The sequence below is a fragment of the Anolis carolinensis genome, chromosome 6 (assembly GCF_035594765.1).
Source record: "Anolis carolinensis isolate JA03-04 chromosome 6, rAnoCar3.1.pri, whole genome shotgun sequence".
Lineage (NCBI taxonomy): Eukaryota > Metazoa > Chordata > Lepidosauria > Squamata > Dactyloidae > Anolis > Anolis carolinensis.
In genome coordinates this window covers 8,853,083-8,924,458 of record NC_085846.1, presented here as the reverse complement: position 1 = coordinate 8,924,458, position 71,376 = coordinate 8,853,083, and the positions used below count along the sequence as shown (strand labels likewise).

General features: G+C 42.4%; 3 protein-coding genes, 1 long non-coding RNA gene and 3 gene segments (V, D, J or C); 5 read left to right on the top strand and 2 right to left on the bottom strand.

The window, feature by feature from the left end:
• Positions 1-4,546: 4,546 nt before the first annotated feature.
• On the bottom strand, positions 4,547-13,149 carry LOC100567165 (vomeronasal type-2 receptor 26). The gene is made up of 4 exons (XM_062983762.1): positions 11,980-13,149; positions 8,703-8,930; positions 7,471-7,597; positions 4,547-5,449 (listed from the first exon to the last, which is right to left on the bottom strand). The coding sequence occupies exons 1-4, from the start codon at positions 12,268-12,270 to the stop codon at positions 4,548-4,550; spliced, it is 1,548 nt and encodes a 515-aa protein (XP_062839832.1). The 5' UTR covers positions 12,271-13,149; the 3' UTR covers position 4,547.
• LOC134299852 (vomeronasal type-2 receptor 26-like) lies at positions 8,961-10,687 on the bottom strand. The gene has a single exon (XM_062983763.1). The coding sequence runs from the start codon at positions 10,418-10,420 to the stop codon at positions 9,620-9,622; it is 801 nt and encodes a 266-aa protein (XP_062839833.1). The 5' UTR covers positions 10,421-10,687; the 3' UTR covers positions 8,961-9,619.
• A 3,527-nt stretch (positions 13,150-16,676) lies between the features above and the next one.
• Positions 16,677-17,610, top strand: LOC103280740 (immunoglobulin heavy variable 4-38-2). The gene is made up of 2 exons (XM_008120723.3): positions 16,677-16,772; positions 16,867-17,610. The coding sequence occupies exons 1-2, from the start codon at positions 16,724-16,726 to the stop codon at positions 17,238-17,240; spliced, it is 423 nt and encodes a 140-aa protein (XP_008118930.2). The 5' UTR covers positions 16,677-16,723; the 3' UTR covers positions 17,241-17,610.
• A 1,677-nt stretch (positions 17,611-19,287) lies between these two features.
• On the top strand, positions 19,288-19,967 carry LOC134299853 (Ig heavy chain V region-like). The segment is given in 2 exon segments: positions 19,288-19,505; positions 19,614-19,967. Coding segments are annotated over 2 exon segments (378 nt in total).
• Positions 19,968-20,382: 415 nt separating this feature from the next.
• LOC103280751 (immunoglobulin heavy variable 4-30-4-like) lies at positions 20,383-23,631 on the top strand. The segment is given in 2 exon segments: positions 20,383-20,425; positions 23,309-23,631. Coding segments are annotated over 2 exon segments (366 nt in total).
• A 10,067-nt stretch (positions 23,632-33,698) lies between these two features.
• On the top strand, positions 33,699-35,606 carry LOC134292376 (Ig heavy chain V region 914-like; the record flags this gene model as incomplete). The annotated part of the segment is given in 2 exon segments: positions 33,699-34,019; positions 35,180-35,606. Coding segments are annotated over 2 exon segments (471 nt in total), but the record flags the coding sequence as incomplete, so codon positions are not given.
• Positions 35,607-52,488: 16,882 nt separating this feature from the next.
• LOC134299854 (uncharacterized) lies at positions 52,489-53,274 on the top strand. Its single transcript, XR_010007091.1, has 2 exons — positions 52,489-52,593; positions 52,690-53,274. It is a non-coding gene; the product is annotated as an uncharacterized LOC134299854 (long non-coding RNA).
• Positions 53,275-71,376: the final 18,102 nt, after the last annotated feature.

The following is a 71,376-nucleotide window of genomic DNA, read 5'->3' as shown; positions in this document are numbered from 1 at the left end:
TCATGTAGAAACGTGGAGTAGTTCCTTACATTTGAAAACTAATACCCAGTTCATGAATGTCATTTGGGTGGTTTTCGAAGGAAAGTTTGTGGAACATGCAAACGATGTGAGAAGCGATGCCACCAACAACGAAGGTCCCCAGCTGATACCACTCTTGAGGAACTGGAATGGGCAGAGAATCCTTTCCTGGGCATTTTGTATTATCCCTTTTGCATTGATGGGAAGGCAACAGAAGTAGCAATACCAGCAACCTTAGCAATCTCATCTTTTTAGAAACAACCTGTCTGCTGGCATCAATATAAATTAGACTGATGGTTAGCAGCTGAAGTTGCCAATGTTACTTTGTAAGAAAGACATATATCAACTTGATCTTTAAGAACTTTAACAGAGGTGGGAAAACATGCCTGAAGCAACAGACATCAAACCACCTCTATGCAATACTGGAGGATGTGAGTGTGACTTGACGGAGCCTTGTCATCCCTCATCCTCCCTCAGAATGGCACTTGGGGGAGACTTTATAACCTCTTTCAACAGAGATTATTTTTCGAGCCTCTTCTGGAAAGGTGGAGGAGCTTTTTCCGACATAAATAATAGTTATGATTTTCATAATTATCTGGGGTGATAATTATCTCAGCACCGTCCCAGCTGTGGTTGTCAAAATTGTTGGTAATGATGTTTGCTTAGTTCCTTCTTGTGTGTTCCACATATTCTCTATTTCGACATACATTCTTTTGATATGTCCTAATTTCTTGATGAACTGCCAAAATATGAACCCCCAAGAAAAGTCTGATAGATAACTTTAAAACCATAGCAGATAGGTAACATGTAAATTACAAGTCTCTACAGACCTTCGCTGATGTCCTAGGACCTTTTCACACGTTTTGTCGCTTTTGGCCAGGGCCTGGAATGGGACTGCTGAGTGCCATTAGACAACGCTCGACACCCCCCCCCCCCCCCCCACACACACACACACGAATTCCTCCCAAAGTGGAGGGGGAGCATCAAAAGATACTTTCTCCTCTATCACGGGGAAGAAAGTGTGTTTTAGGTAGCTCTGATAGAGATAACCCGCACCAGAAGCAAATGGTTTTACTTAACTTGTGTCTCAAAAGCAAACCTGAAGAGCAAACCAAGAGGTTCCCAAACTCTTCAGAAACAGTCATCATTTAAAAACCTTCCTTAAAAGTTTTTTTTAAAAAAATCCCTACAGCAGGACTTCTTAAACCTTTCTACTTGCAACCCCTTTTAGCCTAAAAATGTTTAAGTGACCCTTGGTAAATAATAGGTATATAAAATAAGTATAAAAAACAAATATTTACTGATAACAAATCAGCATTTCCAAGGCTTGCTAAACTGTTAGATTTTTATTTTATGAAGCATAGCTGAAGCGTGTTCTTCACAACAGATTGGTGTGAATGTCTCAAATAGCCACTAGGGACCTCTTCACATGCTCTGAGGCAGGAATGAAAGCCACTGGGTATGCATTAGTGCCAATGGCGAGGCTTTGAGTCTGTCGTTGCTTCCCACCCACCTTGCCACATTTCGCCGGCCCACACTGCCATCACATTGGGGGAAGCGAGGCACGCAATTCATGTGTGGGGCTTCCCTCATGAAGGCAGCCATGATCTGGCAACACAAGAAGCCTATCATGTTGCCAGCTCGAGACTGCCTCCATTGGGGGGAAATTGTGTGCACAACACGCATGCCTTGCTTCCCACAACGTGATGGCAGTGTGGAGTGGTGAGATGGGACCGGAAGCAATGGCCACACCAAACCTTTGCCATTGGCACTAATGCACGCCTGGCCCCTTTTGTACTTGCCACCAAGCATGTGAAGATGTCCTAGGTGACACTCAGAAACGTTTCACTATTGCCAATTTTTTAAGACCCCAACAATGAGCTAAGGGGACCATATTTGGGGTTGGGACCGACAGTTTAAGAAGCAGTGTCCTAGGGCACTGCAATTAAATTCCATGAAATACTAGATTTCTCCCTGCTGCTAGCCTTGGAGGGGAGGGCTATTTGCTGGCCTCAATGGATGAGGTCCAATTAAAGTATGATAGTCCTGGCCATTTAAGACATCGCAGCAGGGCCGTAGCCAGAAAAAAAATTCGGGAGGGCTTTTGAAAATTTCGGGGGGGGGGGGGGGTTGAACCCCTAACCCTCCCCCCACCCCCACCCCACCCCCCGGCTACAGACCTGTCAATATCTGCTTGAGATAGTGCCTGGAGGGACTCTTAATGTTTTGCATCTCATAGACTTAGCATGGGGATTTGGTTAACCAGTTAAAATTCATGAGTAAACCAGGTTTTCTTTTTAACCTGAAAATTTGGGGGGGGGGTTGAACCCCTAAACTCCCCCCCCCCACCCCTCACCCCCCCCCCCCACCCTCCCACTGGCTACAGGTCTGCATTGCAGCCCATGCAGTGTTTCTCCTTTGCATCTGGAGTGCTACTGGATCGCGAACTTGTAAGCAAGGGAGATGGAGGGTTGAAGGCATGGGACCCCAGAAGATCTCTCCATGAATCTCTAGCCAACTAAGTGTATGCACTTCATTGACAATGCAATCTTAGATCTGTTAATAAGGATTCGTAGTCTGAAAATGGGAGTCCAATTGTTGTGGGCTAACAACTGCTTGACAGTTGCTCTATCTAACATGTGGATGCAACGCTTCAGGCAGCTGGCAGCAAATGCTGTTTTTTGGCCAGACCCTATTGCAAAGGAACTTTGGAAAATTGGAGTGAGGAGGTTATCAGGGGAATCAGGCTCTGTTCCGGACCCAATTCAGGTTAAATGATCTTTTGCCAGCCCCCAGTTGAAATATTTCAGTTTTGCATTTTTCTCTAAAGGAAAGGGTTAGTGCCTCAGTCTGTTCAGGCCAAAGTTTTAGCACTGGTCTCCTGGTTTAAAGCACAGGGTTACATGGACTGCAATTCTGAGTTAGAAAATTACTTGAAGGATGGTCGTGTGAACATGGCAAGACCCCAGATGTGCACCAACTCTTGTCACCTGGAATTCTGAAGAGCTTACATTAGGTCTGGCCACAGGTTTGCGTATCACAGCATGAAGGTGTGTCATTTCACACAGCAGCTCTTCTGGCCTTTTGCTGGGGGGGGGTGCAAATAAGTGAGCTAGTAGTACAGTCCAAAGATAACTGTTCTAACAGACACTTGTCATTTCATGACATTTGATTAGCACAAGGGGCAGTTGTGCTGACAATTAGAGCTTCCAAGACTGATCAGTGAGGAAAAGCACATCATTAGTGCTAAATGAGTGTGGTGAAGTGGAATTATACCCAGTGCGTGCAATGTCGGCCTATCTTTCATGTAGAGATGATTCTGCAGGCCTGTTGTCCTGCTATGCAGATAGTTTTCCACTGACAAAATATCTATTTTGAGCAGTTACCACCAAAGCCCTTAAGGCCTTGGGCTTGGAAGGATACAAATTTGGGACCCATTCATTTCACACTGGGGCAGCATCAACAGCAGCTGCCATGTATTACTCTGCATCAAGCATTCAAGCAATGGGGAGGTAGAGATCAGGTACTTAGCATTCTTATATTCATTCTGCTCTCTTTTATTGACAATGGTTTGTTTATTTCAGATCCTGGGTGGCTGATCTGCGGCCACAGTTACATATATTGGGCTGAGAACCAGGCTTGTAAAAGGCTCCTTGGTCAACACCTAGGCCTGATTGACATAGCCAATATTGAATGGTGAGGTCAGTGGGGTCTGCCTTGGGATGGTTTATTTCAATTATTGTTTCAACAGAGCTGGGTTCCCCCTCTGGATGTGTTTAGTCATTCACTTGGGTGGAAAGGATCTGGGCATACAGAAGGGCAAGGTGTTAATTTTGCAAGCTATTGCAGATATGCAGGACATCAAGAATGTTTGGCCAGAAACACAAGTGGTATGGTCTGCCATAATTCTTTGGCATAAGTGATCAGGAGGAGGAGACCTGCAAACAATCTTTGTGGCCTGTAAGAAGGCGAATTGGGAAATTTTTAAGGCATTGAACCCGTGGTTTGGGGTGTTATATTAATCACAAAGATTGCTTATCATACATGGGAATTTTTTTAGAACAGCTGGCATCCATCTCTCTGAAGAGGCAACCAACAGTTTCTTCATGACCTGCAAGGAAGCTTGCCCATAATCTATGGTGGGAAGTTGGGCTTCCGTGTTGCCAGATCCAGATTGGCTCCATGGGGCAGGCACCTTGCTTCCCCCAATGTGATGGCAAAGTGGGGCAGCGCTACTCAGCAAGGTGGCACGGTAAGCAATGGCTTCCAGAAATCATCGTCATTGGTCTCAATGCATGCCCAGTGGCTTTTGTAGTTGCCACCGAGTGTATGAAGGGGTCTTTTGTTTGGTGAGTTCCAACCCAGAAAATGCAAAGAGTACTACATCCAAAATGACACACTCAAACAAGAGACAATGAGCTGTTGATCAACTGTCATCATACAACAGCAAATTTCATTCTGCAAAGATTCACAGGGATTTAGGACATATAGATTGTGTTTGTTACATATAAACGAGAGGGTCACATGCTTCAGTTCTTTCTCTTTATTAGATGGTCTTTGTTGTTTAACTCTGGTCTCAACAGAATAACATAGCATTTTGGAAAAAAGATACATGCCAGCAGTCCAGCACTTGAGGCTAAGATAGAGAAGATCTCCACGGCTACAATGTATTTCCCTTTAGTGCTCAGATAAGTTGGGACAAACGACAACCACACACTGCAAAAAATCACCATACTAAATGTGATAAACTTGGCTTCATTAAAACTATCAGGCAGCTTCCTAGCAAGGAAAGCTACTGTAAAACTGATGACGGAAAGTAGTCCCATATAACCCAGGACAAGGTAAAACATGATGAAGGAACCTTCATTGCATTCCACAACTATTATCCCAGTTAGTGAATGCATGTCCAAATCTGGGAATGGAGGAGAGATTCCGAGCCAGACTGTACAAATAACTACTTGTATCGAAGTGCAAAAAAGGACAATGGAATTAGCTAGCCTTTTCCCGACCCATTTTCTCATGTTGGATCCTGGTTTTGTAGCCATGAAAGCTACAACCACAGTGATGGTTTTGGCTAATACGCAAGAAACTGCCACGGAAAAGATGATGCCAAATGCAGCTTGCCTCAAAAAGCAGCTCACTTTGCCAGGTCGACCGAGGAATAAGAAAGAAGAGAGGAAGCAGAGAAGAAGGGAAACAAGGAGAATGTAGGAGAGGTCCCGGTTGTTGGCTTTCACTATTGGAGTATCTTGGTGCTTGATAAAAATTGCTAGCACCAAAGCTGTGATCAAGAAAAATGAAAAAGCAACCGAAGCAGCACTAATCGCTAAAGGGTCATCATAAGACAGAAAGGATATATCTTTGGGAACACATTTGTTTTTGCTTTTGCTTGGATATTGATCTTCTGGACATTCAAAGCATTCTTTCATATCTGTGGGGGGAAATAAAAGAATTAAGGGTTTCACAGGATCAATTTATATGCAAATTTGACATGCTTTTAAGAGAGCATTTGTAATTGGGGTGTTGTGGTTTTTAGCTTTGAATATGTTTTAATGGTTTTTAACTGGGATTTTAAAAATATTGTTTATATTTAATCCTGTTTCATTGTTTGCATATTTTAAATTGTATTCTAATGCTTTTATATTAAGCTGCTTTGAGTGTCCTTTTGGAGAAATAAAGCAGGGAATAATAATAATAATAATAATAATAATAATAATAATAATAATAATAATAATAGTAGTAGTAGTAGTAGTATTAGTATTGGAAAATGAACACGCAAAGATACTGTGGGACTTCTGAATCTAGACTGACAAAGTTCTGGAACACAACACACCAGACATCACAGTTGTGGGGGGGGGGGGGAAAGGTTTGGATCATTGATGTTGCCATCCCAGGTGACAGAAAAACAACAGGAAAAACTCAGGACCTCAAGATTGAACTTCAAAGACTCTGGCAGAAACCAGTGCAGGTGGTCCCATTGGTGATCGGCATATTGGGTGCCATGCCAATAGATCTCAGCCAGCATTTAGAAACAATAGACATTGACAAAATTACGATCTGCCAACTGCAAAAGGTCACCCTACTGGGATCTGTGCGCATCATCCGAAAATACATCACACAGTCCTAGACACTTGGGAAGTGTTCGACTTGTGATTTTGTGATACAAAATCCAGCATATCTATTCTGTTTGCTGTGCCATACAATAATAATAATAATAATAATAATAATAATAATAATAATAATAATAATAATAATAATAGGAGGGGGTGATGACTCCTAGTTGTATCCATAATTAGAGGTGAAACTGAGGAGAATATTGTGTTTTTCTGGTCAGGTTTATTAAAAATAAAGGATGGTGGACAAATTCCAGTTGGTGAAGACATGACCACCCATTACAGGAAAACAACATTATTAAAATACCCAGTTGGTTTCTTTCTTTCTTTGAGTACATCTACACTGTAGAAGCACTGCAGTTTGACACCACCTTAAATGTAGTTTTGTTGAGACACCAGTATTTTTTGGCATTGAAGGCTACAGACCTTACAAAATTACAACTCCCATAATTCCATAGTCGTATTAAGTGTATAGTGTAGATTAGGGGTCCCTGAACTAAGGCCTGCAGGCTGGATGCAGCCCTCCAAGGCCATTTACCAAGCCTCCATCCTAAACTTCAGACTTACGACCTTGTCAGATGGCCATGTTCCAGTAGCATTCCCAGTGATTCTGGCCAAGAAAGTCTTTGACAACACATTAGACATGGACCCGTTGTGCTACAACTGTTAATGACTGGCTTAGAGTGCATCTACACCAAAGGTGCTCAAACTTTTTAAACAGAGGGCCAATTCACGTACCAATTCAGTACTGTTCTTTTATGAGGTTTTTCACACTATAAATAAGATAAATGCAGTGTGCATAGGAATTCCTACAAGTTTTTACAAACTATAGTCTGGTCTCCCAACAATCTGAGAGACCATGAATTGGGACCATGAGTTTGAGCACCCTTGGTCATTAGCAGTTATAGCACAGCTGGTCCATGTCTGATGTGTTGTCAAAGCCTTTCATGGCCAGAATCACTGAGAATGCTACTGTAACATGGCCATACTACCCGAAAAACTCACAGCAATCCAATCCATGTCTGAAATTTAATCCCACACCCCAGTGCTTTGATATTCATTACTGTGAATCTACTTGTACTGAACAGACTTTTCCTTATTGATATCCTGTGGTGACATTATTTGAAATGTATCACAATAATTTTGATATGTGTTTTAAAGACCCTGAATATTTTAATGTACCAGTAATTCATAAATTGATAATTTTGCTGCTCATGTTTGAAAATCTACAACTGCCCACTTTTGAGTTGTAAATCCTCATCCTTACATAATCCTATTGACAAGTAAGCTTCGTGGCTGACTCTGCATGTCTGAATGTTAGACAGCTTTTGTCACTTACTTGTTGCATTGGACATCTTCCCTTCTGGGCATGGGAGACAATCGAAGCAACAAAATTTCTTCCCTTCCTGCTTAGTCTTTAGATTGCCCGGCTGACAGGAAAGGCTGCACGCAGAAAGGGGAAGCACCTGCCCATAAAAATGAAGAGATTTTTATGGGGAGAGAAAAATATTTTGGATATAAGTTCACTGATTGTAGACTTTATCGTACAGAGTTGTTGAACAAGTATAGAAGCAGGACCATCTCCTTTGGGGATGGCTCCTATCATACAACCTTGTGCAAAACACATTGCTCGTATGCCACCTCCCTGCAATGAAGCCATCAGAACATATCACAGCATGGCCATTGCAATCATAATACAAAAAAAATTACACAGCAACATCACAGCATCCTGTACATTTTGGGTTCCATATATATTAAGACAGATCCCTTAACATCTTTAAAGTTATCCCCAGTGGCGCAATGGGTTAAACCCTTGTGCTGGCAGGACTGCTGACTGACAGGTCAGCAGTTAGAATCCGGGGAGAGTGGGTGAGCTCCCTCTGTCAGCTCCAGCTCCCCAAACATCCAATCATCCCCTGGCAATGTCCTTGCAGACAGCCAACTCTCACACCAGAAGCGACTTGCAGTTTCTCAAGTTGCTCCTGACACACAAAAAAGCTTTAAAAGTTTTACAATCATGTATATTTTACAAGCCAGAGTTGATTTCAGAAAATACCAATTCCCAGAAAATTTTTAACAGGAATTGATGTCCCAGAGGAGAACATTCACATGGGCAGTGTTCTTTTAAAACAAATGAGTGACAGGATTATAATAACTTTAAAAACCCACATTATTTGTGGCCTATATTTTTCACTGTCTATTCAATACATTACACATTTGGAAAACATCTAGGGCATTAAGGGTTCACAATGGAGAACATCTCAATGAATTTGAGAGGGTTACCCTGAATGATTCTTGTGGTTTTTTCCAACTATATGATTCTATGGTATTTTCTAAACACACAGCAAAGGAAATGCTTGATCATGAGATCACCTAGGCCCCTTCTACACAGCTGTATAAAATCCAGATTACCTACTTTGCACTGGATTATATTGCAGTGCAGACTCAGATAATCTTGTTCAAAGCAGATAATGTGAATTATCTACTTTGATATTCTGGGTTATATAGCAGCGTAGAAGGGCCCCTAGACTGTTCAGTAAGTGCCCTCCAAGAATCCCAAATAATCCATACCTGGTTAAACCTTGCACGCCATTCCATCATATTCTCATTAGTGATAAACTGATTTCCATCATGATTGTTGGGATTCACCATTCCAATTTTTGTTTTAAGGAAAGAATTGTTTGGAAATATTACTAGGTTCATTATGTCAAATCCAGTAATCAGTTCTCCATGATCATTGAATGATATAATTTCTCCAGCTGAGTTGTTTAAAAACGTGGCTTGAAGAAAGGAGTGGAGCTGCGAGCAAAGAAGAGACATATAGATATTTAGCAGGTTTCTGGATCTTTAAAAAAAAGTTTTTCATTCTATTTCACTTGTATGGATTCAAAAAGAAAGCTGGTACAAAAATATGGTTCTCTTATTCCCCAGAGTGTTTTGATAATTTCATTTTTTAAAATTTAATAGAATTTTATTTTAAAATGGTAAAACACCCACAATACACATTTCAAACATATCCACATACACATGCATAGGCAACTCGCCACTCACAATACAATTACCCCTCAGGGGATCATTTCATTTCTTGTTTCACTGATAATTTTTTACTCCTCCAAAATAAAATAGCGCATAGGAGAATGCCCTACCCTTTCCCTGTTTTGAATATGGATCTATTTGTTTAATTAATGTCACTTTATTTATTTATTTAATGACACTATTATTTCTGTGGAGCAAATAATTCTTCTAAAGCCATTGTTCTATGAGTCTCGAAATAGTTTTACTACCAGCTGCTCTTCTTTAATGGAGGGTATTAGCATTACTAATTAATGCTGAACTTATTGAAGATCCTACTATTATTATTACTACTAGTAGTAGTAATACTGCTGCATTACTAATGCTCGGGCATATAATAATACTAAGGCAACTATTATAACTACCACTTCATCACTGTAACACCTTTAAAAACTGGGAGGTTGTTTAGATATCTGTCAAAATGAGTATGATGGAAACATTACCTGCCAAGCCTGAAGACCTTGACATTCAACCCTTCTAATTCTGAGTTTTTTTCTACACAATCCCATGGCATGAAGAGCATATGCCACAGCATACACAGCATTGTAGATGCTGTAGCTGTGACCAGATATGCTCATTTCAAAAACTGAGGTAGGAACCAGCTCTAGTTTCTCCTCCCATGTACATTTATTGCCAGTCTCCATTGGCTCCTGAGGATTTGGAACTGAACAGTCAAAAACCTGTTCCCAGAAATCTTTAAGAAAGTTTCCTCTTTCTATATGGTTAGGTTTTATATTCTGAAGATATTTTTGGAAACCCTGTGGTTCCTTTGTGTGAATTGCAAATGATATAGTATCTCTGAACATTTGAAAGTCCAATAGCCTTGTAACCCCTGTTACAATAAACTCAATCTGGGCTGTCATAATCCACAGCTTTCCAAGATACAATGCTGCAATCTCATCAGTAAGTATTGCATAATAGAATGTGATCATCCACATGATCATCATAGCGTCACCGTGCATAAGAAATACTCTGGCATTACTATCTAAAACTGTGTCCAAAAATTTGTAATCATGCTTATCAGTTAGACGGCCATGAGTTGGCAATCTTTGTGTGAAGGCTGAGCAGATTGCATTCTGGGAAAACAACGTCTCCATGATCTGCAAAAATTTATCTCCACTTTCATCGTCTACAACTATGAGCCCAATCCATGTCCATCCAAAGTGATGAAGTAAATGGATAATCCCCATGTACTGATGGGATTCATTTGGGACCATGCGGTAGAAGGAAGAAACGTGTCTTGCCTCCCTCTCTTTGGATGCAAATGAACCATAGGTAATCTAAAAGACAACGCACAATGACTTTAGTTAAAGGAAATAATAAGCAAAGTGAATTATTATTGTTTTTAATTGAAATTGAGAGACTTCTGGAATAACTGCGGTTCGGACAGCTTTGAGGGCCCTTCCACACAGTCATATAACCCAGAATATCAAGGCAGAAAATCCCACAATATCTGCTTTTAACTGGGTTAACTGAGTCCACACTGCCATATCATCCAGTTCAAACCAGATAATGTGGGATTTTATTCAGCTGTGTAGAAGGGGCCTGAGAGGAAAGAATGATAAAAGATTTCATTTCCTAGTCATTCTGACTCCTTTCTATGGCTTTGTTATTGTGTTCTTTTAAGTCATTTCTGAAGAGAAACGACTTAAAGGGAAGATGTTACAGCGTTTTCTTGGCAAGATATGTTCTGGGTGGCAGTGCTTTGCTTTCCTCTGGGGTTGAGAGAGTGTGACTTTCCCATAATCACCAGGTAGATAGGGGACATGGAAAGAGCCTCCTCGAAGACTGAGTAAATACAGTTGGGCATCCCCTGGGCAACGTTTCTTGTAAACGGCTGATCTTCCCAACCCAAAAGTATTACTTTACAGCATTTATGCAATGCTTTTGACATGAAATAATAATAATAACCCAGTAGATTTCCATGGCAAAACAAGGATTTGAATCTTATCTCCAGAATGTTAATCTTTATCTCCTGAATTCCTTGAAATCATTTTCTATTTGATTATATGGATTTGTGATGAAGCTTTGTTTCCATTAATAACACTATGTGATACAGTTTTGTTCCTGGGTTGTAAATACTATTTCCTAATTAGTTCTATCATAAAACATGGAAAATATTTATTATCCTGCAGCACATTTTGCTGTATTTTTCAATGACTTTCTCACAGAGCCTCTCTCAACCAACTCAACATAGTTTGTGCCAGCCACAAAAACAAGGTTTCTGGAGTATAACAACTATAGTAGAGTCTCACTTATCCAACACTCGCTTATCCAACATTCTGGATTATCCAACACATTTTTGTAGTCAATGTTTTAATATATCGTGATATTTTGGTGCTAAATTCATAAATACAGTAATTACTACATAGCATTACTGCATATTGAACTACTTTTTCTGACAAATTTGTTGTCTAACATGATGTTTTGGTGCTTCATTTGTAAAATCATAACCTAATTTGATGTTTAATAGGCTTTTCCTTAATGCCTCCTTATTATCCAACATATTCGCTTATCCAACATTCTGCCGACCCGTTTATGTTGAATAAGTGAGACTCTACTGTACTTTCAAAGTAAGTACTGAACAATTTAAAAAAATAACACTTTCACACCAGGAACAGGGTTTTTTGTTTTGTTTTTCAAATTTTGTTACATAGTGTAATATCTCTGACTCTTCAGAACAATCATCTCAATAGTAAGGAAAGAGACTCTGAGTTAAGCTTATAAGTAGCAAAGAACCAAGCAAAATCCTTCAACCCTCCCTTAAGTTTCTCACCTGTGGGATCTTATAGGCTCCTAAGAGTTCTGCCATGTGGAAGGAGAGATCAGACCCAAGTGCTCCAATTACAGCTACTAAGTTCTTCTCTGGGCCACAGCGATAGTTGGGGACAAATCTTTGTGATTTGAAGAGCAAGTCCAGAATGGTGCGATATGCCATCCTCTCAAAGTAGTAGCTGTCATGAATATGGAATCCCAGAGTGATGTTGGGTAAAATCTCAGGATTCTCATTGATTTCATTTACAGCAAATGCCAAAGCCAGGATATGCTGGTAGAATTTTGTCACCATCCTGCAAACAGAGTTACATGATCTTTCAGAAGGTATTTCTATGTTGCATACAATTTCTTTGTCAGAATGTTGGACCTCATTGTAACATTGATAGACATTTCAAAGGGAGAGGGAGAGAGATAAAGTGGAGTTGTGCATGACACCAGGTACTGATAAAAAGGGGATCAACTTGGAAATTAAGAAAAAATGCATGCAGTGACACTGTCAAAACAATGCATTTGCCATTGAAATTAGTTTCCACTTTTTCTGCTGATAAAAGTATTTTGAATTCAGCATAAATAGAAGAAATGGAACCTCCTTTTCTGAGACAGAAAATAAAAGTCTCTGTTATAATTGAAGAGGGGTTTGTTTCTAGGACACTGTGAGTAAATTAGAAACCATGGGATTGACAAATCATGTTTTTAGACATGAATATTAGATGAGCCTCACACACACATTTTTTTCAAAATTCTATTTCACGACATACACTTTTAACATTTTCAAGAATACATCATATAGAAAAGGTGGAAGGTTCCTTACACTTGAAAATCAAGACCCATTTGCTCAAAATCATTTGGGTGGTTTCTGAAGTAAAGTTCATGAAACATACAGATGATGTGAGAAGCAATGCCACCAAGAAGGAAGGCCCCCGGCCGATACCACTCATGAGGAACCGGAATGGGCAGAGAATCCTTTGTTGGGCATTTTGCACGATCTCTTTTGCATTGATGAAAAGTCAACAGAAGAAGCAATACCAGCAACCTTAACATTCTCAGCTTCTTAGAAACAACATATCTGCTGGCATCGCTAGAAATTCAAAAAAATAGACTGATGGTTAGCAGCTAACGTAGGCAATGTTACTCTGTAAGAAAGACATATATCAACTTGATCTTTAAGAACTTTAACAGAGATAGGAAATAATGTCTAGAACAACAAACATCAAACCACCTCTATGCAACATGAAAGGTGGATGTGAGAGTGACCCGACAGAACCATGTCATCCCTCACCCTCCCTCCGAATGGCACCTGGGGGAGATTTTATAACCTCTTTTTGATTTCAATATAGATTATTTTTCCAAGCCTCTTCTGGAAAGTTGCTGGAGCTTTGGCTGACATAATAATAATAGTTGATTTTCATAATTATATGGGGTGATAATTATCTCTGCAATGTTCCAGCTGTGGTTGACAAAATTGTTTGTAATAATGTTTGCTTAGTTCCTGCATGGGTGTTTCACATATTCTGTATTCCACCATACATTCTTCCAATATGGGCTAACTTCTTGATAAATTGCCAAAATATGAACCCCAAGAAAAGTCTTATAGAAAACTTTAAAACCATGGCAGATAAATAACATGTTAATTTCAAGTATCCACAGATGTCCTAAATGACCAGGGTATCACAGTACAGAATCAGATTTAGTTAACTTCATCAGAAGTTCCAAAGCAAACCTGAAGAGCAAAGCAAGCAGTTTCTAAATTCTTCCGAAACAGGCATCATTTGAACACCTTCCTAAAAAAGAAAAAGGCATAGTCTCGAGCAGGACTTCTTAAACTTTTCCACTTGTGACCCCTTTCAGCCCGAGAAATATTTGACCCTAGTTATAGAAGTATTTAAAAATCATTAAAAATAAACAATTACTGATAACAAATCAGCATTCCTAAACAGGCAGATTTTCCATTTAATGAAGTACAGCTGAAGAATCTCTTGCATAACAGATTCATGTAAATGTCTCAAACAGCCACTAGGTGATACATATAAACTTTTCACTATTGCCAAATTTTTCAGGATCCCAACATTGAGCTAAGGGGACTACATTTGGGGTCAGGACCCACAGTTTAAGAAGCAGTGTCCTATAGCACCACAGTTGAATTCCAGAGGCCAACTATGAAATAATAAGACCAGACATACCTCCTCATCAGACAGGGCTGTACACTGATTCACCTCTCTTTTTGGCACAGAGCCCTTCACACAATGTCAAAGGCCTCCAGGCCAGGCTCTGTGATGAAAAGGGAGGTGAACCAGAGCCCTTCACCACCATAGCAACACGGGAGCCTTCCCATGTTGCCTTGCCTTCAATGGGGGGAAGCTGGATGGCAATGCTTCCTCCTATGGGATGAAGAAGGAGGTAAGGTGGGTGATACGGAGCATGGAGCAGTGGCCTTTCCCCGCCCCCTGCCAGGAGCCTATGACATCACATGATTGAGTCATGACAGTTAACATGGTGTCAAACTGCATTAATTCAACAGTGTAGATTAGGCATGGGCAAACTTCGGCCCTCCAGGTGTTTTGGTCTTCGACTCCCAGAAATCCCAGCCAGCTTACCAACTGTTAGGAATTGTGGGAGTTGAAATTCAAAACACCTGGAGGGCCAAAGTTTGCTCTTGCTTGATCTACACTGTTGACACCATGTTAACTGCCATGGCTCAATCATGTGATGTCATGAGAACTGTAGTTCTATAGGGTCTTTAGTCTTCTCTGTCAATGAGTACTGGTTCCGCACCACACTACAAATTCCAGATTTCCATAGAATTGAGCGACAGCAGTTAAAGTAGTGTCAGATTGTATTAATTCTACCCTGAGTGTATGAGGAGAATTGTAAAGTAGAAGATAATCTCATGAGTAATTTGGATCCGAACCATGTAAGGCTTTAGAGCAGTGGTTCCCAACCTGTAGTCCGTGGACCACCAGTGGCCCACAAGAACTAAATATTGGTCTGCGGCCGCATTGTTACTACTATGGATGATAACACATCCCAAACCAAAAAGAATTTTTCTTAGTGTCTTTGTTTTTAGGCCTGTTCCTGGGGATATTTCGGGTGCTGGTTCAGAAAATTGCATTAGATAGACCCCATCAACTCTAGATTATTAAATATGGTTTTCTATGGGTGAGCAGAGGGCGACTACTGGGTGGCATATGTTCTGTATCAGAAACTAGAGCTGATGTGGTCTATCCAATGCATTTTTCTGAATCAGCACCCCAAATAACCAAACAGAATCTGGTTGACCAAAAACTGATTTGTAACCCTTTTGGTGCTAATCTTGGAGACTGGCCCCTGGTATATATATTAAAAAAGGTTGGGAACCACTGCTTTAGAGATAACAACCAACAGTTTGCTCCTTTACGAGAAAGGGGGCCATTGCGTCTAACATGTTGATAGCTTACAGCATCCAGCTGAGGAAGCATCGATTCTAGTTGAATACTGGCCTTCCATTTTCTCTCCTTCTACTTCTCACTAGAGGGCAAAAGTGTACAAAGAATGCAAAATGACATTGTCATTAATAACATAGCCCAAGCATGTGCATGGCAGTTTGTGGTTTCAGAAGTGAAACTCATTATTTCCTTAGCAATCAACATGGAAACAAACATCCTACAGGTCCCTTGAGATTTGGACCCCCTGACTTCTCTCCTCATAGTTCACATCTAAGAGCAGACTCATGCTTACTTAGCAATATTTTAACATGCAGAGCAATGTTGGTACAGTGCCCATCTGGAGAGTGGATTGGACCAAAATGGACTCAATATAGTTATCCAAACTGCTCCACAGCCAAAGGATAGGCCAGAGTTTCATAAAAATCCTGGAGTATGTTCTGAATTTTCCTAAAGTGGAGCAAAGCCAGGTTAAGGGCAGAAAAGAAAGGATACCTACTCACCAGGTTTCCCAGATGTCATTAAAATAGCCAGCGGTAGATTTGAAGTGAGTCCAGGAGTTTTGTGTGTGTTCCCCCCCCCCCCCCATATCCTTGCATTTTTTAATTAGTATAGACAAGCCCGGTGAAGTATTTACATGAAATAAAGGGGCTTTCATTTCTAGCATTTCAGGAGAGCAAACAAAGACACACTGCCACCAAGCATACAGCATCTTTGGATTAATATGGTAAATAGCTGCTGACTGATCTATATTCTTTCCATAATGTGGTCTTGATTTTGTCCTGTGGTGATCATAGCTGCCCACCCCAGCTCATTTTCCCCCAGCTACATGGTGTGTGTGTGTGTGTGTGTGTGTGTGTGTGTGTGTGTGTGTGTGTTTTCAAACATTTCATTTTATGTCAGTAATTCTTTCCTCAATTAAGGCTGGGCAACACAAACACAGTGGACTGAATTTGGCCACAAAGCCACACATTCTTCACTGGCAAGAGCTGAGAGATCGTCTACCTTTTGGGCAAAATACAGAAGTATTTTAGGACAGAGCAGAAAGATATAAGAGAGCAAGGATATGCATCATGCAACCTGTCTTGTCCCATGCAAGGTAGCCTGCTGCTACTGGCACATTGGAGGATCTTGTCCTATCACCTATGGCTACCAGATCTACACAATTTTATATTTCTTCTGCCAGTGGAGGAGGGGCTCATGCAAATCTTTCCAAGGTAGATATCATTCCTCTACAAAATGACATCTATCATATTAAAGAGCTTAGTTTATACTGACTTTCAAAGCCTTGGCTTCAACACAGAGCTAAGGCATCTTTTCATTAACATGATGAAATTGTTACCGTTCTTGTTTTCTTTGGTAATCGTTCCAAGATGTAAGTGTTTATTCTGCAGAAGAAATGTTTGGTGAAGACATTGATAAGATCACATATATTAATCAAATCCTTGTAATTCCCTCTCTTATTCTAGGGGCCTTTTCAGATCTTCAACTTGTACCAACTGGACCAGGAATGGTGAGGCCTGGAGAGGATCTCAGCATGGTCTGTAAAGTGACAGGCCTCTCTATCACCTCTTCTTCTTCCTATGCTTGGTACTGGATCCGTCAGCCTTCTGGGAAAAGTTTTGAAGCAATTGCAGGAATTAACGCCAACACTGGGGGTACATGGTATGCCCCTTCTCTGAAAAGTCGGACTGTCATTTCTACAGATACTTCGAAGAATGAGTTCTCTCTCTTACTAAAATCCCTGACACCTGCCGACTCTGCTGTTTATTTTTGTGCTCGAGAACACAGTGAGACAAATCCAATGGGGCCTGTGTACAAAAAGAGGATGCAATTTCATTAAGCATTGAATAAATGAAAGAAGCTGAAACAAAGGGAGGGAAATCAGTAAAGTAGGGCTAGGAAAAGTAAACACTGAACCAAGTAATCTTCTAAATGTTGCTTTTCATGCTGTCTGGAGCATATTAAAATATAGAATTGTTTTAAAAGTATCATTCTACAAAGTGCAGTGCTTGCTTTATTTCCTGTTTTCTGGGAGGAAAATCCCTTGCCAGGGTGCTGCTGTAGAGCAATATTGCAAATATTTTATACTCAACTGATAATTCTAGTCTACCAACCAATCTATATCTTTCATTTGTCATATTTTGCCGTCAATTGTAGTACTAATGTAGTACAAGTGTGGCAACTAGAAAGTTTCATCGTGATAGCCATAAACAAACTGGAAAGTCCAAAGTTGTTTGAGGCTGAGAAAAAGTGACTTAGCCAAGGCACTGAAATTGAAAATAAATCCCTAAAAATCAGTGGATGTGTGAATCTTTCTGAAACTTTGGAGGAATGATGCCCTGGTTATGTTGTGCCATTGTAGAGGAATTCAAGGAGATAACTCTTGTAGGTTTTTTTAATGGTAAAAACATTTTTAAAACATGCAAAGAAGTAGAGTTCTCCATCCTCCATGGAAGTCCATTCAATTGTTAAATTATGTTTACAGTCAAGGAATTCTTCCTAAGGCTTTGGTGGAAAACTATCTTTAGTCAAACGTTTGGATAGTTGGTGATGGTGTAAATTTCAGTTAAATACATTTGAAATGCACTGTTTGGTCAAGTTCCTAAATTGGATCAATACAACGGGAAAACATCCTTTGACTCAAATCTGGTTTAGAACAGAAGCAATCCGAAGGCTGAAACCTTTCTGAGATCTTTCTCTGGCTTCCCAAAAGAGGGCAGCAAAGTGATGAAAAAAAATCTTTCTTAAATGGGTTTATCTATGAAGGAGATGTAGTATCAATGGTGCACATGTGCTGTCCTGTGGGCACAGCTCTGTGGGTGACTATTTCCTCTGACCGTTTTCTTGAAGCAACATCTGTCCTTGAATGATTTGAATCTCCCAAGAGATTCCCCATAATTTTTCAGTACAATCATGCTCCATTCTATGCTACAAAATGAACACAACCCCATAGGCAGCATAGAGCTACAGTACAATATCCATATTGACTTTAAAATAAGTCTACCCAGGGTTTTTTTTTTTTATCAGTTCTTGATCAGAACAGGAAGATTGTCTTTGAACTAACATTTTAAGCAGCATAAGCATGGATAGTGGAACCCCCAGATGGCATAGTGGACTAAGTGACTTGAAGGTTGGGTTGCTGACCTGAAAGTTGCCAGGGTCAAATCCCACCCGGGGAGAGTGCGGATGAGCTCCCTCTATCAGCTCCAGCTCCATGCGGGGACATGAGAGAAGCCTCCCACAAGGATGGCAAAACATCAAAACATCCGGGTGTCCCCTGGGCAACGTCCTTGCAGACGGCCAATTCTCTCACTCCAGAAGCGACTCAAGTTGCTCCTGACACGGAAAAAAAAGCATGGATAAATTTGGATCTGCAGAAGTTTTACATTCAAATATGTCATGTGCATGCTTACAAGGAAAACAAACAGCAGTGGAGCTCAGATCGATTTTCAGTAACTAAAACAGTTAGAAAAACTTTCCTGCTAAAGTAGAAATGTTTACTACAAAAATATTTACATCACGTATTGCAAGGTCCAATAATATGAGAGCTGACTACTTAAAATTTTCCAATGAAATCCAAAAAACCTTTAACTGGTCAAATTACACACATACACACCCATTGTTGTTAGTGTTGTAACTAATCCATGTACACAATTGCTACAAAAGGTCATCTACACTGTATAATTAATGCAGTTTGACACCACTTTCACTGCCATGGCTCAATGCTATGGAATCATGAAAGCTGTAGTTTTACAAAGTCTTTATCCTTCTCTGCCAAAGACCACTAGTGCCTCATCAGACTCCAATCCCAGAATACTGGGATGACTCCATGGCTACTAAACTATTACAATTAGCTGGCATATTGTAGCTCCATCCTTATACAGAATGCTTGGAATCCTGGCGGTTTGTGTGTTGCCATTCATTGTCCTCTTTTGCTTATAAATTTATGCAAAGCAGACACACCTAACTTTCTACTTAAACCCTCGAAGCTCCCAGCCATACAGACTCCCTACTCAAAGGTTGATGTTCCTCTGAGACCCAAGCGGTTCCTCCACAATGCTGCCCTTATTGCCCATACTGATTGCATTGGTTACCTGCTACTCAGGTGTGTTGCATTTTACAGTTTAATTCATTCCACATTAACTTGGGACACAGCGTTATCCTATGTTGTTGCTTTGCCTGTCTCATATAACTATTTTCCTTCTTCCAACAGGTGTGATCTCAGAGGTGGTGCTGACTCAGTCAGATTCAGTGCTTAAAAAACCCGGAGACTCCCATAAACTGACCTGCTCCGTCACTGGGTTCGATCCTGACAGCTATTGGATGGACTGGGTCAGACAGAAACCTGGCAGTGGACTGGAATGGCTTGTTAGCTATTTAACATCTGGGAGCACCAATTATTATTCTCCTACCATCCAAGGGCGATTCACAGCCTCAAAAGATAGCTCCAACTTCTATCTACAAATGGCCAATCTCAAGGTGGAGGACTCAGCGGTGTATTACTGTGCAAGAGACACAGTGAAAGGAATCCAGGAGATTTAAGCCAAAAACCTTTCACTGTGTCAGCTTTAGAGAGAAGTGAACAGAGGGGGGCACCAGAAAGCCACAAACCAGAACTGATGATGACTGCCTGACAGAACAATCTCATGCCCATTATTTATAGTTAACAACTGTTATCCTTTGGCTCAGTTTGGTTCTTCTGAGGGCTCTTCCACACAACCATATAATCCAGAATATAAGGCAGAAAATCCCACAATATCTGCTTTGAACTGGGATAACTGAGCTTAGGTAAAGGTTTTCCCCTGACATTAAGTCCAGTCAGGCCCGGCCCAACATGGCACGCTGGCCACGCCCCCGCATTGGGCGCCACCTTCCCAGGGGTGCTATTGAACCCCTGGGAGGCGGGGCCACACCTGGCTGAGGTGGGGCCATGTGACGTGGAGGCGTGGCCAGCTCTGGCCCCGCCTCCCGTGGGGCGCGCCATGGCGGGACCGGCCACGCCTCCCATGGCGCGCGCCCACTGCAGTGGGAGTCCTTTCAGGCTGCGGCCTGGAAGAAATCCTGCTGCAGCTTGGCTGCGCCAGGGCGCACCCCGCAGGAGGCAGGACCAGCCACGCCTCCCACGGCGCGCGCCCGCTGCAGCAGGAGTCCTTTCAGGCTGCGGCCTGGAAGAACTCCTGCCGCAGCTTGGCTGCACCAGGGCGCGCCCGCAGGAGGCGGGGCCACGTTTGGCCCCGCCTCCCACGCCGCGCACCCTGGCCCCGCCTCCCACGCCGCCCACGCCGCGAGAGGCGTGGCCGCCCGGCGTTGGAGGCGGGGTTAGGGCACGGGGGGGCAGTCCTGGCCACGCCTCCTGCGGCGCAGGGGAGGGGGCGCAAAAAATTTTTTGCGTACCCCTTCAAATTTCCTCGGGCCGGTCCTGAGTCCAGTCGTGATCAACTCGGGGGGTTGGTGCTCATCTCCATTTCTAAGCCGAAGAGCCGGCGTTGTCTGTAGACACCTCTAAAGTCATGTGGCCAGCATGACTGCATGGGGCGCCGTTACCTTCCCGTCGGAGCGGTACCTATTGATCTACTCACATTGGCATGTTTTCGAACTGCTAGGTTGGGCAGGAGCTGGGGCTAACGTGGTGCTCATTCCACTCCCGGGATTTGAACCTGGGACCTTTTGGTCTGCAAGATCAGCAGCTCATCGCTTTAACACACTGTGCCGAGCTTACACTGCTATATACAGTAAAGTCTCACTTATCCAACATTCGCTTATCCAACGTTCTGGATTATCCAACGCATTTTTGTAGTCAATGTTTTCAATACATCATGATATTTTGATGCTAAATTCATAAATACAGTAATTACTACATAGCATTACTGCCTATTGAACTACTTTTTCTGTCAAATTTGTTGTATAACATGATGTTTTGGTGCTTAATTTGTAAAATCATAACCTAATTTGATATTTAATAGGCTACTCCTTAATCTCTCCTTATTATCCAACAAATTCATTTATCCAACGTTCTGCCGGCCCGTTTATGTTGGATAAGTGAGACTCTACTGTATTCCATTTCAAAGCAGATAATATGGAATTTTATTCAGCTGTGTGGAAGGGTTATATGGCTGTGTGGAAGGGCCCTAAGTCTTGATTTGGAATATTCCCTTCAAGAACTTCCAAATTGCTGCATCCGATCAGTATAATGACCCACAGTCACTCAAGAAATTCATCTATCTCTCAAATATTATTTCTCAGTTTTTTTTCAAGAGCCCTGCTAATTTGTATCTAACAGCTCCCTGACAGAAGACATCAAGCCGTTGAACCAGTTCCTATTCACTGTGGACTAAATTCACTTTACTGTCTGCCAATTAGTTTCTGGGAAAGTATAAGGTGTTGGTTTCGACCTTTAAAGCTCTACATCCGGCATGGGCAAACTCCGGCCCTCCAGGTGTTTTTTACTTCGATTCCCACAATTCCTAAACTGGCTGGGATTTCTGGGAGTTGACGTCCAAAATATCTGGAAGACAAAAGTTTGCCCATGCTTACTCTACATGGTTTGGGTCCAGATTGCCTTCTGTGCAAGACACTTAGGTCCTCTGAGGGCAGCCTGCTGGAACCCAACTGGTGACCATCACCCAGAGGACCTTTTCATTGGCTGCATCAGGACCGTGGAATAATTTGCTGGGAGAACTCTAACAACTAGATCAGCTGTCAGAATATAAGACACAATTGAAGACCTATCTCTTCAGGCAGGGCCTACCCAGCTAGTTTTAATCATACATTTTTAACTCGCAATTTGTTTTGATCTTTGTTCTGTGTATTTAATATGTATTTTATAGAAATACATTTGATATGTGTATTTTATAGAAATACATTTTAATATGTATATTTTATAGAATGAGGAGCCCCGGTGGCAAAGTGCGTTAAAGCACTGAGCTGGAGACCGAAAGGTCCCAGGTTCAAACCCTGGGAGTGGCGTGAGCGGCCTCTGTCAGCTCCAGCTCCTGCCAACCTAGCAGTTCAAAAACATGCCAATGTGAATAGATCAATAGCTCCGGCGGGAAGGTAACGGTGCTCCATGCAGTCATGCCAGCCACATGACCTAGGAGATGTCTATGGACAACGCCGGCTCTTCGGCTTAGAAATGGAGATGAGCATCAACCCCCAGAGTCGGTCACGACTGGACTTAACGTCAGGGGAAACCTTTACCTTTACAGAATGTTTACAGTGATTATGTGTTTGTAAACTATGATGTAACCTGCCTTGATCTGTGAAGAGAGGTGGGTAAGAAATAAAATTATTATTATTATTATTAGCAGCAGCAGCATCCATTTCTTAAGAACAAGGAATATCTAGCAAAAATCAGAACTTATGGTATGATGTATCCATTATACCACAGCTTTAAAAACATATATGCATATGTGTAAAGAAACATACACAGGTGTACAATTCTACTCTTACAGGTTGCTGGACACAGTAAAATTGATTCAGAAAAACAAAGCCTAGCAATGTGAGGCAATCAAAGGACGGGATCAGAATGGAGGTGGAATATGAAGAAATGTTATGAGAATGAGATGGAGGTTTTCCACATCTCAGTTCTTAACAACCCATTTATATTTGAGGCTTTACAAAAGGATGGTTCATATGCAAATTCCTGCAGGAAATGATGGGGATGGTAAGAGCCCCCTTCAATAAGATAACCCTTCAAATATTAGCTAAATTATACCCTGACATAAAGGCCTCTCATTCTTGTCTAGTGAGAATATTTCTTCATTTATCATGGTGAAGTTTTTGGTATTTGTGTGTTTTTTGATGACTTTCCCAAAAGGCAAGCTCACTTCTTATGACCCGTCCAAAACTGTTGCTGTTTTCTGTTGGAAATGATATTCAATATTAATTGAAATATTCTCTCTCTCCTAGGGATCTTCCTGGATGTTCAGCTTGAATCTTCTGGACCGGGAACAGTGAGGCCTGGGGAAACTCTCAACCTGCTCTGTAAAGTGACTGGGATCTCCATCTCTACTCAGAATTATGCATGGCATTGGATCCGGCAGCCTCGTGACAAAGGTCTAGAATGGATTACAGGAATATACCTCTATGGTGGAAGAAAATACTATGCCACTTCTCTAAAGAGTCGAATCACCATTTCTTCAGACTCCTCCAAGAATGAGTTCTCCCTCCAGCTGAGTTCTGTGACACCCGAGGACTCGGCTGTGTATTTCTGTGCCCAGGAAACACATTGAGACACTTTCTCTTGGGACTCCATACAAAAAGAGGAAACCCATCTTATTATGAATAATTCACAAATAAACACAGAGTGCCTCTATCCTGTACAGTAAATGCATCTTGACATCACTTTAATGGTCATGGCTCAATACTATCACATCCTAAGAGTTGGATATGGTAAGGCACCAATGCTCTTGGGACTTCATCATACGTGTCTTTGGCAGTGTTGTGGGATGCTTTCACCCCAGTTGATCCATGGAGCCCCACACCGCCCATTACATGATGGGTGGTCACTTCTGCTATGGATCAACTGGGGCAAATGTGATGGTGTCAATGTGTCAATGTGATGAGGTCCTTGGGGCAGAGAACGCTGAAACTACAGTGCCCTGATTCCATAACACTGAGGTAGGGCAGTTAAAGTGGAGTCAAATCACCATAATTTAACAATTGGTAGCCAATAGAACAGAGTACTGTGAAAGAACAATTATTAAAGAAATTTGCAAAACAATTATCCAAACCATACATGCTATGGAAGAAGCACTACAAGTCCATCTACATGGGTCACTTCATGAAGGACTGGTTCAGAGTGGCCTTTACAAGCACTCATGTGGCACAGAAAATGGTTTTTTAAAGTTGTTTTATATACTGCTGACAATCAGCACCACTGACAATAGAATGAACCACTCATCATAAATTGGGGGAAAAAATGGGTTGCTGTGAGATTTCTGCGCTGTATGGCCATGTTCCAGAAGCATTCTCTCCTGACATTTTTCCCACATCTATGGCAGGAATCCTCAGAGGTATAGATGTCAGGAACATTCAACAAGGCTGAGACCTTACATTTTGCTTGGATGCTATACATTTGTTCCGATGTATACTGTGATTGTACCATGATGCCCTTCTGAAAATATATGAACACTGCAGATCCAGTTGTGTATCTGACAATGTATCTGCATATGATACTACTGAATAATGGGGGTGCAGGGCAGATATTCCTGCAAACCAAGGAAGGAGAGTGGCACATTGAAAGGAATGCATAACTGAAATCCTGTAAATTATTCCCAGCTTGAATATATCTTCATGTATGCAGTCATGAACGTAATGTATCTGTTATACCACAGCTTTGAAATGTGCATGCACGTGTTTTGTTTTGTTTTTTTTCGTGTCAGGAGCGACTTGAGAAACTGCAAGTCGCTTCTGGTGTGAGAGAATTGGCCGTCTGCAAGGACGTTGCCTGGGGGTGCCCGGATGTTTTGATATTTTTATCATCCTTGTGGGAGGCTTCTCTCATGTCCCCGCATGGAGCTGGAGCTGACAGAGAGAGCTCATCCGCGCTCTCCCCAGGTAGGATTCGAACATGGCAACTTTCAGATGAGAAACCCAACCTTCAAGTCACAAGGTTTAAATCCACTACGCCACCGGGGGCTCCATTACTAATAAATTGACTACAAATAAAGATAAAATTGCATAAAATGAACTTATAGTAACAACATTGTTGCAAGTGAAATCCATAAAAAGTTCAGTCCTTGCTGCCTAGAGAAACAGCTGTGTATCTAGATGGGAACCAGACTGAGTTGGATAATCGAGAATGTTGGATAAGCGAAGGCTGGATAAGCGAGACTCTACTGTATCTCAATGCTCTCTGCTTGAACCTTTTTAAAGAAACATACACAGGTGTACAACTTTACTCTTTCTGATTGTTGAACATAGTAAAATAGATTCAGGAAAAACAAAGCCTTGCAATCAGATGGAAACAAAAAACAGGTCAGAACCGAGGTGAAGAGATATAATGAGAATGAAATGGAGGTTTTCACATTTCTCTTCTTAACAACTCATTTATATTTGTGGCACTGCAAAGGGATGGCTCATGCAAATCCTTCCAGGAAATGGCAAGGATAGTGTGAACCCCCTACAAAAAGAGAATCCTTTAAATATTGGCTCAAATACTTTCTGACATAAAGGCCCCGCTTTCCTGCCCAGTGAGAATATTTTTTCATTTAACATAATGAAATATTTGGTATTCTTATGTTTTTTGGTGGCTTTGCCAAAAGGTAAACTCATGTTCTATGACCTGTCTAAAACCATTGCTGCTTCCTGTTGTAAATGATATTAGATATTCATTGAAATATTCTCTCTCTCCTAGGGGTCTTCCTGGATGTTCAGCTTGTATCTTCTGGACCTGGAACAGTGAGACCTGGGGAAACTCTCCACATGCTTTGTAAAGTGACCGGGTTCTCCATCTCTACTCAGTATTATGCATGGCATTGGGTCCGACAGCCTCGTGGCAAAGGTCTAGAATGGGTTACAGCAATATATCCCTATGATGGGAGCAAATACTATGCCACTTCTCTCAAGAGTCGAATCACCATTTCTTCAGACACCTCCAAGAATGAGTTCTCCCTCCAGCTGAGTTCTGTGACATCAGAGGACTCGGCGGTGTATTTTTGTGCCCGAGAGACACATTGAGACACTTTCTCTTGGGACCCCATACAAAAAGAGGAAACTCAATTTATTATGAACAATTCTCAGTTATAGTGAGGTGCATGTATCCTGTAGAAATGCGACACCACTTTAACAGCTCTGGCTCAATTTCTATGGAATTCTGGGAGTTATGGGCCCCTTGTACACTGCCATAAATTCCAGATTATCAGAGCAAATAATCCACATTATCTGCTTTGAACTGGATTATAGGAGTCTACACTGCCACATAATCCAGTTCAAAGCAAATAATCTGGGCCTATAACTCCCAGGATTGGTGAGGTACTAGGACTCTTAGGCAAGGAAAGCTGAAACTACAATGCCTAGGCCTCCATATCATTAGCCTTGACTGTTAAAGTGGAGCCAAATGGCATTAATTCTGCAAGATAGATACACTCTCAGTAGCCTATAGAAAAGGGGGAAGGGCTGTGCATGAACAATTAAGAGAAATTTGCAAAATAATTAGCAAACATTCCACACTGTGGAGGGGGCACTCCAGGCTCAACTACATGTACCTCTTAATGCAGGATTGGTTAAGAATTGCCTTTATGTCCATTCGAGTAACATAGAAAATGTTTTTAAGGTGTTTTAAATGCTGTTGACAATCAACACCACTGAGAATACAATGACTCATCCATCTTAAATTGGAAAAAAACATGGGTTGTATGGTCTAACATTCCATAGAAATCAGTTGCTTGATACAGATTACAGAGGCTCTTACAAAGGGTGTATCTTCACTGTAGAATTAAAGCATTGTGATCTCATTTTAATTGCCATTGCTCAATGTAATGGAATCCTGGAATTTAGTGAGACACCCACAGTCTTAGCAGAAAAAGCTAAAGACCTTGTAAAACTACGGCTCCCAGGATTCCATAGCGATAGCATTGAGTCGTGGCAGTTAAAGTAGTGTCAAACTATATTAATTCTACAGTGTAGATGCATCCTAGGAGTGAAACATAACATTTTTTGGTTGCTTCAAGGCTGCAAGGCCAGGCACATATCATATCAAAGCAGCCTATCAAGCATGTATCTACAAGAATATGCTTTTGGACAAAGCTTAGAGTAGCTGGCAGAAAACTAAGGGAAAAAACAAGATGAACACCATTTCTAATTTGTCCAGGATCTCCTGTTTTTTCATGATTTTTTTCCTCCTGCTTCTCGCAAGAGGGCACCATTGAGGTACAGAAGAAAAAGAAATAGGCAACTCCACATACGAAAGAAATCAACATCAGTTAGGCAAGCATACGTTCAGCTGCTGAGTTAGATTTTTCCGCAGTTATTTTGTTGACAATGCTTAATGAACTAATGTCTTAAGAATCTGGGGCTTACAACAATTCACTGTGGAAAGCAGAGGTAACATTAACACTCACCCTTGCTTATACAGTAGAGTCTCACTTATCCAACGTTCTGGATTATCCAATGCATTTTTGTAGTCAATGTTTTCAATGCATTGTGATATTTTGGTGCTAAATTCATAAATACAGCAACTACTAGATAGCATTAATGTGTAATGAACTACTTTTTCTGTCAAATTTGTTGTAAAACATTATGGTTTTGGTACTTAATTTGTAAAATCATAACCTATTTTGATGTTTAATAGGCTTTTTCTTAATCTCTCCTTATTATCCAACATATTCGCTCATCCAACGTTCTGCCAGCCCATTTATGTTGGATAAGTGAGACTCTACTGTATATATACACATTTTAAAAATATGTAGAGTGGGTAGAATTGCCCTGAATGCATTTACTGATCCAGTTTATCTAATCTCTTTGTGGCCTCTTTCATCTCTGTTTGAAGCTACCATGGATGGAAATCATTTCCTTCTATTGCTAAGCAGATAAATTTTGTTGAATTCACAGTTAAATCTTCCTTCCAATAAAGTACCTTGTGTTTAATATTTTTCTCATTCCTCAGATCTCATAGAGTGGGTTGCTGAAGCCTTGCCCTCCTGATTTATTTGGCAGGACATGCAAATCTGCAAGTACTTTCCTATTCAAAGCTGGCATATACTTCCTCAACTCACCCAAACTGGTAGACACAACACTGTGTGCCTTGATCGCTCCCTGATTTATTATTCTCAAAGCAAAAGAAGCGCAGATATGAAATTTTGGCTTCACTTCATTTTTGTTTCTGCACTTTTCCGAGGTATTTTTTATTTCATTTTAAGCAAAAATGACTATTACGTTTCATCCTTAGTCTGAATAAAGTATAATTGTATGTGTTTGATTTTTTTTTCTTTTTCTAGGTGTTAAATCAGAGGTGAAGTTGGAAGAGTCTGGAGGGGGTGTAAAAAGGCCTGGAGATTCCCTTTCCCTCTCTTGTAAAGGCTCTGGTTTCACATTCAGGGACTACTACATGAATTGGGTGCGACAAGCTCCTGGAAAGGGCCTGGAGTGGGTTGCAGAGATAGGTACCTCCTCAAATCCCCTTCGCTACTCGAATGCAGTGAGAGGACGCTTCATCATCTCCAGGGATGATTCAAATAGTCTGCTATCTTTGCAAATGAACAACCTGAAAACAGAAGACTCCGCAGTTTACTACTGTGCAAGAGACACAGTGAAAGAAAGTGAATATGAACCCAACCAAAAAGCCTCATGTGTTTATGAAAACCCTCCCCTCAGATTCATCTGTACTGTAACAACGAGGGAAAGTGGGCATGACAAGGCATAGCTATGCGCAATCAGGATATCCTTAGAGTGCTAATTTAGAGCACTGAATTTCATACACAAAACATCTTGAAGATGGGTCAACATGATGGCATTGTGCAGCTGCATTGCTGCATAATACCAGTCTAAGGTTATGCTTCTGGAAAAAGGAGCCTGGAGAGAATGTAAAGACCTACAGGTTTGTCTCCCAGCCTCTCCTGTTGAACCTCCAGCTTCATATATATTTCTATATATGTTGGGTGAATCAATGTCCAGGAGAAGAGCTTGAACTAGACTTTGTATAAATGTGTGGAAATGCAGACCTACAGACACTCTCGCTTCTACTATATTACTCTACTGGCTTGGGTAGCCAGTGATTCCCGGGTGATTTGAAAAGGTATCTTGCACATGTTAATGGCACGCGCTATAACCTGCAATGTCAGTGGTCAGAGGGCCATGGGTGGCTCCTGCTTAGTGGGAACTATAGCTGTTTGTGGAGGTGGGACTCTGTCTGTGTGAGTGGACACCCCTGCCACATACAGATTTTCACTTTTATTATGTGGATAGATGGATGGATGGATGGATGGATGGATGGATGAGTAGATGATAGAGGTAGATTGGTGTGGAATAACACCACCATTTTCAGGAGTGAGGTGCATTACATTCTGGGAAATCACAATATTCAACCCCAATTGGCCAGCTTTGGTATTTCTCAAGATGAACTGAGCTTTTGGCTATCAAAAAGATTCTGGATGCTGGATTTCACTTACAGGGTTCAGGTCTAGGAAAATTCCTTCATATCAAGTGTGACCCAAATATATTCCATCGTAAATGGGCAAGTCCATTTGAGAGGCTCCGTCACTCATTCCTGTTAACTTACCTTAGTGATTTTTAAAGATTATTAAGCTACCATGAATAGAAATCACCTTATCATTTCCTTCCATTGCTCTGTAGTAGATTTTTGTTGAATTCTGTTATATCTTCCTTCTGATAAAATACCTTGGACTTAATGTTCTAGTGTAGTAGTTTTCAACCTTTGGTGCTCCTGATGTTTTGGACTTCAACTTCCAGAAATCCCAGGCATGTTATCAACTGCTAGGAATGGTGGGAGCTGAAATCCAAAGCATCTGGAAGACCACAGGTCGAGAACCACTGTTCTAGTCTGTTCCTAATTGTAATTCTGTCTTGTTTCCCAAACCTTGTAGAGTTGGATGCTGAAGCCTTGTCCTCCTGCTTTATTTTTCTGGGCATGCAAATACGCAGATGGCTTCCGGTTCAGAGCTAACATATACTCCCATTAATCAAGCAGGGCCATACTACACATCTTGATCACTCCCTGCTTGATTATTCTCAAAGCAAAAGAATCATGGAAGTGATATTTTGGCTTCACTTCATTTTCTTTTTCCTACTTTTTCGAGGTATTTTTTAAATTTCAATTTAAATAAAAATGACTATTACATTTCATCCTTAATCTGAATGACCTATAATTATATGGGTTTTGTTTTCTTTCCTTTTCAAGATGTTCAATCAGAAATAAAGTTGGAAGAATCTGGAGGAGGTGTAAGAAGGCCTGGAGAAACTGTTTTAACCTCTTGCAAAGCCTCTGGCTTCACATTCAGCAGCCACTATATGGAGTGGGCAAGACAAGCTCCTGGAAAGGGCCTGGAATGGGTTGCACGGATAGGTACATCCTCAAGTTACCTTGCTTACTCTGATGCAGTGAAAGGACGCTTCGTCATCTCCAGGGATGATTCGAATAGTCTGCTATATTTGCAAATGAACAACCTGAAAACAGAAGACACTGCAGTATACTATTGTTCAAGAGATACACACAGTGAAGGGAAGTGAATATGAAGCCAACCCAAAAGTCTCACATGATTATGAAGTCTTTCCCCTCAGATCCATCTATACTGTGACAATGGGGAACTGTGGAACATGACAAGGCATTTCTAAGCAGCAGCTTAGCCTAAGAGTGCTAATTCTCATGCACAAGAAAAATCTTGAAAATAGGTCAACATTATGGAAATCATTGTATTCCTAGAGGAATATCACTGTAAGGTTAGTTAGGTTGATGAAGGTGTATTGGGAAAATATAATACTTGTATTGGAAACTATATATTGAATGTAATCATGTTAAGAAAGAGAAATAGGAAAATATGTAATCACCAGCAGATTGTGTTCGTAGCCTTAAAATACATTCTGCCCTAGCAAACAGATGTTTCCCCATAAGCAAGACCAAAGTTCACTCTGAGTGCCAGGGACATATGTTAAGTGTCAACAAGAATAGATAAGCTAATGGACAAAAGACAAATTAAGGCTTTGTTTCTTGTGCAGAAAAAGGTTGAACATTTTGTGAGAAAAGGTCCGAAACCATGAATTGCCTTCAAAAACTACACTAGTTTTTCTTGCAGCAGGAAACAAATTAATCAAATGGCTACATGGGACAAAATGTTCGTTTTATTTACTCTTATATTTAATAATGGAGATTCTTTCCTTCTCAAATGAAAAATCTTCAAAAATGTGAAATTAAATATATCTTTTTGCATCTGAAAATTCAAATATAAGATGAAGCTCAGAATGAAGATGACCACGTTCCTTTTCCTTTCACATAGCTGTAAAATGGAGGCACTTTGAGAAAGAAAAAGAGAAGGTTGGAACCCAGTTCCAGCATCAATATAGTTCAATACACAGGGTTCAAGTAGACTCAAAACTCTATAAGTTAATGGGTCACTTTTTATTTGCCTCACATAGATTTTTCCCCTATAAAATGTCCTCCACATCCCAAAAAAGATAAACTTTTGTGTGTAACTGAACAGAACAAAAATCTCAGAAATGCATAGAATGGACTTGAGAAAGTGTTATAAGGCCTTGATTTGATCTGGAAAATACACTTTTATGGGTGTATTTAATAGCCACCCCATAAAAAATGGATCCCATGCAGCAGGACCATAGCCAGGATTTTTATTTGGGGGCGGAGGGGTGGGGGGCTGAATCTGGGTGAGAGAGGATCTACCCTAGCAAACCTTTTGTATCGTTATCCCAGTACCCCCATGCATATGGGATATAGTGTGCCTGGTGATCTGATCATGATATAAATAAACGTAACAGTTTACATAATAAATGTTATTTATTTACTTTCATTAACTTAGAATACTTTTTGACTTATTTTTTTACTTTACAGCAACAGTCTTCTTTTCTTCTCCCTGGCCATTTTGTCAATTACTTTGATAGTGATGTCCCGATTGATGGAAATCATTGCTAGTCCACTTAGTCTCTAGTCTGTCATTAAACTTCTAGATACACTTTTCACTCTCTCCATGGTTGAAAACTATCTTCCCACACTGCATGTCATTACTGGTAGAGTAGCTAACAAAGTCAAAAGGAAATTTATTGACCAATAGTAGGTTTTGTCACACAGTTCCAACACTTTAATTACCTCAGTATCTTTCTTAATTGATGGTGTAATATTACACCACATTATGTACTCAGCCTTGACGGAAACAAGTGCTGCATCATTTTCAAAGTATTCTGACAGTTGTTCCATATGGTGAACTTTGTCTAGACCTGAAAATACAGGGAGGAGAACCTGGAAATTGGTTAAAATGTCTTCATTTGACATGAACCTTTCAGTAATGTTCTGTATGAGTGAATCGACACATGGTATGTGTCAGAGCACTTCAACAGTATGAACACCACAACTCTGAAATAATCTTCTACAGAATTAGTCCCTGGATTTGCCCGATGCACCTGACTTGAACTTTACCTTGGAATAGTCAAGTTGCTTTGAAATATTTTTTCAGATGTTGTTCTTGCTAAGACAAAGAGTTTTATAAAATGATATTTTGCATTTGCTCTCAAAATTTCTAAAGACTTTAACAGTGCACGGGCGCAAAGGCCTATTGCAGCCTCCAAATGGTCTGTGGTGCAGTGGCATCCTCTTTGGCGCCTGGGCTGTCGGCGCACTCCCCTTCCTCTCCCAGCACCGAAGGCTGAAACCAGGGGCACCGAAAAGGAAAGAGAGTGCGCTGAGGGCCCAGGCGCAGACAAGGACGCCACCATGCCACGTACCAGTAAGGCCTTCTCACAGACCATCCTAAGAATTGGAGGGGGGGGCTGAAGCCCCTCAAGCCCCCACACACACACCCCACCCCGGCTACATGCCTGCCATGCAGTCATTGAAAAAATGTTTGCAAAGCACAATCAGGAAATGGATGGAGAACAAGAAGAAATGTAAAAAAAAACCTGCTTAAGTTCAGAGAGCTCACCAGAAAGAAAAACAGCTTCACGTGTTTATAGAATACATCTGGGAAGTTGGTAAGGTAAAAAGGTAAAGGTTTCCCCTGACGTTAAGTCCAGTCGTGTCTGACTCTGGGGGTTGGTGCTCATCTCCATTTCTAAGTCAAAGAGTCGGCATTGTCTGTAGACACCTCCAAGGTCATGTGGCCGGCATGACTGCATGGAATGCTGTTACCTTCCCGCCGGAGCGGTACCTATTGATCTACTCACATTGGCATGTTTTTGAATTGCTACGTTGGCAGAAGCTGGAGCTAACAGCAGGCACTCACTCCGCTCCCCGGGTTTGAACCTGGGACCTTTCGGTCTGCAAGTTCAGCAGCTCAGCGCCACCGGAGGCTTGGGAAGTTCGTAATTTGGGCTTTTTATTCTGTATCACTCCTGCCGCTGTGCTTGTTGATGGGCTTATTATGCAAAGGCAAGAGGGCCTCCCCTTCCTTTTTAAACCCAGAACATATCTGACCAGAGACAGACTTCCCTGTTGCAGGACAGAGCAACTAAGACCAATCTGTAACTGCTGCAATGCAGTTCCTCTGGTCAATACTCATTGCGGTGACTGCCTCCTCCTCGTGTATGTTAAGATTTCCACTTTGGGAACTCTGTATTATAAATGGATGTAAAGTTGTGGTTGCGATTGTTTTGAGTTTCCATGTATGAATAAACTCTTTTCTTCCTCCTTCTTCCAGGTGTGTTCTCTCAGGTGGTGCTGACACAGTCAGATCCGGTGTTGAAAAAACCTGGAGAATCCCATAAGATGACCTGTGCCACCAGTGGATTCACTCTTAGCAGCACTACAATGCAGTGGGTCAGGCAAAAACCAGGCAAAGGATTGGAATGGCTTGTTGAGTATTATAGTGCTGGGAGCAACTACTACTCCCCTTCAATCCAGGGGCGATTCACAGCCTCTAAGGACAGCACCAACCTCTACCTGCAAATGAACAACCTCAAAGGAGAAGACAGTGCAGTCTATTACTGTGCAAGGCACACAGTGAGAAGGATCCCTGCAGAAATATGACAAAATTCCCTTGGCGACATGAACTTGAGAACAGAATCACCAGAGGGGACAGAGGAAAGCCACAAATGAGAGACTTGTAATGCAAAAAGTTATACCAATGCAGGGCAAGATTTATCACTTTGCAGGATTGAAACAATCTCACATCAGCAATTATTTCTCTATCTTTGTGTAATTTGAAAAAATCTTGAAAAAAATGTGTAATGACATTCTTTGCACCTGAAATTTCATAATCAAGATGGCTACCTTATGTTTATGTGCTACAGAGTTGTAAAAAATGAAGAGTCTTTGAAATTGCAACCCACTTTCAGTATCAAGAGGGTGCAAAGTACAGGGATTCAAACACAACGTGATCCTAAATGGCTCACTTTTTATTTCCTTCACATAGATATCACCACTAAAAGCATTCCATTTTTCAAATTCTGAAATATGATAAAATTTGGTATGCGTGTGTGTGTGTGTGGGGGGGGGGGGGGAGTGAGCTGAAGCAGAATCTCACCAATACCTGGGATGGACTTCAGAATGTGTGAGAAATACTCCATTTCACCTTAGGACAGGCCCGGTCCAATGCAGTACGTAGATTACGCCTTGGCGTCGGGCGCAGGCGAGGGGGGGCGCTGTGTGGAGTCCTTGGCAGCACCCCCGTTTTGCTCCGGTCACAGTGTTTGTCCAAATTGTCCTGGCGCCGGCAATGGAGGCCCTGAGTGCAGCGCATGCACACAACGGCACAGGACTGGCATGCCATCGCCTAAAATGGCCGATGGGGCTTCTTTGTCCTGGCGCCGGCAATGGAGGCCCTGAGTGCAGCGCATGCACAGGACTGGCATGCCATCACCCAAAATGGCCGATGGGACTTCTATGCGCACGCGCACAGGACTCCCATCAGCCATTTTGGCTGTTTTTGTGCAGGCATAGCCTCCAGCCACCCACCACGTGGAACTGCCAGCCAGGAGGTGATAGGGCCCGGCTGACTGATCGTAGCAGAGCAGCTTCTATCTTGCTGTTAAAACCATCTCACTTGTGCCTGCATGTCCAGTCAGTGCCCACCTTCAGGTCAGTCAGCAGCAGCAGCAATGCAATGCATACAGTCATGATAAAAAAATTGTTTTTGAATATTTTTAATTGATGTTTTTTAATTTACAATTAAAAATAAAAGAAAAAACATGGAATTCGTGGTGGGGGAGGGGGGATTGGGTGAGGGGGAGAGGATCGGTATATTCCATTGGATCTTCGGTTCAATGAGTCTAGTCTCTTTGTGGAGCAAGTTGCTGGATGTAGAGGAGTAGTTGTTTTATTTTATTAGGGGGCAGATTGTGCCCCCCTTTTATGTTGCCTGGGTTGGCTATTTCTTATTTCAGTTATGGAGTTCCTTCAATCTGTGTCTGTCCTTTTCTTATATATTCCTGTTTCTTTGATTGGTTTTCCATTATGCTTCTTCATCAGGAAAGTCAGTCTGTCCATGTTCTTTATTTCCCATATCTTTGATTACCATTTTTTAAATGTTCCCTAACTGGCTGCTCTCCTCATCGCCACCATCCTGATTTACCTTGATTCAGACCGCTCCACATGGAGCTGGAGCTGATAGAGGGAGCTCATCCGTGCTCTCCCCAGGTTGGATTCGAACGGGCAAGTCATCAGTCCTGCTGGCACACTGTGCTATTGGGGGCTCCCACCTTCCCTATGATTAGTAGGTTAAAGAGCTGGGTCTGTTTAGCCTGCAGAAGAGAAGGTTGAGAGGAGACATGATCACCATGTTTAAATATCTAAAACAGGGGTCCCCAAACTAAGGCCCGGGGGCCAGATGCGGCCCTCCAAGGTCATTTACCTGGCCCCCACCCTCATTTATAATATAATATTTTTATATCAGTTTTAATAATATAATATATTGTATATACATATGATATTGATAATAATATTATCATTTTATACAATATAATACTAATAATAATACCATATAATAATATTAATTATATGTTATATATTACATATAATGTTACATATAGTGGTATAGTTCAATATAGTAATATATAATGCTAATATTGTGCTATGCTAATAATATAATATATTGTATGTACATAGAGCTGCTCTGAGTTCCCTTCAGGGTGAGAAGGGTGGGATATAAATGTAGTAAATAAATGTAGTAAATGAATAAATAAATAATTTTGGACTTCGGCTTGCCCAAAGTCTGAAATGACTTGAAGACACACAACAACAATAATCCTAATTAACCTGACTATCTCATTGGCCAGAAGCAGGCCCACACTTTCTATTGAAATCCTGACAGGTTTATGTTGGTTAAATTTATTTTCATTTTTAAATATTGTATTGGTCTTTCATTGTTATTGTTATTGTTTTGCACTACAAATAAGATATGTGCAGTGTGCATAGGAATTTGTTCGGTTTTTTTTTTCAAATGATAATTCGGCCGCTCAACAGTCTGAAGGATCGTGGACCGGCCCTCTGCTTTAAAAGTTTGGGGACCCCTGATCTAAAAGGAGCAGGCTTGTTTTCTGCTGCCTTGGAGACTAGGACTCAATGGAGCAGTGGGTTCAAATTACAGAAAAGGAGATTCCAACTGAACATTAGGAAGAACTTACTGACTGTAAGAGCTGTTCAGCAGTGGAACTCACTGCCTCATAGTTCAGTAGAAGCTTCTCCTTTTAAGGTTTTTAAATAGAGGCTGGATGGCCATCTTTTGGGGGTGCTTTGATTGTGCTTTTCCTGTATGGCAGGGTTTGGGACTGGATGTCCCATATGATTCTATGATTAGCTGACTGGTTATTTCTGACCTCATCCTGAGTAATCCAGTTTATGTGGGTTGGGTGTCTCCATTAAACTGTTTTGGTCTATGAAAGGATGAACTAACTGGATTTCCTTTGTAATGATTTCATTTGGATGATTTCATTTGAGCAGAGCTACCTAAAGTGGGAGCCCTGATGGCGCAGTGTGTTAATGTGCTGAGCTGCTGAACTTGCGGGCCAAAAGGTCCCAGGTTCAAATCCCGGGAGCGGAATGAGCGCCCACTGTTAGCTCCAGCTTCTGCCAACCTAGCAGTTTGAAAACACGCAAGTGTGAGTAGATCAATAGGTACCGCTCCAGCGGGAAGGTAACGGCGCTCCATGCAGTCATGCCGGCCACATGACCTTGGAGGTGTCTATGGACAACACCGGCTCTTCGGCTTAGAAATGGAGATGAGCACCAACCCCAAGAGTCAGTTACGTCAAGGGAAAACCTTTACCTTTACCTACCAAAAGTTCTGTGTTCATGCTAGGTGAAAGATTCTATAAATTGTACGGAAGGTAACCTTGCCCAACTTTCATGATGGGCCTGAGGTTATTATGGAACTTTTCTCTATTGGATAGAAGGAATAATAAGCAGATATTGGCAAAATATTTAAGAGACATTTATTTATGGTAATTTCTTTATGACTGATCTACAAACCATCAGCTTTTTTTCCTTGTCAGAAGCGACTTGAGAACATACTGCAAGTTGCTTCTGGTGTCAGAGAATTGGCCATCTACAGAGATGTTGCCCAGGCGATGCCCAGATGTGTTACCATCCTACTGGGAGACTTCTCTCATGTCCCTACAAGCTAGAGCTGACGGACAGGAGCTCACCCTGTCTTGCAGATTCAAACTGGCAACCTTTAGGTCGGCAACCCAACCTTCAGTTCAACAGTTCAGCTGGCACAAGAGTTTAACCCATTGTGCCACCATACCTCCTATCTTCAGGCCTTGGAAAGTTTCCAGGAAAAATAATGAGTACAGTAGAGTCTCACTTATCCAAGCTAATCCTTGGATAAGCGAATATCTTGGATAATAAGGAGGGATTAAGGAAAAGCCTATTAAACATCGAATTAGGTTATGATTTTACAAATTAAGCACCAAAACATCATGTTATACAACAAATTTGACAGAAAAAGTAGTTCAAAACGTAGTAATGTTATGTTGTAATTACTGTACTTACAAATTTAGCACCAAAATATCATGATATATTGAAAACATTGACTACAAAAATGGCTTGGATAATCCAGAGGCTTGGATAAGCGAGGCTTGGATAAGTGAGACTCTACTGTAATACTAAATGATAACATGAATCTGTCTAGAGGAGAGTGACTGAAATGATCAAGGCTTTGGAGAATAATCCCTATGAGGAGCGGTTTAAAGATCTGGGCATGTTTTGCATGTAGATGAGAAGGTTGAGAGGAGACTTGATGGCCATGTATAATAATGTGAGAGGAAGTCATAGGGAGGATGGACCAAGCTTGTTGCCTTCTGCCTTGGAGACTAGAACTTGGAAGAATGGCTTCAAACAAATAACCCACATTACGTGCTTTGAACTGGGATATATGGCAGTAAGGACTCAGACAATCCAGTTCAAAGCAGGTAATGTGGGTTATCCTGCCTTGATATCCTGAGTTATAGAGCTGTGTGGAAGGGCCCAAATTCTTTCTCCTTCTCTGCCAAATAATGCTGGAAAGTGTCCAGAGGAGGGCCACATCTAAGGCAGGCATCCTCAGAGGTTGTGAGGTGTGTTGGAAACTAGGCAAGTGGGGTTTGTATATCTTTGTTGAGAGGTGTTAGCTGGCCCTGATTGTTTCATGTTTGGAATTCCCCTGTTTTTGAGTGTTCTTTTTTACTGTCCTTTTTTTACTGTCCTTTTTTTTACTATTTATTTATTTATTTATTTATTTCCCATACTTCTGTCCCGCCCTTCTCACCCGAAGAGGACTCAGGGTGGCCTCACAACTGGCAACAATTCAATGGCCGACATACAAATTCCAATAATATAATGACAATTAAACTCAAACATTAAAACAAAAACTACTAAAAACAACAATTACAACCACATAAGTTCAAAATCATAGTCCAGAATCAGTCCAATGGTCAATACTTAAAAAGTCCTCAATTATTGCACTGCTAGGAATAATGCTCAATAACCATAACCATGTCTAGCAAGGCTATTCTATGCTAATCAAAGTGATCAACTGCAGTTATTCACACTTGGCCTTCATATTATCCAACATTTTTGCTTATCCAATGCTCTGCTGGCCCGTTCATGTTGTTTGGTGTGTGTGTGTGGGGGGGGGGGGGCACCAAAATTTCTATTCGCTTACACTTGAAAATTATCTTGGGCCGGCTCTGCCTTAGGAAATGTACATTCATGAGTTACATGGACAACTACGCTAGACACATTAAATGAATGAGCAACAGAAATGTTTAAACAACTGTCTGCAAAATACAGCAGAAAAGAATAGCTACAAATTTTTATCAAACAGCTCTGGGATCCTGGTTTTGGGGACTTCTTATTCTGCATCAGTCCTACCCGGGATTTGTTGATGGATTTATGCAAAGGCAACAGGGTCTTCATTTCCTTCTTAGGCCCACAACACAACTGACCAGACACAGACATTCCTGGCATAGCTGACCAAATCTGAGATCACACCATCCTCCTCCCAATGCAACTCCCTCCTTTGACCAACCTGAATTGAGGGTGTCGTTTCACGTGCAGGAAAGGGTGTGCACATTTTGTGAGAAAAAGTTCCAAACCATGAGTTGCCTTCAAAAACTACACAATTTTTCACTTGCAGCAGAAAGCCAATTAATCAAATGGCCTTGTGGGACAAAGTGTCCATTTCATTTACTCTCACATTACATTATGGCGATTCTTTCCTTCTTAAATAAGAAATCTTCAAAAATGTGAAAATAAATATTATATCCTTTTGCACCTGCAAATTCAAAGATAAGGCCAATTTCAGAATTAAGATCACCATGATCCTTTTCTTTCCACATACAGTAGAGTCTCACTTATCCAACACTCGCTTATCCAATGTTCTGGATTATCCAACTCATTTTTGTAGTCAATGTTTTCAATGCATTGTGATATTCTGGTGCTAAATTCGTAAATACAGTAATTACTACATACCATTACTGTGTAATGAACTACTTTTTCTGTCAGATTTTTTGTATAACTTGATGTTTTGGTGCTTAATTTGTAAAATCATAACCTAAATTTGATGTTTAATAGGCTTTTCCTTAATCTCTCCTTATTATCCAACATATTCGCTTATCCAACGTTCTGCTGGCCCGTTTATGTTGGATAAGTGAGACTCTACTGTAGTTGTAAAATGGAGAGCCTTTGAGAAAGAGAAATAGAAGGTTGGAACCCAATTCCAGCAGCAATATAGTTCAATACACAGAGTTCAAGTACAACGCGAACCTCTATAAGTTAATGGGTCACTTTTTATTTGCCTCACATAGATTTTTCCCCTATAAAAATGTCCTCCACATCCCAAAAAAGAGAAACTTATGAGCGTAACTGAACTGATCCAAAAATCTCAGAAATATATAGAATGGACTTGAGAAAGTATTATAACGCCTTGAATTCATCTAGAAAATACACTTTTGTGGGTGAAAGAAATAGCCACCCCATAAAATAATAAATCCCATGCAGTCATTGAAAAAATGTTTGCAAAGCACAATGAGGAAATAAATGAAGAATAAGAAGAAATGTTAAAAAAAATGCTTGACTGCAAAGAGCTCACCAGAAAGAAAAAATAGCATCACGTGTTTATAGAATAGATCTGGGATCTTGGTTATTTGGGCTTTTTATTCTGTATCAGTCTTGCCCTTGTGTTTGTTGATGGGTTTATGCAAAGGCAAGAGGGCCTCCCCTTCCTTCTTAAACCCAGAACATATCTGACCAGAGACAGGCTTCCCTGTTGCAGCACACAGCAACTAAGACCAATCTGTAACTGCTGCAATGCAACTCCTCTGGTCAATACTCATTGCCCTGGCTTCCTCCTTCCCATGTATGTTGGGATTCCACATTGGGAACTTCTGTATTATAAATGGATGTGAAGTTGTGGTTGTGACTGTTTTGAGTTTCCGTGTCTAAAGAAACTTTTTTCTTCCTCCTTCTTCCAGGTGTGTTCTCACAAGTGGTGCTGACCCAGTCCGATTCGGTGTTGAAAAAACCTGGAGAATCCCATAAGATGACCTGTGTCACCAGTGGATTCGCTCTTAGCAGCTATTATATGCAGTGGGTCAGACAGAAACCAGGCCAAGGGTTGGAATGGCTTCTTGAGTATAAGAATGCTGGGAGCAACAACTATTCCCCTACAATCCGGGGGCGATTCACAGCCTCTAAGGACAGCACCAACTTTTACCTGCAAATGAACAACCTCAAAGCAGAAGACACTGCAGTCTATTACTGTGCAAGGCACACAGTGAGATGGATCCCAGCAGACCTCTGACAAAATCCCTTGGCGGCATGAACTTGAGAACAAAGTCACCAGAGGGGGCAGAGGACAGCCAGAAATGAGAGACTTGTAATGCAAAGGAAATAAACCAATGCAGGGCAAGATTTATCACTATATAAGATTCAAACAATCACACATTTTCTATCTTTGTGTGATTTCCTGTTGTGTGGGTGATCGTTCCCTATAGCCATTTGCTTAGTTTTAAGTCCTTGAATAGAATTCTCTCTGCTGATTTAGAAGCCAAGATAGAGCTGTCTTACCAATAGAATGAATGAGCAAAATTGCTTAGGCATTCCTATATATCATAATTTAATCATTCAACTCAATTCATCACAGATTTTCTGCTTTTTTAAAATATGATTTTCCCTACAACAGTCAGCCTTCTGCTAAGCACTATTCATTTCATTCAGTCATCACAGATGTTAGAAGAACGGGGATGCTTTTGTTTGTAAAGTGCCACATTAAGTAATGGAGATCTCCTCCTGCTCAAATAAGTAATCTTGAAAAATGTGAAATGAAATATCACATCTGAAATTTTATAAAAAGGCCAAATTCAGAATAAAGGTGACCATATTATTATCCATTCCACATAGATGTTTTAAAAAATGGGGAGACTTCGTGATGGAGAAAGGGAGATTGGAACCCAATTTCAGCATCAATATACAAAGATTCAAGTAAAATCTAATCCTGAAAAAAATAAATGGGTCATTTTATTAGCCTCACATACATTTCCCTCCCCCCAAAGAATATTCTCCATATCCCAAAAAGATGAACTGAACAAAAAATCTCAGAAAGAATGTGTTTTGAATTCTTCTATTTCAACTAAGAAGATACACTTTTGTGGGTGACAGGGATAACCACATCCCACAAAAGAACCCCCATTCAGTCAGTGAAAAAATGTCTTCAAAGCACAATGAAGAAATGGATGGAGCACAAGAAAAAATGTAAGGGATACCATAACTTAAATGCAGGGAGCTCACCAGAAGAAAAAAAAAGCCACACGTGTTTATAGAATAAGTCTGTGATCTTGGTTTTGGAAGGTTTTTATTCTGTATCAGTCCTGCCCCTGTGTTTGTTGGCAGGTTTATGCAAAAGCAAGACAGACTGCCCTTCCTTCTTAAATCCAGAACATACCTGACTAGAGAGACAGACTTTCCTGGTGCGGCACACAGCAGCTAATTTCCAGTCCGTCTTTTTGCAATGCAACTTCTTTGGTCAATACTCATTGTCCTATCTGCCTCCTCCTCATGTATGTTGGGATATAAATTGAAGGGATGTTGTGGTTGTGGTTGTGGGTGCTTTGAGTTTCCTTGTCTTAAGAAGCTTCCTTCTTCCTTCATTCTCCTTCCAGGTGTCCTCTCACAAGTAGTTCTGACCCAGGCAGACTTGGTTAACAAAACCTGGAGAATCCCATAAGTTGACCTGTGCCACCAGTGGATTCACTCTTAGCAGCACTTGGATGAATTGGGTCAGACAGAAACCAGGCAAAGGGTTGGAATGGCTTGTTTGGTATTATGATGCTACGAGAAACTACTATTCCCCTATAATCCAGGGGCAACTCACAGCCTCTAAGGACAGCACCAATTTCTATCTGCAAATGAACAACCTCAAAGCAGAAGACACAGCAGTCTATTATTGTGCAAGAAACACAGTGCATGGATCCCAGCAGACCTCAGACAAAATCCCTTGAATGAACTTGAGAAAAGAGTCACCAGAGGGGGCAGAGGAAAGCCACAAATGCGAGACTTGTAATTCAAAAGGGTTATACAAAAAGACAGGAAGATTCATGCACTGTGCTTACATCCAGATTCAACCTGTGTGTGTTTGTTTTTGTGTGTAGATGTATATATACATAGATGCTTGATGACATATCCATCTTATTTCACTTTGCTTCAGGTGTTCATTGAAAAATGTGGGCTGAAATTATGGAACATAATAAAAAATCTGATTGTTATAAACCTTTCTGGGGTGGAGGGAAGAAATTATTATTATTTTATTTCAATATTTCTTGGAGAAATCTGGCATCACAGGCTGTCCCCTAACTCTGAATGTCAGCTCAGGAAAAACAATATCCCCTCCCCTTTTGAGCCACAAACATTACACTTGGCATACCACATACCCCTTTTTTAAAAAATAAAAAAACATGGTTTCCTGTGGTATTCCTGCCATAAGGTTTGAAAATATATCACTTTGTTTCTTTTCTCTTAAACAGACAACTTCCAGTGAGTTATAGGTGCACCTACACTGTTGAATTAATGCAGTTTGATACCACTTGAACATCTAGGGCTCAATGTTATGCAATTGAGACTTCGCAGTTCCTTTTTACCACCACCTCATCCTCTTCCTCCTCCTCCAAACTTTTCCTCCTCTTTCCTGTTCCTCCCCTCCCCCTGCCCCCTTTGCTGCTAAAATCCCCTTTCCCTCACCTTCCATGCTTCCAAAACCCTATTTTCCTCCCACCACTCAGGGGGTGCTTCGATTGTGCTTTTCCTGCATGGCAGAAATGGGTTGGACTAGGTGGCCTCTGCAGTTTCTGCTATTATTATTATTATTATTATTATTATTATTATTATTATTATTATTAGCTGTGACTTGCCACGCGTTGCTGTGGCCAATTGGAATTTCACTGAATAGCCTCGCTGCTTCTAAGCCTTGGTGCTTTCTATATAGGGGCCTCCTTGCTTGGGCTGGTAGAATGGGATGGAGTGGCTTCCAAACCTAAGGGTTTTACATCTAGGGGAAATCTTGGTTGGGCAGATTGAAGAGGAGTGAATAGTCTTGCTGCTTGGAAGCCTGGGAACTTTCAACCTTATGGAATTGTTGGTTGGCCAGATTAAATAGCAATGAGTAATCTGAGTGGAGCAAGTATGAATGTTGCAATTAGTTACATTGATTAGTATTGAATGGCCTTGCTGCTTCGAGGCCTGGCTGTTTCCTGGTTGAAGGAATCCTTTGTTGGGAGGTGTTAGCTGGCACTGATTGTTTCCTTTCTGGAATTTCCTTGTTTTGAGAGTGGTGTTCTTTGCGTTATTTCATGTGTTTCTACTGTCTGTGGCCCTCAGAAAACAGAGGATTTGCCAGACTTTGGTGATGGGAATACTTTGTTGGGCGGTGTTAGCTGGCCCCGACTAAACCTCAGCAGAAGAGCACTCCTCCGCCACCGCTGAGGCTGCTGGTGGTGATGGGCAGAGAGGGAGGCTCCGTGCCCGCTGGTGGGACAGATCCGAGCAGAGCCCCATGGCACCCTTCCTGGGCGGGAGGAGAAGGAGTTTCCCTCTGGGAGTAGTGGTGAGGCAAGGAGAGGAGAGAAGAGGAGGAGAGCCAGGAGAGGTGCCTGGGATGCTTGAGGCCATGTCGGGCCCACGCTGCGCCTTGCAGGCCTGGTGCCGCCGGCAGTGTGAGGGCTAGGTCCGGGACCTCAGCAGCTCCTTTTGCGACGGGCTCGCCTTCTGCGCCATCCTCCCCCGCCACCGGCCCAACTTGCTGTGAGTAGAACCTCCCCTCTAGGCTTTAACGGAATCCCCGGGCCCACCTAGGTGGAGCGGCCGGCTCTGGGGCTGCCCCTTTCTTACTCCTGGTGTGTGGTGGCTCGGGGATGGTCGGCAAGATGGCGGCAGCGTCGGCGGTGGGAAAAGGGGTGCACGCGGGAGTGCCCGTTGAGGGGGAGGGATGGGGGTTATTCTGTCCGTGCGCAGACTGGCTTTTGGCGCAGGCGCAGATGGTTTGTTGCCGTTTTGTAGCCCCCTTGTAGGTTCCTGCCGTATTGTTTTGTTGTACGAACCTAGAGGCAAGGATAGTGGATTTTGTTGCAAAATTTCTAGGTTCTGGGGCTTGTACTTTTGTTGTTTACTCCTAGGTGGCGATTTCATTACTTTTTTATATATATATAGATTATTACTACTACTACTACTACTACTACTACTACTACTACAAAGGTTGGAAGGCCATCTGATGAGGGTGGTTGACTGGGCTTTTTCTGCATGGCAGAAGGGCTGGATGGTCCCTGGTGTCTTCCACTGAGATACCGTTAAGTTTATGTTGGTTAAAATTGTTCTTCATTTTAAATATTGCATCCTTCTTTCTTTCACATTACAGTGAAATATGTGCAGTGTGCATAGGAATTTGTTCATGCTTTTTTCACATAGTTCACTCTTCATCCATCTTCCATGGCCCAAGCCCTGTCAAATTGATATTACAAAGACTGGATGGACATCTGCTTGGGGTGCTTTGATTGTGGTTCTCCTGCATGGCAGAAGGGGGTTGGACCAGATGGCCTCTGGAGTTTCTGCTGTTGTTGTTGTTGTTATTCTTTTTATTGTTATTTCATTCCTATCCTGCTTTTCTCCTGTGGGTGGGATTAAAAGTGGCATACAACATATAAAATTCATACAAATACATCCAACCGCAATACATAATTAGTTAAAACATCATATCCCAATATAAAAACCCAATTAACATATCAAATAAAACAATTTTTAAAACTTACAGCAAGCACCTTTTTAAGATATCCATAACCTCCAGCCACTGAAGTTATTTGCCAAGTATTATCAAAATATTATTATTATCATTATTGTTGTTGTTGTTACAAATGGGTCATTTTTATTTGCCTCACATATTTTTTCCTCCATAAAAATGTCCTCCATATCCCAAGAGAGATAAATTGAACAAAAAATCTCAGAAATAATTAGAATAGACTTGAGAATGTGTTTGAAGTTCTAAATTCCATCTTAAAAAATACACTTTTGTGGGTGACAGGGATAACTACATCCCACAAAAGAACCCCCACGCAGTCAGTGAAAAGAATGTCTGCAAAATACAATGAAGAAATGGATGGAGCACAAGAAAAATGTAAGGGGTGCCACAATTTAAATGCAGGGAGCTCACCAGAAAAAAATAGCTTCACATGTTTATAGAATAGATCTGGGATCTTGGTTATGGTGGCTTTTTATTCTGCATCGGTCCTGCCCCTGCGGTTGCTGATGGGTTTATGCAAATGCAAGAGAGACTCCCCTTCCTTCTTAAACCCAGAACATACCTGACCAGAGAGACAGACTTTCCTGGTGCGGCACACAGCAGCTAATTTCCAATCCGTCTTTCTGCAATGCAACTTCTTTGGTCAATACTCATTGTCCTATCTGCCTCCTCCTCATGTATGTTGGAATATACATTGAAGTGATGTTGTGGTTGTGAGTGCTTTAAGTTACCTTGTCTTAAGAAGCTTTCTTCTTCCTTCATCCTCATTCCAGGTGTCCTCTCACAAGTGGTTCTGACCCAGGCAGATTCAGTGTTAACAAAACCTGGAGAATCCCATAAGTTGGCCTGTGCCACCAGTGGAATCACTCTTAGCAGCACCTGGATGCACTGGGTCAGACAGAAACCTGGCACAGGATTGGAGTGGCTTGTTTGGTATGGTAGTGCTGCGAGCAACAGCTATTCCCCTACAATCCAAGGACGGTTCACAGCCTCTAAGGACAACACCAACTTCTATCTGCAAATGAACAACCTCAAAGCAGAAGACACTGCAGTCTATTACTGTGCAAGCGACACAGTGAAAGGGATCCCAGCAGACCTCTGACAAAATCCCTTGGCTGCATGAACTTGAGAACAAAGTCTCCAGAGGGGGCAGAGGAAAGCCACACATGAGATGTAATGCAGGAGAAATATACAAATTGACAGAAAGATTCATCACTTTGTACTTATATCCAGATTCAACCTTTATGAATGTGTGTGTGCATATGTATGTTTATGTATGTGTGTGAAGCCCCCGGGGGCTCAGGACCCCTTGGTGGTGTAGCCGATTAAACTGCTGAGCTGCTGAACTTGCTGGTTGGTGGTTCGAATCAGGGAGGGAGGTGAGCTCCCACTGTTAGCCCCAGCTTCTGGCAACCTAGCAGTTCGAAAACATGCAAATGTGAGTAGATCAATAGGTACCATTTTGGCAGGAAGGTAAGGGACTCCATGCAGTCATGCCTATGGTCACATGACCTTGGAAATGTCTACAGACAACGCCAGCTCTTTGACTTAGAAATGGAGATGAGCACCACCCCCCAAAGACAACCGGACTTAATGTCAAGGGGAAACCTTTACCTTTACTGTGTGTGTGTATACACTTGAGGATATGTTCATCTAATTTCTCTTTCATTAAGGGTTCATTAAGGGATCCCAATAGCTTCCAATCCTATTAGTGGCATAATGCTCTGGAGCAGGGGTTCTCAAACCTTTTCAGATGAGGAGCCCTTTTTGAAACAAAAGTTTCTCATGGAGCCCCAATAATTGTTTATATATTATATTATGTATAATATATAATGTGTGTGTGTGTGTGTGTGTGTGTGTGTGTGTGTGTAAATCAGGCATGGGCAAACTTTTTTAATCCTTGAGTTTTAAAATTTGGCAGATGGCCTAGGCCAGTAGCAGATGAATGGAGAGTGAACTAATTGAGAAAAAAACATGAACACTGCACACATCTTGTTGTAGTAAGAAAGAAAGAAAGAAAGAAAGATGTAATGTTTAAAGTGAAGAATAATTTTAACCAACATAAACCTAACAGTATCTCAGTGAAAGACTCCAGAGGCCATCCAGTCCAGCCCATTTCTGCCATGCAGGAAAGGCACAATCAAAGCACCCCCTCAGCGGTGGAAGGGAAATAGGGTTTTGGAAGCATGGAAGGTGAGGAAAGGGGATTTTAGTGGTGAAGGAGTTAGTGGAAGGAGAGGAGCAGGAAAGGGGAGGGAAAACTTAGAAGAGGGGGAGGAGGAGGGGGGGAGGGAAACTGTGGAGTCCCTTGGCATGCGTCACGGAGCCCCAAGGGTTCCATGGAGCACACTTTGAGAATCACTGCTCTAGGTGTATCTCTTCTTCTTCTTTGCCATTCTGTCGGGTAACATTTTTTTCTGTAGAATGACAAAGGTTTATACTGATCTCTTACATGGATTCCTTCAGACTCGCAGTTTGCCCTTCATTTTCAGGCTGCCATTCAGAGGTTCCCTCCCACTCATCTGCAAGGCCTCTGGATTCACCTTTACTAACTATAGCATGAACTGGATCTGCCAAGCACCAGGGAAAGGGCTGGAGTGGGTGGCTACAGTAAGTAGGTCAGGGGGAAATAAGCAATGATATAATCTGAAGGTCCGGGGAAGGTTCAACATCTTCAGAGACAACTCCCAAACTTCAGCTTCTCTACAAATGGAAAACTTAAAGCTTGAAGACTCTGCCTTGCAATCTCATCAGACAGGCCACCAGTATAGCAAATCCAGGGGTGCCCATCATGAGGCGTGAGGAACCCATCACCCTATGCCCTGCATCATCCAGGCTCACCCGTCGCCCCATCTCACAGGGGGAAGTGTTGGCCACTCAGATTCCTCCCATTGACTCCCATTTAACATGGGAAGCCTCTCGTGTTGTCACACTGGTGACATACGCTGGTTCACCTATACTTTTGCGATGAAGCCTTGCCAGAAGTTGCTCTATGTCATAAGATGGGAGCCAGCGGCTCCGTCATAAAAGTACTGTATAGGCAAACTGGTACATGCCACCAAAAAGTACTTCAGATAATGAGGTCCTTATACTATTGTGCGAGATGACCAAGCATAGAGACTGATTTCTCCTTCCTGCTTGTACAAAAATGTCAATGTGTTTCAAAACAGAAACCGCAAACCAATAGCCTGTACCTAAAATGTTTGCTGCTAACATGTCAAGATATAGAGGGCAAATAAAAATGTGTTAAGATAGAAATTAAGGAAAGATGGGAAAGGCAAAAGGCACCACTGCATCCATATAGCTCAGGAAGCAAAAAAAATTGAAGAAAAGTGAAATAGATTTAAATTTAACCAAAAGATGATTATACAGGTAGTCAGAAACACCTTACACATCCCATAAAAGAATTCACATGCAGTCAGTAAAAAAATCTGCAAAATTCAATGAAGAAATGGATGGAAAACAAGAGAAAATGTAAAGGACGCTTAAATTCAAGCTCATCAGAAAAAAAATAACTTCACATGATTATAGAATAGATCTGGGATCTTGGTTGTGGGGGCTTTTTGTTCTGTATCAATCCTGCCCCTGTGTTTGGCTGGGTTTATGCAAATGCAAGAGGGCCTCCCCTTCCTTCTTAAACCCAGAACATATCTGACCAGAAACAGACTTTCCTGGTGCAGCACAGAGCAACTAGGATCCTATCCATCCTTCCGCAATGCAGCTCATCTGGTCAATACTCATTGCCCTGGCTGCCTCCTCCCCATGTATGTCGGGATTCCACTTTGGGATAACTTTATTATAAATTGAAATTGTAGTTGTGGTTGTATTGAGTTTCTCTAACTTAAATAGATCTCTCTCCCTCCTCCTTTTTCCAGGTGTCGTCTCACAAGTGGTGTTGACTCAGTCAGGTTCAGTGTTGAAAAAACATGGAGAATCCCATAAGATGACCTGTGCCACCAGTGGATTCACTCTTAGCAGCTATTATATGCACTGGGTCAGACAGAAACCAGGCAAAGGGTTGGAATGGCTTCTTCGGTATTATGATGCTTCGAGCAACAATTATTCCCCTGCAATCCAAGGGCGATTCACAGCCTCTAAGGACACCACCAACTTCTATCTGCAAATGAACAACCTCAAAGCAGAAGACACTGCAGTCTATTACTGTGCAAGAGACACAGTGAGACGGATCCCAGCAAACCTCTGACAAAATCCCTTGCCTGCATGAACCTGAAAACAAAGTCACCAGATGGGGCAGAAGGAAGCCACAAATGAGAGGCCTGTAATACAAGAGAAATATACCAAAGTAGGGCAAGATTCATCACTTTTCAGGATTCAAACAATCACACATTCTCTATCTTTGTGTGATTTCCTGTTGTGTGGGTGATCGTTCCCTATAGCCATTTGCTTAGTTTTAAGTCCTTGAATAGAATTCTCTCTGCTGATTTAGAAGCCAAGATAGAGCTGCCTTACCAACAGAATGAATGAGCAAAATTGCTTAGGCATTCCTATATATAATAATTTAATTATTCAACTCAATTCATCACAGATTTTCTGCTTTTTTATATATGATTTTCCCCACAACAGTCAGCCTTCTGCTAAGCACTATTCATTTCATTCAGCCATCAAAGATGTTAGAAGAACTCAGGATGCTTCTGGTTGTAAAGTGCCACATTAAGTAATGGAGATCTCTTCCTGCTCAAATAAGTAATCTTGAAAAATGTGAAATGAAATATCACATCTGAAATATTATAAAAAGGCCAAATTCAGAATAAAGGTGACCATATTATTATCCATTCCACATAGCTGGTTTAAAAAATGGGGAGACTTCGTGATGGAGAAAGGGAGATTGGAACCCAATTTCAGCATCAATATACAAAGATTCAAGTAAAATCTAATCCTGAAAAAATAAATGGGTCATTTTATTAGCCTCACATACATTTCCCTCCCCGCAAAGAATATTCTCCATATCCCAAAAAGATGAACTGAACCAAAAATCTCAGAAAGAATGTGTTTTGAATTCTTCTATTTCAACTAAGAAGATACACTTTTGTGGCTGACAGGGATAACCACATCCCACAAAAGAACCCCCATTCAGTCAGTGAAAAAATGTCTTCAAAGTGCAATGAAGAAATGGATGGAGCATAAGAAAAAATGTAAGGGATACCATAACTTAAATGCAGGGAGCTCAACAGAAAAAAAAATAGCTACACTTGTTTATAGAATAAGTCTGTGATCTTGGTTGTGGCGGCTTTTTATTCTGTATCAGTCCCACCCCTGTGTTTGTTGGTGGGTTTATGCAAAGGCAAGAGGGCCTCCCCTTCCTTCTTAAACCCAGAACGTATCTCACCAGAGACAGACTTCCTTGTTGCAGCACACAGCAACTAATACCAATCTGTCCTTCTGCAATGCAACTCCTCTGCTCAATACTTATTGCCCTGGCTGCCTCCTCCCCATGTATGTTGGGATTCCACTTTGGGATAATGTTGTTATAAATTGAAGTGATGCTGTGCTTGTGGTTGTATTGCGTTTCTTTAACTTAAGTAGATCTCCCTCCCGCATCCTCCTTCCAGGTGTCCTCTCACAAGTGGTGCTGACCCAGTCAGATCCTGTGATGAAGAAACCTGGAGAATCCCATAAGATGACCTGTGCCACCAGTGGATTCACCCTTGGTAGTTACTGGATGTACTGGGTGAGACAGAAACCAGGCAAAGGATTAGAATGGCTTGTTTGGTATTACGATACTACAAGAAACTACTATTCCCCTACAATCCAAGGGCGATTCACAGCCTCTAAGGACAGCACCAACTTCTATCTGCAAATGAACAACCTCAAAGTAGAAGACACTGCAGTCTATTATTGTGCAAAAGACACAGTGAGACGGATCCCAGCAGACCTCTGACAAAATCCTTTGGCGGCATGAACTTGAGAACAAAGTCACCAGAGGGGGCAGAGGAAAGCCACAAATGAGAGACAGGTAATGAAAAATGATATACCAATGCAGGGAAAGATCTGTCACTTTACAGGATACAAATAATCACAGATCAGCAATTGTTTCTCTTATCTTTGTGTGATTTCACATCTGAAATTTTATAAAAGGCCAAGTTCAGAATGAAGGTGACCACATTCTTTCCTCTTCCACATAGCTGTAAAACAATGGGTAATCTTTGAGAGAGAGAAAGGGGAGTTTTGGAACTCAGTTTCAGCATCAATATACAGAGAATCAAGTACAACCTGATCCTGAAAAAATAAATGTGTCATTTTTATTTGCCTCACACATTCCCCCCCCCCCCAATAAAAATGTCCTCAGTATCCCAAAAGGGATGAACTGAACCAAAAAATCTCAATAATGACCAGTATAGATATGAGAATGTGTTTTGAAGTTCTCAATTTCATCTTAGAAAATACACTTTTGTGAGTGACAGTGATAACTGCATCCAACAAAAGTAACCCCATGCAGTCAGTGAATAAAATGTCTGCAAAATACAATGAAGAAATGGATGGAGCACAAGAAAAATGTAAGGGACACCATAATTTAAATGCAGTGAGCTCACCAGAAAAAAATAGCTTCACCAGTTTGTAGAATAGATCTGAGATATTGGTTATTGTGGCTTTTTATTTTGTATTGGTCCTGCCCATGCACTTGCTGATGGGTTTATGCAAAGGCAAGAGAGACTCCCTTCCTTCTTAAACCCAGAACATACCTGACCAGAGAGACAGACTTTCCTGGAGCAGCACACAGCAGCTAATTTCCAATCCGTCTTTCTGCAATGAAACTTCTTTGGTCAATACTCATTGTCCTATCTGCCTCCTCCTCATGTATGTTGGTATATAAATTGAAGGGATGTTGTGGTTGTGGGTGCTTTGAATATCCTTGTCTTAAGAAGCTTTCTTTTTTCTTCATCCTCCTTTCAGGTGTCCTCTCACAAGTGGTTCTGACCTAGGCAGATTCGGTGTTAACAAAACCTGGAGAATCCCATAAGTTGGCCTGTGCCACCAGTGGAATCACTCTTAGCACCACCTGGATGGAGTGGGTCAGACAGAAGCCAGGCAAAGGATTGGAATGGCTTGTTGAGTATCTTAATGCTGGGAGCAACTATTATTCCCCTACTATCCAGGGGCGATTCACTGCCTCTAAGGACAGCACCAACTTCTATCTGCAAATGAACAACCTCAAAGCAGAAGACACTGCAGTCTATTACTGTGCAAGCGACACAGTGAAAGGGATCCCAGCAGACCTCTGACAAAATCCCTTGGCTGCATGAACTTGAGAACAAAGTCACCAGAGGGGGCAGAGGAAAGCCACAAATGAGAGACTTGTAATATAGAAGGGCTATACAAAAAGACAGGAAGATTAATCACTTTGTGCTTACACCCAGATTCAATCTTTGAGTGTGTACAAGTATATATACATAGATGCTTATTTCAGTTTGTTTCAGGTGTTCAATAAAAAAATGTTCATTCAAATGATCGAACAAAATAAAAACAGATCGTTATAAACCTTCCTGGCTTATGATCAGAAGTAGACTAACAGGGAAAATAGTGGAGAGAATTTCACATACTGAAGAAGTAGTCTGGGGTGGAGGGAAAAAATTATTTTTTATTTAAATATTTCTTGAAGAAATCTGGCATCATAGGCTGTGCCCAGTTCTGAATGTCAGCTCAGGAAAAACAATATCCCCTTCCCCTTTTGAGTCACAAACGTTACACTTGGCAAACCACATACCGCTTTTTAAAAAAACACGATTTCCTGTGGTATTCCTGCCATAAGGTTTTGAAAATATATCACTTTGTTTCTTTTCTCTTAAACAGACAACTTCCAGTGAATCATAGGTGCATCTACACTGTGGAATTAATGCTGTTTGATACCACTTGAACATCTAGGGCTCAATGCTATGCAATTGAGACTCCACAGTTCCTTCCTACCACCGCCTCCTCCTCCTCCTCCAAGCTTTTTCTCCTCTTTCCTGCTCCTCCTCTTCCCCCACCTCCTTAGCTGCTAAAATCCCCTTTCCCTCACCTTCCATGCTTCCAAAACCCTATTTCCCTCCCACCACTCAGGGGTGCTTTGATTGTGCTTTTCCTGCATGGCAGAAATGGGTTGGACTGGATGGCCTCTGCAATTTTTGCTATTATTATTACTACTACTACTACTACTACTACTACTAAGGTTTAATGGCAGTCTGATGAGGGTGGGTGACTGGACTTTTTCTGCATGGCAGAAATCGGTTGGACTGGGTGGCCTCTGTAGTTTCTGCTATTATTATCATTATTATTGACACAATGACATAGTATGACACAGCAAACAAGATAGATATGCTGGATTTTGTGTCACAAAACCACAAGTCGAACACTTCCCAAGGACTGTGTGATGTCTTTTCGGATGATGCTCACAGATCCCAGTAGGGTGGGTGTGCCGTCGCGCCTGGGGCTGTAAACTCTTAGTGAAAGAGGCATGGACGTGACATCTTTCCCCAGGGGATTGCTTCTTGCCCTCCTTTAGGAAAACTGGAACTCCCAAGGACCAAAACACTGTAGTTAACTCAAAAACTGGGTTTATTCTTCACAAAGGGGGTAAAAGAAAATATACATTACAGTCTTTGATTGTTTAAGTCCATGAAGCTTGTCCAGATCCCTCTTTCTCTGGCTGTGAATACCGGAGCAAACTCAGCCTCAGTCCAATGACCTATATCTGAAGACAAGAGTCTTCCTCTGTTGCCAAAGGACTGATGTGAAGGCGCTTGAGACTCCTCAACGTTGTTCAGGTTGGCCCTGAACATGAAGTGTGAGTCCCAAGGGTAAGAACCTCAGAATTGGTGCTGAGAGGTAACTTTTGAAGGGCTTTCAGAGCCAAGCCTCTCTTTCACGTCCATCCGATAGAGTGGAATGAAAAGGAGGGAACACAGTCCTACTCCAGGAAGAGGTGGAGCCAAACAGTTTTGCTGAGTGAGCAATGTAACAGGTACAAACAACATTGATTGACAGATATAAATAACCAATCCAACTACATTTACAGGGTAAGGGCAAAATCAGGCATGATACAGCAATTCAAATCTTGAAACTTATAGTTTGACATATAAATGGCGCCACTCGCGCCGTCACACTCCCGGCCTAGATTTCCGGACTTTCGGAAATCTAAACAAAATGGAGTTAAATACCTTTAACTCTAATAACTTTAAGACTGTATGTCTTCTGAAAATAACACAACCATGTCGCTGATAGGCCTGTCAAACAAAGAAAAACCTTTTCGTTAGAGATGACCTTAACCTGGGCCTTGCGCACTCTATTGTCAGAGCTAGGATATAATTTTGACACAATACCCTTAGCCCATTGGTATCTAGGAGCATCTTTGATTAAGTAACACCAAATCCCCAACCTTTACGTTGGCACCTAACAATCCAAAACCCATAGTTTCTTAGGGCATACTCTGTAAATGACCTTCCTTGGTGTTTGACCTTTGCGTGGAAATGCTGTGTCAACAGCAGAGCTATGTGGCTATGGTGTGGCAAAATAACAGGATTTTTAACACAGGATCTAATCTTTGCTCTCTTTAGTCTACCTCCAACCCTAAGGAGACCCTCATTGTCCAGGAAGGTGTTCAAGTCCTTTAAATAACTATTTTTGGGCAAGGAAGCTTTTCTTTCTAGACAAGCTATTTCTTCTAAAAAACACTGTCTTTGAGTGGATTTCAGGATGACTGTTGAGGCTTTTGAAAGATCTTGGGGCTGAATTGCACCACTGTTTTTTGTAGTGATGTAATGTATGAGCCTGGCAATGGCTGCCTGAAGTCTAGTCCGTTTTGAAAATCTTTCAAACTTGGCTGGATTTAAACCTTGCCTTGATAAGTCTTGGCCATCGATGGTAGATTTGCCGGACTGAATTTCTGGCAACTCAGTGTCTTTGAGCACGGAAATGCTTTCTGGAAAGGAAGGATTTTGAAGACATTTGGGTCCAGTGATCCAGGATGACTTGGACAACTTTGCGGCTGATGTTCCTCGGGATGTCACATCTGCCGGATTTTCTGAAGTGCATATGTAATGCCACTGCTCTTCTCCCTCCGCACACACGCTGGCTGGTTCAGTGTAGTTGCTTCTGAAGAGGTCTTCCACAAACTGGGTGATCTGGGTCTTTACCTTCGGATCCTTTAGCATCCTTCTTCTAAAGGACAGGAGACGATGAAGGGCAACATCTCTGTTGTTGGGTAGAGATGGTCTTTCCGGCTTGAAAGGTAAAGGTGCTATCCAATTACCTTCAGGGTCTTGAGTGACTTGGTTGTTCATCATCTCAAGGAACTTCTGTTCATTTTTAGAGAAGGCTGTTTGCTCATCTCTCTCTGTGACTTCGATGATGGAAGAGTAATCGGGCATTATTCCCTGGCAGCAAACTGAGATGTGGCTGGCACATCCTTGCATTAGTGAAGGCCTTTTAGTGACAGGCTGGAACATCTTGTTCAGGCAGACTGGGCCTAACACCGTCCATCCTAAAGGCAACTGCTGGGCCATGGGTGATCCCTTAGGACCTTCAATCTGGTTGCTAACACGGAACAGTGTGGGACAATCTGCACCGATAAGCATGACGATGTCTGTTTCCAAGTCCAAAGCTGGAATTAGATCTTGAATACCTTTGAGATGAGGATGGGCTTGTACCACCTCTTTCGTGGCTATCTGTTCTTTGTTCCTGGGAATCAGGCTGCATTCTATAAGGTCAGGAAGATCGTACCTGGCCTTTTGTCCGACAGGTGAGATTTTGAACTTTGTTGCAACTCTGCCATTCATCTTATTCTTTCCAGAACAAGTGGATATGGTGTATTCTATTGTCTCGGTATGAAGGTTGAACATGTTGAAGAACTCTGGGGTTGCAAGAGATGCGTCACTTTGGGCATCCAAGGCGACGTAGACCCTTTTCTTATTCCATGGCTGCTTGTCTGGATACACCTCTGCCAGGCAGATTGGGTGGCAAATCCTTGGCTTGTGGCTATTTTGACAAAGCTTGGTGCAGGCAACCGCAGGAGCCTTGAGGGCTACCTGAGGTTCTGTAGGCCTTTGGTCTTCTTTGGTTTCTTCTTTGGTAGGAGAATTTGACTTTGCTTTGAATTGAGGGGAATCGAAGTTGTGCATTGCCGAGCAATGCTTGATGCTGTTGCAGTGTTGGCATTTAACCTTTTCTTTGCAGTCTTTGGAGAAGTGAATAGTGGCGCCGCAGCATTTAAAGCACACCTTGGCCTTTTGAACTATTTGGAGTCGTTCTTCGTAAGGCTTCTTTGCGAACTCTCTGCATTCAGCTAGGCTGTGTGGCCTTTGATGAATGGGACAGGATATGGTGTTGTTGCTGACTGGTTGAGCAGAAGTTGCAGGAGTTGCGTCTGTCATCTTGACACTCAGGTTCCTTCTAAGATCTTTGCCCTGGGCTTTGTCTTCTTTGGAGGTCTTTTCAGGCTTTAGGTCTTGGTACAAAGCGAGAAGACCTGTCTGAGGGTCATTCCTCTCGCGGGCTGCTCTAGTGACGAAATCCACCAAAAAGGTGAAGGGCGGGTATACATTTGCATTCTCCTCTTTGTACTTGAACACCTGTTTCCCCCAAGCTTCTCGAAGAGGAAAAGGAAGTTTGCAGAGAATGGCACTCTGTGACGTGTGCTGGTCCAGACATGCTAAACCTGGCAGCTCTGGATTTCCTTTGGCTGAAGCTAGCTCTAGTAAAAGATCACTAAAGTCCCAAAGCTGTTTGCAATCTTTCATCTTCAGTGATGGGAACCTGTTGAGTCGATCCATGAGGGACGCTTCTATCTCAGTGCTCGCACCGAAGCGCTGGTCCAAGCGAGACCACGCTGTGGACAAAGCTCTTTGGGGGTCTGCTACATGAGCAGCGTAAAGTCTTTTTACTTGCTCGGCTGAGCTGGGTCCAAGCCACGCCATAAGAAGGGACAGTTCTTCATCCGCTTCTAGCTTGAAATCTCGAATGGCCCTCATGAAGGTGATTTTCCACAGAAGGTAGTCATCCGGTCGGTCAGTGAATTTCTGGACGCCTTTGTCTCTGATGTCTCTTCTTGGATTTCTCAAGAGGGAACCCAATTGAGACTCCAGTCTGTAAGGGTACATCTGAGGAGTGTGATGTGGCCCGACGAAGTCAATGTTCTTCGGTTGAACACATCTTGTCTCGATGGTAGGCGATGCTGGGTTCAGCAGATTGCTGGCAGGCAGCACCTCTGAAGCCTTCATCTTCAGCGATGGGAGAACTGACTTGGTATGCAGGGATGAATGTGGTGGTTCACTCCCGGCCATGCCTTGCCAATGTGAATGGACATCTGGATGTTGTTGAAAGACGTCATCCTTTTGTTCCCAAGTAGACAAGTGGTATCTCTGAGGCCTAAGTACAGGAATGGACTCTGACAGAGATGGCACTCTCCCGGCCGTGCTTTGCTGTACTTCTGAGGAATGGGCTGGCCTTGAAGTTGCGAACACTGGAACAGGTGAGCGATCTTCAAGGTGGCAAAAGGAGATATGACTCTGCACTACAGGTGATTCCAGTTGCAGATGTGCTGAAACCTTTGCTGTAGGCTCTTGTGTTGGCAGGAAACTAAGGTTTTCTTGTGTTAGTTCCTGTGATAGGGCTTTGGCTAGAATGTTAGCTCTGACATCTTTTGTGCTGTGTCTCTTTTTACTTGAAGCAGATCTAGATCCCGTTGCAGCTCATCTTGCTTGGCTTCAGCCATTGCAAGCTCTATTTCTCTCTGGGCCCTGGCCTGTGCTAGGTCAGCTTCTTGTTGGGCCCTAGCCTGCGCTAGGTCAGCTTCTTGTTGGGCCCTAGCCTGCGCTAGGTCAGCTTCTTGTTGGGCCCTAGCCTGCGCTAGGTCAGCTTCTTGTTGGGCCCTAGCCTGCGCTAGATCAGCTTCTTGCTGGGCCCTAGCCTGAGCTAGAAGCAGTTTCTGCTTGGCTTTAGCCTGTTGAAGGAGGAGTTCCTCTTCATTGAAGGCAAAGTCTTGCCTAGCCATTTCTGCAGACGCCTCTGCTTCTAAAACCTCTTTTCTAATTTTCAAACGGACAGCCTCTCTGTTATAGTGGGCTGCTTTGGAAGAAGTACTGATGAATGAATGTGTGGATTGGGAGGAACTGCTATGCCTAGATGAATGCTTGGATTTAAGGCTAGCATCATTAGATGGAATCTTGAGCAGACTGGATCTAAGGCTTACACATGGGGAGCCTTGAACCCTTTCTTCTGCACCTTTGAATAAGGAACTGGGCTCTGGTTCAATTAGAACTGCGCTGTAGCGCCTCCTCTCTTCTTGTAGGCTGAAAGAAATTTCCTTAGCCCTATCTAAAGACTCTGGAGTGTTAATTTTGTTCAGTACATAGATTATTTCTTCTGCAATAGCACTCCCATTATTGAAGGCCTTTACAAATTCTTGCCTGAGAATTTCCTTTTCCTTTGGGCAAAGGGATGCCCTTATTGCATCAGCTATGGTCGGCAGGTTTTGCCAAGCTCTGTTAAACCTCTGCCTAAGCTTGCCTTCCTTCTGCAAAAGGCAGAGCATTGTTTTCTCTGTGGGGTGCCTTTCTCTGACTGGGCGGGGAGATTTGACCCTTGTTTGCAAAATCTCATTGCTATGACTTGACATTCTGTGAAATTCAAAAGAAAACTTATCCCAAGTTTCAAACAGTACAAAATGCAATACTATATAACTATACAATTAAAGGCACACAAAAGGGCAATGCAATATTTTAAACAAGACAATTAAAACAGCTGCTTAACTGAGAAGTTAAGCTTGGGCTTTCATAAACTTGCAGCAGGCTTTGAAGAAATGGCAGGAACTGCAGAAGGTTGGAATTTATTGCTTTGCAAACTGAGTTCTGGAAGAGGCTTGGTTGGTCTGCAAAGGATGGCTTCTGGAGAAATGTATCTACTTTGCAGAAACCTGGATTTTGCTGCAGTTGAAGAGCTGAATGTAGCAATTAGCTGGCTAGCTTGGGAAACAGAAAAGGCGGGAAACCTAGCCAATGTTTCAATTTTGCAAAGGCTTGGCTTCTAGCAAAATGTATCCACTTTGCAGAAAGCTTGATCTTGCTGCAAATGTCTCAATTTGCAAAGGCTTGCTTCAGATGCAAAAAGGGCGGGAAAGCTTGCAAAGTCTCAATTTTGCAAAGGCTAGGCTTCTAGCAAAATGTATCCACTTTGCAGAAGGCTTGAACTTGCTGCAGCTACAAGAGCTGAATGTAGCAATTTGCTGGTGGCTTGAGATGCAAAAAGAGCGGGAAAGCTTGCAAATGTCTCAATTTTGTGAAGGCTGGGCTTCCCTCTGGAGGCAAAGGCAGGCTTCTTTTGACTTCTTTATCTTTAGGAGACTATGGGCTTGGCAAATTCAAGGCCCTTCCACTCCTTCTTTTCCCTTCTTAGCACTTCTGGAAGGCTTCTTTCAGCAGTTCTGGAAAAGAAGGCTTCTCTCTCCGTACTTCTGGAAAAGAAGGCTTCTCTCAGCACTGCTGGAAAAGAAGGGTCCTCTCAGCACTGTGCCGTCGCGCCTGGGGCTGTAAACTCTTAGTGAAAGAGGCATGGACGTGACATCTCGTGCCGACAATGGCGCCACTCGCGCCGTCACAGTGGGCTTTTGCAGTTGGCAGATCGTAATTTTGTCAATGTTTATTGTTTCCAAATGCCGGTTGAGATCTCTTGACACGGCACCCAGTGTGCCGATCACCACCGGGACCACCTGCACTGGTTTCTGTCAGAGTCTTTGAAGTTCAGTCTTGAGGTCCTGATAGCGGCTGAGTTTTTCCTGTTGTTTTTCATCAGTTCGACTGTCACCTGGGAAGGCAACATCAATAATCCATAACTGTGCAGTTTTTTGGCATTGTATATTTCTGCCGTTTCTGTGTCTGTTTATTTGTATTTTGATTCTGTAGCCACTTGTCGATGGATGTCCAGAATCAGCAGCATCCACCGCGGTCCTTTTTATCCTGGGCGACAACCGAGCCAGTACAGACTTCGTCTTGGTTTGATTCTCCATAATGCTCTTAGTTCCACTCCTCAGCTGAGACCTCTCTGGCTTGGTTGGACCTGCCGGTAGTTACACTACCGCCAGCACAGCCCTCAGCATCCTTGGAACAGTTAAGCCCCCCCCCCCAACCATGACAAGGTGGCATCTACGGGGGGGGATTATTATTATTATTATTATTATTATTATTATTATTATTATTACTATTATTACTACTATTATTACTACTACTACTACTACTACAAAGGTTGGATGGCCATCTGATGAGGGTGTTTTGATTGTGCTTCTCCTGCAGGGCAGAAGGGGGTTGGACTGGATGGCCTCTGGAGTTTCTGCTATTATTATTATTATTATTATTATTATTATTATTATTATTATTATTATTATTATTATTATTTTATGAAACAGCAAACAAGATAGATATGCGGGATTTCATATCACAAAATCACAAGTCAAACACTTCCCAAGCGTTTAGGACTGTATTATTATTATTATTATTATTATTATTATTATTATTATTATTATTATCTCATTCCTATCCTGCTTTTCTCCTGTGGGTGGTATTAAAAGTGGCGTACAACACATAAAATTCATACAAATACATCCAACCGCAATATATAATCAGTTAAAACATCATATCCCGATATAAAAACCCTATTAACATATCAAATAAAACAATTTTTAAAACTTACAGCAAGCACTATTTTAAGATATCCATAACCTCTGGCCACTGAAGTTATTTGCCAAGTATTATCAAAATGTTGTTGTTGTTGTTGTTACTATTATTATTATTACAAATATATCGTTTTTATTTGCCTCACAGATTTTTCCTCCATAAAAATGTCCTCCATATCCCAAGAGAGATAAATCGAACAAAAAATCTCAGAAATAATTAGAATAGACTTGAGAATGTGTTTGAAGTTCTCAATTTCATCTTAAAAATACACTTTTGTGGATTACAGGGATAACTACATCCCACAAAAGAACCCCCATGCAGTCAGTGAAAAAAATGTCTGCAAAATACAATGAAGAAATGGATGGAGCACAAGAAAAATGTAAGGGGCACCATAATTTAAATGCAGAGAGCTCACCGGAAAAAAATATCTTCACATTTTTATAGAATAAATCTGGGATCTTGGTTATGGTGGCTTTTTATTCTGCATTGGTCCTGCCCCTGGGGTTGCTGATGGGTTTATGCAAACGCAAGAGAGACTCCCCTTCCTTCTTAAACCCAGAACATACCTGACCAGAGAGACAGACTTTCCTGGTGCAGCACACAGCAGCTAATTTCCAATCCGTCTTACTGCAATGCAACTTCTTTGGTCAATACTCATTGTCCTATCTGCCTCCTCCTCATGTATGTTGGGATATAAATTGAAGGGATGTTGTGGTTGTGAGTGCTTTAAGTTACCTTGTCTTAAGAAGCTTTCTTCTTCCTTCATCCTCATTCCAGGTGTCCTCTCACAAGTGGTTCTGACCCAGGCAGATTCGGTGTTAACAAAACCTGGAGAATCCCATAAGTTGGCCTGTGCCACCAGTGGAATCACTCTTAGCACCACCTGGATGGAGTGGGTCAGACAGAAGCCAGGCAAAGGATTGGAATGGCTTGTTGAGTATCTTAATGCTGGGAGCAACTATTATTCCCCTACTATCCAGGGGCGATTCACTGCCTCTAAGGACAACACCAACTTCTATCTGCAAATGAACAACCTCAAAGCAGAAGACACTGCAGTCTATTACTGTGCAAGCGACACAGTGAGAGGGATCCCAGCAGACCTCTGACAAAATCCCTTGAATGCATGAACCTCAGAACAAAGTCTCCAGAGGGGGCAGAAGAAAGCCACACATGAGAGACTTGTAAAGCAGGAGAAATATACCAATTGACAGAAAGATTCATCACTTTGTACTTATATCCAGATTCAACCTTTATGAATGTGTGTGTGTATATGTATGTTTATGTATGTGTGTGAAGTCCCCGGGGGCACAGGACCCCTTGGTGGTTCAGCTGATTAAACTGCTCAGCTGCTTAACGTGCTGGTTGGTGGTTCAAATCAGGGAGCGAGGTGAGCTCCTACTGTTAGCCCCAGCTTCTGCCAACCTAGCAGTTCGAAAACATGCAAATGTGAGTAGATCAATAGGTACCATTCTGGCAGTAAAGTAAGGGCACTCCATGCAGTCATGCCTATGGTCACATGCCCTTGGAAATGTCTACAGACAATGCCAGCTCTTTGGCTTAGAAATGGAGATGAGCACCACCCCCCAAAGTCAGACACAACTAGACTTAATGTCAAGGGAAAACCTTTACCTTTACTGTGTGTGTGTATTTATACTTGAGGATATGTTCATCTAATTTCTCTTTCATTAAGGGTTAATTAGAAAATGTGGGAGGCATTTGATTTAACTGATGAAACAATTGATTTGTATATAACTTTCTGGCTTATGATCAGAAGTAGACGAACTGGGGAAAAATAGTGGGGAGAATTTCACCTGCTGAAGAGGCAGTCTGGGATGGAGGAAAGAAAATATTATTTTATTTCAATATTTCTTGGAGAAATCTAGCATCACAAGCTGTCCCCCTGCTCTGAATATCAGTTCAGAAAAAAAAACAATATCCCCCTCCCCTTTTGAGTCACAAGCATTATATTTGGCGGACCACAAACAACTTTAAAAAAAAATCATAGTTTCTGGTGGTATTTCTCCCATAAGGTCTGAAAATATGTCACATTGTTTCTTTTCTTTTTAACAGACAACTTTCAGTGAAATATAGGTGTGTCTACACTGTCGGATTAATACAGTGTGACACCACTTGAAAATCCAGAGTTCAATGCTATGGAATCATGGGAGCTATCATTTTACAAGGTTTTTAGCCTTCTATGCCAAATAACACTAGTGCCGGCCTAACGAAGCTCTAAATTCCAGGATTCAATAGCATTGAGCTTTGTCAGTTAAAACGGTATCAAGCTATATTAATTTTAAAGTGTATATTTCCCCAAGGATTCCATCATGAGGTGTGCAGAACCCATCGCCCTATACCCTGCATCGTCCAACTCACCCATTGCCCCATCCCACAGGGGGAAGTGTCAGCTGCCAGATTCCCCCCATTGACTGCCATTCAACATGAGAAGCCTCTTGTGTTGCAACAGCAGTGGCATGCACTGGTTCACCTATACTTTTGTGAAGAAGCCCTGCCGGAAGTTGCTCTACGTTGTAAGATGTGAGCCAGCAGGCTCCGTCATAAAAGTATAGGCAAACTGGCGCATGCTGCCAAAAAGTACCCCAGATAATGAGGTCCTTATACTATTGTGTGAAATGACCAAGCATAGAGACTGATTTCTCCTTCCTGCTTGTACAAAAATGTCAATGTGTTTCAAAACAGAAACCGCAAACCAATAGCCTGTACCTAAAATGTTTGCTGCTAACATGTCAAGATATAGAGGGCAAATAAAAATGTGTTAAGACAGAAATTAAGGAAAGATGGGAAAGGCAAAAGGCACCACTGCATCCATATAGTTCAGGAAGCAAAAAAAATTGAAGAACATTGAAATAGATTTAAATTTAACCAAAAGATGATTATACAGGTAGTCAGAAACACCTTACACATCCCATAAAAGAATTCACATGCAGTCAGTAAAAAAAATCTGCAAAATTCAATGAAGAAATGGATGGAGCACAAGAGAAAATGTAAAGGACGCTTAAATTCAAGCTCACCAGAAAAAAAAATAGCTTCACATGATTATAGAATAGATCTGGGATTTTGGTTGTTGGGCCTTAATGGTACTGGTATATGATCTTCAGCCTAGATTTTAAATTTTGTCAATGATTCAATTTTATAATGGTTTTTATTAATGTTGAAGTTTTTAGCCTAGATTTTAAATTTTGTCAATGATTCAATTTTATAATGGTTTATATTAATATTGAAGTTTTTAGCCCAGATTTTAAATTTTGTCAATGATTTAGTTTTATAGGAGTTTTATTAATTTAAAAGTATATAACCTCTCGGATTTCATATGGATGTACGGGACTGGGTGCCCTTGATATGAGCTGGTCATTGACTGTAATAAAAGTTTACTTACTTACTGGTTGTGGGGGCTTTTTGTTCTGTATCAGTCCTGCTCCTGTATTTGGATGGGTTTATGCAAATGCAAGAGGGCCTCCCCTTCCTTCTTAAACCCAGAACATACCTGACCAGAAACAGACTTTCCTGGTGCAGCACAGATCAACTAGGATCCTATCTGTGCCGTCCGCCGGACAATAAAAAACTATAAAACTGAAACGTGCTGTCCTTTATCCGGGCGAACTGCAAATCCCTATAAGCTGTCCTATAGATATTGAACGACTGAGTCTGGATAACTTCAAAAAAGAATGTTTATTCATACAAGGTTGTAAACCTGGCACAGATCTTAAAGTTGCAGAAAATGAAACAAATTTCTATAGGTTTTAGTCACAGAATTATCCCTGGTTCCAGAAGGCAAAAGTGATTATAAAACCACTATACCCTAATCACGCTGCCTATATTAGAAGGAGAAACTCTTTCCTTCCCTATCTTTACAGCAAAGATTAGTTCTAGAAGCGATGGAATAACCCTGCTCCTCTAACTAGATTTCTTATTCCAGATCAATATAATTCAATACTTATCTAATTTGGATAGGCTTAGATTGGCCTGGTTTTGAGGATGATTTGTCCCAGTTAGCCTTGCACAGCTCCAGCACGTTGGAAAACTATAGCCAGAATGAAGCTCCAAAATGGAGACTAGACCCTGGTAAAAAGGGCGGTCCTAAGATGTTGCACTCTTTGACCAATCACTGCAAAGAAAACTGCAGCCAGCTTTTGCAGATTCCAAGCCACTTTTCCTGGGCTTTGCAGCCAGAGGCTGAAACAAGATGCAAAGGAGGGAAAACAAACAAACGACCAATAGGTAAGGCAAACCATCGTCCTGGGGGACGGAACACTCCCCGCTAAATTCCCAGGATGTGGGAATTTACCAATCAAAAACATACAAACACCTTTGTATACACAACAATAAAACAGTATAAAACTTACACACTTTGGACAGGCAACACGAAATTGCTGGTTGGTCTGTCCAGGACAGACATTTTGTCCTTACTATGAGTCTTTACCTGAACTTTTCTAACCTTACCGTCAGGGCAAGGAAAGGTCTTTAGTATAATGCCCATAGGCCAGGCATAGCGGGGCAAGTCTTTGTCCTTTAGCAACACAAGGTTTCCCACCTTGAAATTGTCCTCTGGGGTTTGCCAGAGTCTTCTGGTTGGAAGCTGGCTTAAGTATTCGGCCTTCCACCTCTTCCAGAAGTGGTTGGCTAAGGTCTGCACATGCAAAATTGGTGCCACAGTCCGATCGAATTGACTTAATTGGCCCACTGAGGGCTATGAACCTTTTCAATGCGTTTATGAATGATGAAGTGTCCATTCCCTCTGCAACCTCTATATGGACAGCTCGTACTGACAAACAAGTAAACAAAACCGCACATCTTTTGTTATTTACAACACCACCCCTGGTTTTCCTAGTGACAACCTCCCAAGGACCAAACACATCGATTCCCACATGGGAAAGGGGTGGGTCTGTCAAAGTCCTATCCTGAGGTAGTTCTGCCATTAACTGACTTTGACAGTTACGTCTGAGTCGCCGACATTTGACACACTTAAAAATAACACTGCTGACCAAACTTTTAGCATTTACCACCCACAGGCCTTCATTTCTAAGGGTCGCCTCAGTCAGAGTTCTACCCTGATGATGGATCCTTTCATGGTGATGCCGAACGAGCAGCAATGCAGTGTGACTATTAGGGGGTATGATGATGGGGTTTTTTATGCACGCCTTGAGTTTAGCTTTGGCTAACCTTCCTCCAACTCTCAAAATACCCTCCTTGCCTAGAAATGGGTTTAACTCACGCAAGAAACTCCGACTGGGGGTGTCAAGCCCTTGTTCTAACCTGGCTATTTCTAGACTAAACTCATGCCTCTGAACTGACCTGAATATTACTCCCTTAGCCTTCAACATGTCCTGAACTTGCAAAGGCTGACTATTTTTGCAGACTAAGCGATGTATAAGCCTAGCAACTGCTCTAAGAAGACTGTGCCACTCCGAAAAACGTTCAAAACGGTGTGGTTCCAGGCAAGATCTTTGGCCCATCTTGATTTCTGTGGTTGATTTGCAGGCTTTCACCTCTGCACTTCGTGAGACTTGAGCATTCATAATGTCCGAAAACCTTTGCTTATCTTTCGAGAGCGCTGTGGCTTCGTCTCTCTCAGAGACTTTGAAGATGGAGGAATACTCTGGAGTTATTGCTTGGCAGTAGACCGAGATATGACTTAGGCAACTGCGCACAAGTGTAGGACGTCCACCTTTAAGCACCTGTGCTTGATTGGAGTCCAACGACGATGGTGGGTGCATCTTGTTTATGCACACTGGGCCTATGACTGTCCAGCCTAATGGCAATTGTTGTGCGATAGGTGCACCTGGAGGTCCTTTAACTTGGTCGTTCACACAGAACAAGCTCGGGCAGTCCAAGCCAAGCAAAAGGGCAATGTCCACATCTGGCCGAAAGGCTGGTATAGCATTCTTTAACCGTCGCAAATGTGGATGAGCCTCCACAACTTCTCTAGTTACAATTTGTTTTTTGTTCCGAGGGATGGAGGAACACTCAATCAGGTCTGGCAACTTGAACTGTCTCTTCTGGTCGCAAGAGGAGACAACAAAGCCAGATGCTATGCGACCCTGCAACTTCTTTTTTCCTGCACACGTAGTCATAGTGTAGTCGACCATCTTGGTTTTAAGGTCAAACATGCGGAAGAACTCTGGAGTAGCCAGGGAGGCGTCGCTCTGTGAATCCAGGGCCACATAGAGTCTCTTTCTAAGCCAAGGGCTCTTGGCTGGATATACATCCGCTAGGCAGATAGGATGACAAACTCTGTACTGGTGCGAGTCAGAACACAGCTCTGTACAGGCGACTGCTGAAACTTCCACCTGCATCTCTGGTGCGGCTGGCTTGTCGGTGTCTTCGACTGCTGACTTTTCTTTTGGTGAAGCGTTCTCTTTGGGGTGGGAGATGATATTGGAGTTGTGCATTGCGGTGCAATGCTTGAGGCTGTTGCATTTCTCACACTTGATGTTTTCTTTGCAGTTGGATGCAAAGTGTGGAGTTGCTCCACAGCATCTAAAGCAGATTCCCTGCTTTTGAACTAGCTGTTGCCTTTCTTTGTATGTCTTTCTACTAAACTCCCTGCAGTTGGCCAAGCTGTGAGGCTTTTGGTGAATAGGGCAAAGCAACTCTTTTACCTCCGACCTGGGTTCGTCAGTCTTGAGTTGAGTTTCGACTGCCTTTACGCTGACAGGTCTATTGGCCTCTCTAGGTGGTTTCTTGTCCACTTCAGGTGCCTTCTCTGGCTGGGTCCCTTGGTATAAGGTGGGGAGGCCCGTCTGTGGATCATTCCTTTCTCTGGCTGCCCTGGTGATGAACTGGACCAAATGAGAAAATGGAGGGTATGCCTGGGAGTGGGCCTCCTTGTAGTTGAAGACCTCCTGTCCCCAGCGTTCTTGCAAAGTGAAGGGCAGCTTGGTCAAGATCTGCCTCTGGGACAGGTGCTGATCGAGGCACTTCAAACCGGGCAGTTCTGGATTCTCCTTGGCCGACTCTAATTCCGCAAGGAGATCGCTGAGGTCCCACAAGAGTTTGAAGTCTTTGAGTTTTAAAGCTGGGAACCTTTGGAGCTTGTCCATAAGAGATGCTTCAATCTCTGTGCTGGCCCCATACCTCTGCTGCAACCTGGCCCAGGCCTTTTCCAGGGCTTTGTCGGGATCGGCTACGTGGGCTGCGTAGATCTTCTTAACTTGTGAGGATGAGGCTGGGCCCAACCATGCAGCCAGAAGAGTCAGTTCTTCCTCAGGCAATAACTTTAAGTCTCTGATTGCTCTCTGGAAGGTGGCCTTCCAGAGAAGAAATTCCTCAGGCTTGTCCGAAAACTTTTCGACACCCTTGTCCTTAAGATCTCTTCTGGGACTTCTGATGATGGAGACAAGCTGGGACTCCGGCGTCGAAGGGAACAATTGAGGAGTTTGCTGTTGTGGAGTGGACTCCCACCGTGTACCTTGCGTCAACCTTTGGCCTCTTGGAGGGATGACATCGACCACTGACGAATCGATGGTTCCCTGTGCAGCTGTCTGTAGGGGCCAACTAGCGCTCGGCCTTGAGGCCCTGATTGACTGACCTAGGGTTTTAGCAGGAGGCACAGGTAGCTCGAGCAAGGGTGAGCTCCCCGCTATGACGCTCTGCTCTGCAGGAAACTCAAAAGTGACTTTGGGGCCCTGCTCTGGGTAAGGAGAGAAGTCTCCCTGTTCCTCATCCGAAAACTGGCTGTACATGCTGCCAAGGTGCGCAAACACTTTGGCAGAAGGGTCCTGTATTGGTAACTGGCTTACATTTTCTTCTGTGAGTGGCTCAATTAGGGCCTTGGCCAAAGTCTCAGCCCTTACCCTTTTGGCTGCGGCATCCATCTTTATTCTAAGCATCTCTATACGAGCCTGTTCTATTTGCATTTCGCTTTGTCTACGGGCCTGTTCTATTTGCATTTCGCTTTGTCTTTGGGCCTGTTCCATTTGCATTTCGCTTTGTCTTTGGGCCTGTTCCATTTGCATTTCGCTTTGTCTACGGGCCTGTTCCATTTGCATTTCGCTTTGTCTACGGGCCTGTTCTATTTGCAGTCGTTGCTCTTCTTCTTTAAAGGGAAGGGTGAGATCAGCTGCCTTAGCATCAGCCTCCGCCCCCGCTACTTTGCTCTTTAGCTCCAGACGTGCAGCCTCCTTAATGTGCAAGGCAGCTAGGGAAGAGATGGCACTCCCAGCAGCAGAAGACTTGCTAGAGTGGCTGTGTTTAGACGATGCACGCTCCCTTAGTTTAGATACCTGGCTAGAGCGGTTGGACTTAAGACTAAGTGCCACAGCAGGTGATTTCAAAAGATTGGTCTCATGGCTGCATAAGGAAGACTGATTTCCTTTTGGCTCAGACCTTAGATTAACAGGTGGAGAACTAAATTCCAAGGCATCTAGAATTGCCCTCACCTTATTTTCTTTCTCATTAGTGTCAGCTAAGACACTCACTATTTCTAACTCTGAATCCTTGGCGTTAATGCGCTCGAGGACCTGGACTATCTTAGACACCAAACCCCTCCAGAGACCGAAGGTCTCTTCAAGGTCTGTCTGTAATATGGATGGCACCCTTGTAATACCCAAGCTCTCAATTCTGTCCATCAATGTTACAATTCGCTCCCATGCCGAACCTAACCTCACATGGAGGAGCTCCTTTTCATCTATTAGATGGGCTAGCATCTTGGCTGAAGGGTGCTTTATCCTTTGGGGCCTTTCATTCCTACTTTCAGCCTCAGAAGGAGGTATACCATCTGTATCGTCTTGAAATTGCATAGACATTATGTATTCTTAATAGCAAGTAAATTTACAACAAAAGCAAATACAACATATAACACAATGCACAACACTTAACCATAGCAGTATATATCACTAAGTAACTATACTTTACAAAGATTGTGACCTTTGGCGCCAAACTTTGGTAGGCAAGCTGCAAAATGCCAACTGACAGCAACTTGCCACTTGATACCTCCCTTGCCCGAGTGACGTAAACTGCCAAAATGGCGACTTCGCCAAATTTTCAAGCACCTTGTGCTCCGCGGCTCGAGGCCTGCCGCCGAAGGAGCACCGAGGCTGGCTTTGGAAAGGAGGAGAGAAGAGATGCCTCCTCCCCGCTGTGAAGGGAGGTCACCACCGCAGGTCAATGAGGCAGGTCACCACCGCAGGACGATGAGGCAGGTCACCACCGCAGGACGATGAGGCAGGTCACCACCGCAGGACGATGAGGCAGGTCACCACCGCAGGACGATGAGGCAGGTCACCACCGCCAGGCGATGAGGCAGGTCACCACCGCAGGACGATGAGGCAGGTCACCACCGCAGGGCGATGAGGCAGGTCGAAGCCGGCCGAGTGCTCCGGCCGAACTCGCAGCAGCGTTGCCAGGCCTGTCCAGGTTCTAGCCTGGTTCTGGTGGGCTTCACGCCTCAGAGCCAGCCAAAGAACTGTCGCTGGTGCTCCGCGGCTCGAGGTCTACCGCCGAGGGAGCCCTGGACGTTGCTGGGAACTGCACAGCCTGTGCAAACCCAGAAAGCCACTGGGCCACGTGCGCACACGCGAGCCAAATAGCAAGGAAATAGAGCCCCACTATTTGACTCCTTCAGGTCTGAGAGCGGGCTCCACTGCCTCAGACGCTGGTAGAGTCTTTAGGTATGCAGACTGAGCTCAGGCGGAAAAGCCGCAGCCTATACTAAAACTTCCTAAACTATAAAAAACTATAAAGCCGTGCAAGCTAGCTGAAGCGGAAAAACCGCTGATCTACCTCAAAACTGTGCCGTCCGCCGGACAATAAAAAACTATAAAACTGAAACGTGCTGTCCTTTATCCGGGCGAACTGCAAATCCCTATAAGCTGTCCTATAGATATTGAACGACTGAGTCTGGATAACTTCAAAAAAGAATGTTTATTCATACAAGGTTGTAAACCTGGCACAGATCTTAAAGTTGCAGAAAATGAAACAA

Bases quoted from the DNA above. Each gene is read 5' to 3' on its own strand.
- LOC103280740 (XM_008120723.3), top strand. From the start codon at position 16,724: ATGATGAAATTGTTACCGTTCTTGTTTTCTTTGGTAATCGTTCCAAGA. The intron at 16,773-16,866 runs GTAAGTGTTTAT...CTCTTATTCTAG, and splicing joins TTTGGTAATCGTTCCAAGAT to GGGCCTTTTCAGATCTTCAA.
- LOC134299852 (XM_062983763.1), bottom strand. From the start codon at position 10,420: ATGGTCCCAAATGAATCCCATCAGTACATGGGGATTATCCATTTACTT.
- LOC100567165 (XM_062983762.1), bottom strand. From the start codon at position 12,270: ATGGTGACAAAATTCTACCAGCATATCCTGGCTTTGGCATTTGCTGTA. The intron at 8,931-11,979 runs GTGAGAAACTTA...CTTTGCTCGCAG, and splicing joins GAGCCTATAAGATCCCACAG to CTCCACTCCTTTCTTCAAGC. The intron at 5,450-7,470 runs GTAAGTGACAAA...TTCCCCCCACAG, and splicing joins GAAGATGTCCAATGCAACAA to ATATGAAAGAATGCTTTGAA.